General features: G+C 36.8%; 1 protein-coding gene across 3 annotated transcripts; it reads left to right on the plus strand.

Moving 5' to 3' along the window:
* The first annotated feature begins 1,643 nt into the window (after positions 1 to 1,643).
* FAM184A (family with sequence similarity 184, member A) lies at positions 1,644 to 55,626 on the plus strand. 3 transcript variants are annotated; one of them, XM_010293507.1, is made up of 17 exons: positions 1,644 to 2,492; positions 5,814 to 5,949; positions 9,890 to 10,071; positions 10,707 to 10,904; positions 14,212 to 14,334; positions 18,246 to 18,407; positions 20,096 to 20,217; positions 20,411 to 20,561; positions 38,166 to 38,378; positions 40,171 to 40,324; positions 40,808 to 40,935; positions 44,751 to 44,935; positions 45,431 to 45,577; positions 48,390 to 48,507; positions 49,189 to 49,293; positions 53,067 to 53,269; positions 55,001 to 55,626. In XM_010293507.1, exons 1-17 carry the CDS (start codon positions 1,782 to 1,784, stop codon positions 55,080 to 55,082), a joined length of 3,120 nt encoding a protein of 1,039 aa, XP_010291809.1. In that variant the 5' UTR covers positions 1,644 to 1,781; the 3' UTR covers positions 55,083 to 55,626. The 3 variants fall into 3 exon arrangements, with proteins under 3 accessions (XP_010291809.1, XP_010291807.1, XP_010291808.1); XM_010293505.1 differs by lacking the exon at positions 45,431 to 45,577 and having other exon boundaries at positions 1,839 to 2,492; XM_010293506.1 differs by lacking the exons at positions 45,431 to 45,577; positions 49,189 to 49,293 and having other exon boundaries at positions 1,839 to 2,492; positions 55,001 to 55,082.
* The last annotated feature ends 4,148 nt before the right edge of the window (positions 55,627 to 59,774 follow it).

Consider the following 59,774-nt stretch of genomic DNA (forward strand, 5'->3'; position numbering starts at 1 on the left):
ACCTTAGTGATTCTATGATTCTGTGAAAATATTTTTTCTAGGGAGGAAGAAAGCCAAAAGTAGATCTCTTCAGGTACAGGTAGTAGCAGTATTAAGAACAGTTACCAAAACCATGGAAGTGCTATTTTTTTTTTCCTTCTTTCATTAAATAACATGTTAGAAAAATTGAGTTATAATAAAGTAAGTTACACTGGTTTTTGTAACTTTTTTTTTAAAGTTATTTCCTTCTATATAAAGATGAGTGAGGCTGTTCAGTTTTTTTCTATCTGATCCTGCGTCAGAAATTTTTTTTCTTTTTAAATCTAAAGCCTACCCTTTTAGGTTTTTTGGCACAGGTAGCAGAATGGTGGCTGTTTGTTTCAGACAATAAAATTTAGAATACAGTGTCTGGACTTTTGTTAAAAAGGGCCTTTCTTCATATTTTCTGGTCCTGAGGGCAAGTTAGCGCAATCTTTCTCTGTTGCCTGGTTGAATGCTAATGGAGGATTGGTCCAAGTTCTGTGTTCACACACACACAAAAAATCCCCAAAGGGCAGCTGTTTTTCTAAATTTTCTGCTTGTGCTTTGTCCATTTTTTTGTTGCATCTTGTTCATTTTTAAGTTATACAAAATATACTAATCAGAAGATTCTTTTTTTCTGTTCAGTTGTGTTCTATAGCTCTGCTGCCTGTAACATACCTGGGAAGTGTGGGGACTTGCTGGTGTTCTTGGAGCACAAAATACTATATTAAAACCACCTATTGCATGAATAGTTTGTTCACCGATATATACATGTGCATACACACATACTTATCTGTATCTCTATATTGGTGAGAGTACTTTCTAGTTAAAAATCAAAAAGACAACCTACCATGTTGTGGTGCAATTGAAACATCCCATAGGATATGTCTGGTTACTTTAAAACTTTCACCGACTATTAGTCAGCTTTGCTGATTTCACCGCTGCCTTGAGCTGCTTAGCTCCCCAGGCTCCCCAAACTGTTGGCTGCCCTGCCAGCTACTGTTCTGTTCAGCTGACTTACTAACTGGAAAGCTGGCGACCTTAGGTAGTGAGGGACCTCAAACCTTAGGAGATCCACATACACAGGATGCCTACTAGATAAGCTGTCAAAAATGATCAGGCCTACAAACCAAAGCAACCAATGTTGGCATTTTATGTGTTTCTAAAATGAAATGTTTAAGAATAGTTACCATTTGGAAAGGAGGAATTTGAGATTTGGATTTTTGTTCCAATTTTATTTCATGTTGTAATGTATACTCTATGTGTTACTCTTTGAACCTCTGTTAGAATTTCTTTTTAGGCTATGCTTTTAATTCTTTTAAAGAAATAGTTTTCTTTTTCAGATGTGTTGAATGTGCTTTTTTCCAGTAGTATTTACAGTAACAACATGCATATAAAGGCAAAACAGTCATCAGCAAAATTATATTTTAACGAGTATAGGAAGACCATTTTACAAAATGTGTAAGGTTGTAATGACTAACAGAGTGTTTATGTAGTCACATTCATAAGAACATTTGGTGTCTTATTTGTATCATGAAAACCTGACAGACTGTCAAAGTGCCTGGGTGATTTTTCTCATCATTTAACAGAAAACTCAAATGCCTTTTCTGTAATATAATGTTATTTCATGTTTGTAGGTAATATATGCTTTGAACACTAAAAATGATGAACATGAAGCTGCTATCCAAGCCCTTAAGGATGCTCATGAAGAAGAAATTCAACAAATTCTTGCAGAGACCAGAGAGAAGATCTTGCAGTATAAAAGTAAAGTTGCAGAAGAAATGGATCTCAAGAGAAAGATCCAAGTTTTAGAAGAGTCACTTGAAGATCATAAAAAGATGAAACATCAGGCCTTAACAGAATTTGAAGCCTATAAGGATAGAGTTGAAGATATGCAGCTTTGTGCAGAAGCTCAGCATGTCCAACGTGTAGTGACCATGTCAAGAGAAGTGGAAGAGATCAGAAAGAAATTTGAGGAAAGGCTACGAAGTTTCATACAGTTGCAAGTGCAATATGAGAAGGACAAGCGTACAGCTCTGGAAGACTTGAGAGCTGCCCATAGGCTTGAAATTCAAGAACTTCTGAAGACTCAACAGAGTCAGAATGCTACTTTAAGTAAGGGGCAAGAAAAGCTAGAGGAATTGCATAGACTGGAGCTGGAAGACTTGAACAATAAAGTTGAAGAGTTAAGGCTGGAAAGAAAAAAACTCATTGAGGACTATGAAAGCAAACTCAGCAAAGCACAGTCCTTCTATGAACATGAACTTGATTCTTTGAAAAGATCTCAACTTTTTACAGCTGAAAGCCTGCATGCCTGCAAAGAAAAAGAAGTGGAACTAAGAAAAGAATTTCAAAACCAGGAAAGTATTTTACGGAAGAATCTGGGAAAGCTTAAAACTGAATTGCAAATGGTCCAGGATGAAGCTACCAGTCTACGGGAAAAATGCCAAAAACTTCAGGTGGCTCTTGGTACAGCAGAAAACAATGTTCAGGTGAGACTGATGGTATGTTGTTCCCAAGGCAGTGAATTTTCGTTCCCTATTTAGGCTGTCTTTCTGTGATGCTGGTAGGTTGAGATGATTGGAGCATGTGAACTTAATTTTTTGTCTATTGTACTTGATTATCACCTACTTATGATTTTTAAATTTATTTCTATTTTTTAATTTGTGTTTAACTTTCCCAGACTTAATTAATACTATTTTATACTCCAGTAGAATCTAGAAGCCCCTACCCATGGGAAAGTTTCGGTCTCCTTCCTTTCAGCTGTTCATGAACAGAACTTGGTTGTTCTACTTGTGGTCCCCAAAGTGTAGTGTACTCAACAGAATACTCAAAACTGTTGCCACTTAAAGAACGGGCAAAAAACCCAAACCCTGTTCTCATCTCTCCAAAGGCGGGGGGGAGTCAAGCAATATCTTTGCACCAGGTCTCCACATAAATTCATCCATCCCCCCCCCAAAAAAAAAGATTCAGAGAGGGAAGGGAGGATGTTGGTAACTTGTACCATTTGAGATGCTATGCTGACAAACTGCAATGCTTGCTAGAAAAGTTGTGAAGCCCCTTGTCTAGGCTGTACAGTTTCTTGCAGAAATGTATTTGACAGGAATGTCATACAACTGACACTATAAATATAATGAATATTCTGTATTCAGTGCAGTCTTGCTTGTAGAGGTCATTAGTGACTATCTTGCCTAAAGATGTTGAGTGTTAAGAAAAGCAGGTTTGTGGGAGGCAAGAAAAAAAGACAGTTTTGTGAATGTTTCAACTTTTTTATTAGAACGTCTTCAGTGTTTTCACAAGCAGTAGCTGAAATACTGTACACATTTTCAGTGTGTACTGGTTTTGGCTGGGATAGAGTCAATTTTCTTCACAGTAGCTAGCATGGGGCTATGTTTTGGATTTGTGCTGAAAACAGCGTTGATGTTTTCGTTATTGCTGAGCAGTGCTTACACAGTCAGGGCCTTTTCTGCTTCTCAGACTGCCCTACTAGCAAGTAGGCTGAGGGTGCACAAGAAACTGGGAGGGGACACAGCTGGGACAGCTGACCCCAACTGACCAAAGGGATGTTCCATACTGTATGACTCCATGGTCAGCAATAAAAGCTGGTGGAAGGAGAAGGAAGGAGGGGATGTTTGAAGTGGTGGCCTTTGACCTCTTTCTGGAGGCAAGCCTCTCAGGAAAGCCCTGCTTTCTGGAGATGAATAAACACCTGCTCGCTGAAGGGCAGTAGTGAATTCCTTGTTTTGCTTTGCTTATGTGTGTGGCTTTTGCTTTACCTATTAAACTGTCTTTATCTCAACCCACAAGTTTTATTGCTTTTAGCCTCCTGATTCTCTTCCCCCCCCATCCCACTGTGAGAGAGTGAGTGAGTGGCTGTGTGGTACTTCACTGCCTACCAGGGTTAAACAACACCACAGTGTTATTTAGATACTAAAGTTTATTGTCCTTAAAGAAGGACAAGACATCCCAGAAAGACAAGGACAGAATTTTTTTGGTCAGAAAAAAAATAGTACTGAGTATGCTGGGCTTGAAGGAAAATGGGACAGCTGACCCCAACTGACCAAAGGGATGTTCCATACTGTATGACACCATGCTCAGCAATAAAAGCTGGTGGAAGGAGAAGGAAGGAGGGGATGTTTGAAGTGGTGGCCTTTGACCTCTTTCTGGAGGCAAGCCTCTCAGGAAAGCCCTGCTTTCTGGAGATGAATAAACACCTGCTCGCTGAAGGGCAGTAGTGAATTCCTTGTTTTGCTTTGCTTATGTGTGTGGCTTTTGCTTTACCTATTAAACTGTCTTTATCTCAACCCACAAGTTTTATTGCTTTTAGCCTCCTGATTCTCTTCCCCCCCCATCCCACTGTGAGAGAGTGAGTGAGTGGCTGTGTGGTACTTCACTGCCTACCAGGGTTAAACAACACCACAGTGTTATTTAGATACTAAAGTTTATTGTCCTTAAAGAAGGACAAGACATCCCAGAAAGACAAGGACAGAATTTTTTTGGTCAGAAAAAAAATAGTACTGAGTATGCTGGGCTTGAAGGAAAAGATACTGTGAAATTCTGCTTGTTTTTTGGTCGCTGTGCTGAGGCCTGGAGTACAGTAACCTCTGTGGGTAAGTTTAAGTATCTTTTGCACTCTAAAGTTTCAAAGCCAGAAGTACCTTAAATGTGATGGTCATAGTAATTTTGGAAGCACCTTTGGGCACAGCTGAAATTGGCCATGAGCTTTTTCCATTTGCAATCTAATTCCAGCCCATCATCTTGTGTAAAGGCTACAGGGTATAGTGAGAGAAGACTGCTACCTTTATCGGATGTTGAATTCAGAATACCTTTTTCTGGTTTCCCAAGGAGCCTTCCTAAAGTCCATTTCCAACTCAGTTCAGTTAACAAAGCAGAACTCTTGCCTTTCACTTGACTACATCAAGGAGGTGGGTTTTTCGCAAGCTTCACGGAAGAGGAAACCCACTGTATATTGATTGATCCTGCAATAAAGGAGTTCCTCTTGGTTCCAAAGAAGAGGAAGTCTACAGTATTCACAGCAGACTGTAAAGTCAGGTCCTACTCTGATCATCGTGGACGAGGTGGTCAAATGCATAATCTCACTACTTCTGGTGTCCTATGTTTCATTACACGTTCTGTCCAGTGTTTTCCCCAATTCAATTTCCTGCTTGAGTTTCTAAAATGACCCTTTAATATTCCAGTGACTCGACTGATGAGAAATCTAGCTTTCCTTTTAAGGTAGAACAAGATTCCCTTTTCCTTCTTGCATGGCTGGGAGCATGCCATAATCACACTACCCTAGAGATACTCTTGTGAATCAGTACATCAGACTTAAAACATATTAAAAGTTTGATTTAAATAATGGCTTAGCTCTCATCTTATGTATATCCATGTACAACTTAATTTGTGTCAGTACTAAACACTTGCAATTAAGGACATTGAAAACTGCTGTGAACATACAATGTATTCTTCAATTTGAACTTGGAGATATTAGAAACCAGGTTTCTCAAATTGTCCCCAAACTCTGTAGACCATGTTACTGCTCTTATTTTTCATAAAACTTTTTGAATATTGTGACATTTCTCTTCTGTATCCTTGTCATGCCATATATTCAGTACCTTGTAATGCTTTGACAATATTTTTTGAAAAACACATAATACAAAAGGAATATGGTGGTAATATTACAAGATTCAGCATGTGTAGGAATGAAACTTATTTACTGAAAGGTCTTTTCTGTACATGTTAGCCTAATGCTCATTTAAATTTAAATGTGATAGTATATAATGATAACAGGCATTATGCTGTGCTTTCTCTAGGTTCTTCAAAAACAGCTAGATGATGTGAAGGAGGAGGAGTTGTCATTGTTAAGCAAACACAAAGAAGTGGAAAGTGAGCTAGCAGCTGCTAGAGAGCGCTTACAGCAGCAGGCCACTGATCTTGTTCTCAAAGCCAGTATGTATGTCAGTAACGTAATCTGGAAATGAACTTCATCTGTTTATTCTATCTATTTCCTTTTTCTGTTAACCTTGAGCAGGTTTAGAGTGCCTTAAGACTCTTCAACGCTGTCCATGGAAAATTTTGTCAAGCTTTGGGTTTTTTTAACTGTTTTGGTATTGCATGCATTGTACTTAAAAATCTTTGTGTGCATATTTGTCCAAATGTGCTATTTTGTATGGCATGTACGTGTCTTCCAGGCTGTGGAATTTCTTGCCTTAACTGCACTTGTACAGAATGCTTCTGCCATGTACCGATCTCTTCTCCACATAGTCATTGAGACATTCTTCCTGTTTCTTCATCCTTTTTCAGTTGCCTTGTCTTTTTGCTGAGACTGTGGTACTTTGCTTTACACCCACTGCCAGAAGACTTGCAGCTTATTGGTTAATAAATCAGTTAGGGTTTTCTTTATAGCTTTCTTCGTGACTTCTCTGTGCTCGTTGGCATATGGAAAGGCACAGAACATGGTTTAAGATTTGCCAGTACACATGCAGGTTTTAACTTATTGGCATAGTCTCTCTAGTAAACTGTTTAGTGGTAGGCCACGGGCCCAAATACTTGATCTTGGCAAACTACACTATAGGTAGGACTGTAGGCTAAAAATAAGCCCCTGGCTTATCTTTGGCCTTGTTCAACTAGACCAATTGTAGAAATACCTGATTATTCTCCACACAAGTTAGCACAAACCCATAGGCCCTTCCCAAAAGTCAGTTTGAATAAGATCAACTTGTTTTGAAGGCTGGGATGTTGCCAGACTGTGCCAGTTGGCCTTAGGGCCAGAAAACACTTCACAGTGTTAACCTGCTAATGCTGTAATAGTTTACTATTTATATTATATATAATACTATATTTGCTATTACAGTAATAGTTTACTATTGCAAATGGCTACATGTGGCATAGCCCTCAAATTGTGTATGTGAACGTGGCCTGTATCAAGGGTTTATTTCTGTCTTTTAAACAATTAAGCAGTTCCTACAGATGGACTGAGTGTGTCTGCTGCCTTGGAGAGCTTTACACCTCAGACAAGTGGCATAGATGGGCTAGCTAAGGTAAAGGCTAGGAATAGTCTAGACTATATGTTTGGACAATATAGAGGCCAGCAGGGACCCAAGACTGTGAGGTCCTACTGCATGTAAATAGCAAAAATGAATGGGCTTCCTGCTAAGAGCATCTGAAATCATGACTCTCAAATGGGAATCTGACCCTTCAAAAAGTTATACATTAGGCACTCAGACAAATTCGTGACCTGAGACTGGCGGGGGGGAAAAAAACCCACCTGTTCCCATACACTCCTTGACCATTGCTGTTTATTTCCCTAGGCAGATGCATGGGAAGGATTCAGCAGCCAGCCCCAGATTTAGTGGAAACAAACTTAAATACCCAGGCTGTTTTTCCATATTTCTGATGGCATGGAGTCAGCTAGACTATGAGTACAGCACTGGTCTTCTCTGGCACCAAGGTTTTAAACTTTACCAGAAATTCTAGTGTGTCCATGCTGTTACTGAGCTCAGTGGCACTGTCAGTAGTACATCTGTGCTTTACAGCACCTTGCTGGACAACAAGAACCAGGATTGTTCACAGTGGTGCCACCAAGCCTTTACCATAGGATATAATTGATTACAAGCATGTTTGGAAATGGTTTCTGACACTGGCCCACTGCCATCTCCTTTGAATTTCAGCTCGCACTTGGAAGCCAAAAGTCCTGCCCCAAAGAAACTAAATTCATAGACTCATAGAATAGTTTGGGTAAGAAGGGATGATTAAAGGTAGTCTAGTCCAAAACCCCTGCAATGAGCAGGGACATCTTTAACTAGATCAGGTTGTTCAGAGTCCCATCTAACCTGACCTTGAATGTTTCTGAGGATGGGGCATCTACCACCCCTCTGAGCAACCTGTGCCAGTGTTCTCATGCTTAATTACCATACAAAATGTTTACTCACTGTATTGCAATTTGAGAATGCTGTATTAAGTCTATTATGGGAAATTAATATATTCTTCTTCTGTTTATCATGAGATTCCAAACCTGAAAGGAAGCTGCTGTGTTTCATACTTTCTGTGTAGAGCATGAGGAATGGGAAACCTGTATTGTGTGTTGGTATTGCTGGGACAAAAGCTCTAGCTCAGTGTGTGTGTGTGCGGTTACAAGAAAATATGCAGTGCATAATACTTCCTGACAAAATTGAAATTCTTCTACAATTTTTCTCCTTGTTATATTCTAAATTCTGGGTTTGCAAATACATTTCTTAAATGGCTGAACTCTTGAAAGAAGGTAGTTTTTGAAATGTTACAGAAGTTAAGTGTACGCGTTATCTTAAGTTTTTCTCTTCAGTTTTTATTTTTATGAAACAAAAATGCCAAAATGACCCTCAGAATTCTTCAGGGTTTAGTACAATTAGAGATGTGCATTGCTTATAAAAATACTAATAATTTTGAAGCATTTTTCATGGCCAAAGTCCATTATGTAGGCCATTGTCCTTCCCTTCACATCAGTGCCTGCAGGCAACAAAGGCTAGAACTGTTTCTTTTTTGGCTCATGTCTTGCTTTACCCACATATGGAAATGAATCTGGGGGCTCAGTGGTTTTGTCTTGTGAGAAATAGTGATGCACAGTCAACCTTCTTAGCTATTTCTTAGTAACTTAAATTTAAAAGCAATACTCTGTCATTAAAACTCAACTAATCTGTCATTTTTGAATGTTATAATAAAATGGGATGGGGGGAAAGTCTCTCCTAGAAGTTGTGACTACAAAAATAATAGAAATTATTTACTCAGAATAAATTTTTTACCTGGATGATTTCTTTATGTGAAACTGTTAAGGACCTCTGTATAATCCTTGAAAGTCTGTTTAGTTACCATGTCATTTTATCATATGCTAATTTTTAAAAGGCATTTTTCAAACATGTCTAGGTCATGCAATTTATGAAAAAGGATAATAGGGTATTTCTATTAAAAGAATCCATTCAAACATGGAATGTCAGCCTAGGTATGACTTCATGATGCGTCTATAAAGATGTTAAAATAATAGGAAAATATCCCGTTTCTTGTCTGTCAGTTGAACAAACTTAGGAGCATCCTCTCAGTTGTTCAGTTGAAACAAACCTAGGAGTATCCTCTTTTCCAAAAGAGTCTTCTATCCCTTCCTAAGCCTTTCCCAGAATAACAAGAGTTTCACTGCTTTAGTCAGTTACCTAGTAGTAATATTTTCAATAATACAGATATAAATTCAGAACAACAAGGACAAAATTTCTGAAGTCATGAATCTTTTTCTACACATGATGTGAAGGACAGATGATTATACTGTCTAGCTTTGTATATTTTTTTTTAATATATATTTATAAAGAAATTAAAAGCAGGCCTCCAACCTGCAAGGATTTAGATCATATTTTACTATGGAGAGAATGAGTTCTGTTACATCTTTTAGTCATAATTCCAGAAGTTTTACATAGCTTTAGCTGCTATACCTTGTATGCTGGTTAAATTCTGAGTTTGATAAAACAGTAACACCTTTACCATTAGACTTCGATGTTCTGCTTTCTGTTGTGTAGCTTTATTGTGGGTAAAAATGTGTGGGTTTAGATGGGGTAAGTTCTTCAAGATAGACTGTGTTCATTTTATTGTCTACCTCTGCTTTCTCTTGGGGTCAATATGCAACTTTGAACCAGGAAAATTGAAACTAAAGGAGCCCCAGCACCAAGCACTATACTGTTGTTGGACATTTAACAATAAAACTAAAAAAGGGAGAAGTGGAGGGGAAGGTAAGCATTGCAGTGAAGATAATGGAGATCCATATGAAAGCTTCCACTAGAGCTGTACTTGTAGAAATCACTGAAGTCTGAATGTGTACTTCAATTATGTGAAACCAATGCTGTGAGGTTTTAAAGAGCTGTTTTGTTTTTAGGTCACATTGGAATGCTTCAAGCTACTCAAATGACTCAAGAAGTTACAATCAGAGATTTGGAATCAGAAAAGTCTAGACTAAAAGAAAAACTATCCCAACTGGAAGAGGAAAGAAACTTATTACAAAGCAAAACACAAAGTCTGGATGAGCGACAAAGGCAGCAAATTCTGGCCTTGGAGAAGGTTAAACAGCTTATTGTCTTTAGTTGAATAAAAACAGAAGACAGAATTCTCAGAAAAAAAGAGCCCACCTTGATTATGTTTTACTTTTTGTTTGATATGACTGGACTAGGACCAATAGTAGTATGTTCCAAGTAGCAACATGCCATGACTAATGTAGAGTGTAAAGTGAGAGTAAAGGGAAGTTAGATTAGATGATGTTCAGACTACTTTGGACATCTTTTAACAATTTTATTTAATTTATGACCTTGTGTGTACATGTCTAGTACCTAAAGTGTCTCAGTAAGGAGAAAGGTGAAATGGTTAAAGAAGAGTTAAAAAAGCCATTCTCTGAAAATGTGCTGAACTTGTTAGAAAATTTCAGTTTGGTATTTTCAATAGGCTTGATACCTGATTGCTGTTTCCCCAGATTAAATGAAGCAACAAATAGATTTTAATATAGCTATATTGCTTTGCATGGATATATTGAAACTACCTTTTTGGTTATTGCATTATTTAGTCAGTGCTCAGTGTTTGCTCCGTTTGTTTTCCATGGAAGTTAATTTTTGTAGATTTGTGTCACCAGTAATATTTTTGTATTTTTTCCTTCTTTTCAGATTTTACCATTTAATAGAAATAATTTTCTTTTTCTTTTATAGAAAGTAAATGAAGCAAGGGAGACACAACGTGAATATTATGAGAAGGAGCTGGTAAAATTGCAGGCAAGACTGGAAGGAGAGGCTGCACAATTAAAGGAGGCTCATTCCAAGACCTTAGAAGAATTGGCATGGAAACATCATACTGCAATTGAGGCTGCACACAGTAATGCTAATAAGGATAAGAAAAAACTGCAGATGGTAGGTTTGTGTTTTCTTAATAATCAAACATATTACAAAAAGTAAATGTTAGAGTTTGAACCTTGTACTGCATGGTTTTGTTATATGGCAAGTTTTATTTGGAGCTACCTGTAGATCTGCTGTGCCTCTCTGAAGAAACTGCTTAGCCGTTATTAGAATAATATATATATCGCAAAAAAAAGCGCATTTGTGCTGTCACTTTTCTGCATAGAAAAGAGAAATTCTCAACTCAATACAACTTTTTTTTCAAGTATAGTAGGTGTGTTTTTCCAGCTTTTGTGACCCGTATTCAGAAAGGTTGGTACGTCACTCAAGAACAGCTCTTCTGAAGCAGTTGAAAGATTATGTTATGCCAATATTTATTCAAAATTTTCATAAACAGTCCTGAATTATGAAAAGATATTATATTAGTACTTGACTGTATATACACTCAGAAGATGACAACAGCTGTTCCTAACTTGCATCATAAACCTGTATATTGACGATTCATTTACCTTTGACTGGAATCCTGAAACTGAAGGGCTTTTTTGTTTCACAAAACTGGCCTTTTCTTTGTTGGGATAAATGAGAGGACCAATTTTGAATTATTATTTCCTAATCTGATTGTATCTACATCGTACACAAATTTTGCCTTATAAAGTAAATACAGGATAAATATAATTTTTTAATTTAAGGCTTTGTTATGCTCCTCTGGTGTGTTCACAGGAAATATACCAAGAAACACAATTGTAGTTAGTGATGTGCATCTTGGACTGATTTTTTTTTTTTTTAAATTTTTATTTTTGGTAAATTTTTTTACTAGTGTGTTGCTTCTTAGTTTTATTTTGAATAAATCCCAAAGTTTTTTTTTTTCCATGTCTCCCAGTAACGGAAGTAGTTCTGAGACATACATGCATCTGATCTTTCAGGTTTACTTTCTTTGTTACTTTAACCATGCCTATTATTAAAACAAAGTCCCTTAAGAGTTTCTGGGAATTTTTTTATTGTAGTCTAGTGAGATGTGGGGTTCTTTTTTTGTTTTGTTTTCTTCTGTTTGTTTTTAAAATAGTGTAGATAATAAAACAAAGGATGTCATGAAATGTTTGTTCCTAAATCATAACATTAGTTAAAATAGGGAACACCTCTATAAATGTGAGAAATGTGAAAATGTAGGTAGGTAAAATTAACTATGAAAAGGTGTCAGGGTCAAGATCTTAGTACATCTTAATCAGTGTACTGTCTCTCTCAAACCTGTCTCGCTAAGCACATGTTGTGTTGCTTGAGGAATTCAAGGAAGAAGCAGTCAGAAATGTGAAGAGTCAAATGTAGTATGAGGAAGAAGCATGGTACAAGGAGCCTTGGAAAGGAGGACAGGAGGATTTATTGGGACTGGAAGACTGGGAAAGACATCTGGGGTTTGGAAATCTTTGGGGAAAAAATGGAACAGAAGAGAATTCTAAAGAATGAGCATAGGACTCAAGAGATGGCTTAAATATATCTCTTTGCTTCAACTCTTCCATGTATAAAATGAGCTGTAAAAATGACATCAGTTCATAGGAGGATTATGAAAATAGAGCTGCTAATAATTTTGCAGTACTGCACAGCTGTACTGACAAGTATCATAAAAGAACTGATTACTCAGTTATCAGAATAGGCTCTGAACAGCACTAGTGAAATTTTGCAGACAGCAGATTTCACAGTGCGAACAAGAAAAATTGAGCAAGTCTCATTTAGCAACCATCATTTGTCCCACATGGTGATTGATCTGGGCCCAGTGAAGAAAACATGCGCTGGTTGAGCTATGTTGTATAGCAACGTACTATTGAAAGTGTAGCCCTCTCTTTTGTTGCTCTGTCCAACTTCTACCACAAACAAAGAGACTGTGCAAGCAGTTTGTACACAAATTGTTTATTACCTATTGCACACCCTCATGAAGTGCTAGAAGTAACAATCTGCTAAGCTTAATATGTTTACCATCCCCAGCAAAACACTTGAGGAGTCTCTGTTTTCAGATGAGGAAGGGCTGGCCTCCGTTACTTCTGGGAATGAAATAGATGACACTTAAGTTGCTGTCTTCCACCTCCCCAGTTTTCCTTAGAGTTTTATACCTTTTCATGACAGCCTTTTTCCTCTTGAATTCTTCAGCACTTAAGTCTCTTTGTCTCCACACTCTTACCAGTGCCTGCAGTTGTACTTCTTGTTTCATGCATGGCTCTGGTCTATGTATTTTCATAGCTGTTTCTGAGATATTACTGGTTTCTCAGAACTCTGAGCCCAGGGCTACACAGAGGCACTCAATCAATGCTAAGCTTTGCATTACAGCTGAACCCCTAGGAGGGACTTAATAAAGGAGCCTCTCTAACTACGTGGAAAACCTTGAAATCTTGTATTACCTGACTCTGGAGCACCTTAGTTGGCAACTTTAATTTTCTTCAAGAAGACTTTGTGGTATGATAAATTACATAGTATATGCCACTGAAATATATAATAAAGCTCTTCATTTTAATGTTTCATGTTAAGTATTTTGTGACAGAAATTGTTCTTCTGAAAATATATGCTGAATATTAATAAAGCTGAAGCATAAATTTATAGTTTTCCTTAAAAAAAGAAACAAGTTTCTAACAAATACGTATACAACATAGGCTCATGTAAGAGAAATATAATTCATCCAACAGAGTTGTTTTCAGAATTTGGCTATTACTCCACAGAGACTGAATGAAAATGGAGGTGTTATTTGCTTCTTTTCACATAGTTGAACTTGAAGACTAATTGTTGATTTCTTTTAGTTCTACATAAAGTTCATAGATACGGTGTGAGGCTTTTTTTGTTTATTCTAACAGCCTTGAAAAACTTCCCAAATCTCAGTCTGGATTTTAAGATTTACTATATTCTGTGGGGATTATGTGTAGGAGATAGGTGGGTAAAGGCTAAAGGATAAGGATATTATCAGTGTAATTTTATAAAACATGAAAACTTCTGCATTCTGTCAACTCAGATTGAAAAACTATGAAAGTAGATACAGTAGATACATTTTAATGATTTTGATAATTAAGTGCAAAGTGAAACTAGTAGTTGAGCAGAAAGTCCTGTTTGTCTTTATTCTGTGATTAATAAAGCATGTTAGATTAGAAAATTAACTGAAAAACTAAGGCATCTATTGTAAAAGGAACTAAATGTTCATGTTTTAACACTTTAAGGAAAGAACAATTCTTGGTTGAGATCAGGAATATTTACACCAGGAGGAATAATTTTTATGTGGTGCACCTGTACTTTGCGATGACCATATGGCAAGTATTTAATGTTTCTTCCACCCTTCTTGTTTCTGAAGGAGCTGGAGCAGCAGTTTGAGAAGCAGAAACTGCATTTGGAGGATGATAAGAATCAGCTCCGACAGCAGTTGCAAAACCTGAAGGAAGAGCTGACAACAAAACTGACTTCTGCCAACCAGGAGGCAAGGGTTAACTTAATTGTATCAGCTAATGGTCCTGTGCACTAGACCACATCTCCTCAATAATGATCTCGTGCTTAGAGTCCAGTACAGAACTAGGACTACACTGTTTAGTCTGTTTAGTGCCTTATTTCTGTTTGAAGTGGAGTATTCTTCAAACATGACTGCTTCTGAGCACTGATTTTATTGTCCTTTGCAAAATTAACAAAGCAAAAGAGATTGAGGTACAAAATAGTTGACATAAACAGCCTTTCTTGTTTTTACTCTGCTTATTTTCTCATTAGGTACACAGACCTCTACACAAAATGTGTCAGGAGACAGAAGGAAAATAAACTGTATTTAAACCCATATTTGTTTACAATTAACATATTGTAATTCTAACATCTGGTCAGCTTCATGACTTGCAGATGATCTTCATATATTTCTATCAAAAGTTGCCATGAAATACTTACTTATAGTAAGACTCAAATTATTTGCAATTTGATATATGCAATCAACGTTAAATGTGTTGTATCTCAATACAGTTTTAAATTTTTGAGTTTGAAATCACCGCCTTTTCGTAATATAATATTTTTAAACTAGAAATAGATTCTTACTGATATCAAAAACATCAATCCAGTCTTCTCTGTAACTTTTGCCTTGTTTCAAGAAAATAATTCATCAGCCTCATTGTTCAACAGGCCATACATATGATTTCAGTGTGTGCTTTAAGACAGACTTAAGCATGAATTTAAGTACTCTTCTGCAATGTTACTTTTCATTACCATTTTCTATACTGCCACCTCCAGAACTTGTATAGGTGTTTGTCTAATTCTGGTGGCTTGCAACTTGCATAGACATTAAACTTGCTTTAGAACAAAATTGCTTGTTTTTAATAAATGGGAAAGATTGTCCTTCTGAAAGCATATATTAAATTAGTATTATATTGAACTATATAGTCTCATATGTTAATATGTTGCCTATATTATTAATTAATATACCAGTGCATAGTTTTATTAATATATATGCTAATGTATTTAATATATATTGAAGTATTAATGTATTAATATATACTTTCAGACTAGCACCTATTAGGGGAGTGTGTGTGTATATACATACAGATAATAAATATTACCAAAGTAGTTGAACCTACAGTCTTTAGAGCACAGCAGCACGCTGATCAGTCAGTCGTGAGTACCTGTTAAACAGGAGACTGTACTTCCTTCTGATACTTGTGAGTGCCTTTGCCAGTGCTTCAGACCTTGGAGAAGGTGTGAATTGGAGGTGGAGCTGCTCTTGCTCTTTTAACACTATGCTTATTTACATCTGAATGAATGAAAATGTGTTGTATTTGTTATATATGTTAACAAAATCATACACAGGTTTATTTTTCCTTTCAAAATTACCGAAAGTTTCGTTATTTCTTTTTGCCTTTAACTTCTCTGTTGTATGTTAACTTTCCTTGTTGCTGGATCAGATCTGAGGAGAGCACTGTTGTCGTTTATTGTCATTCAACACTGTAGGTTTTAATTTAGTTATTCTTTATCAACTTCTCTTGGATTTATGAGTAATAAACTTGCTCCTTCTTCGAAGGAAATAACTTCAAATGTTTTAAGAATGAGTTTTCACTATCTAACTGCTATCAACTTCAAGCTTGGAAAATTCATCAGCATACTGAATTAAGGAAACAGCGGCATAGCTAAGGAATAGGTAACTAACATAAACTAAAATAGGGAGTTAGGGCCAGCTGCTATTAAGTAATTGAGCTTATATAGGTTCTTATGCCAGGACAAGTATAATAAAGTGTATTTTGCATATTGAGAGAAAGTGTACAGGCAGTAAATTTGGGGTGGTCTGTAAATCCACTCCATGTAGTACAGAGGGAATAAATTTTATTTTATTACTATGTTTATCTTAAGCACATGAGAAAAGTACTTCATTTGCAACCACAGCTTATTCTTAGATGTCTATTGACATCTGACAAGGGTTTCTCAATGTCTTCACTGACCTGGAAGAAACTGCCCCGTGACATTTCTGACACATCTTTAGCTTAGCTCTTACCTTTCTACTGCTGCTTCTGTTTGCTGCTACTGTTGTTTGTTTTGTTCTACGCTACAGACTTCATTTAACAGTAGGCATATATTTATTACTTTCTGCAGCATGTTAGCTTAGTTCTAACCTCCCTGGTGAGAAAGCTGGTTTTGAGCCTATGCCATCATCTTTTCTCATTCTTTTTCATCCTCTTTCTTTTTCTTACTTTTCTTCAGACTTTTTGACAGCAAGTATCTTAGCTAAAGGGTGAGGAAGATTCAACCTTCATTAGGTTCAATGCTTCAGTAGTACCAAGCTATTTAAGAACAGTGTAATCTTAAATACTTGCTGGAGGTTTTTTTTTTTTGCAAGTTCTGGTTAAGTCAGGATACTAACTTGTTCATATGTATCTTGGGATGAAGCTGGCTGTTTACTCTATAGATTTGCTTCCTTTCACTGTAGATCAGCCAAGATCTGCTAGAAAGACTCTTTGTTTGTGTCACTTGACACAGTAGTTTAAGGACTGGCCATCTCTATGCAAAGGATTCCCGGTAATATTACTAAGGATCATTTTAAACAGCCTCTAGCATTGTTTTGTCATCAGTAGAATAGACCTAAGCCTGATGAGTGACATTCCTGCATAATGTTTCCATATCCTTTAGATCTACAGGGCTGTTGTTCATGTTTCATGCACGTGGTGTGCTACTACCAGGTACATAGACAGTGGTGCGCTTCAAGTATACAAATACAGTTTTATGGGCAGTTTTTCATGCAGGGATCCTCCTATAGGTAGTAGTGCTTTGTAGAGAATTGCTAGTTGTTCGCATATAATGCAAAGGACCACAGAGACAAGTGCTCAAGATTACATTTGGTTTTCTCTGAGATCTGCCACGCCAAAGAAATTTGGGATTCCTTGCTGAGAGGAAAGGATGAGTCCCTCTCTTTAACCACTCCATGGGTTGGTTACAGGGGGGGAGAGTTCGGGGGGTGGTACAGGGGGTTGTGTGTGTGTGTATCTCGCTAACAGTACTTGCATATAATTATGCTAACAAACAGAAAGAATAGTTGTAATTGTTACCTGTTCGTAGCAGCAGACCAAAGGTTAGTCTTTTCTTGAGACATTTGTCCCTTTGTGAATGAATTTATCTCAACATACAAAAGCAAGGGTATAGACTATTACTTCTACAAAAACTTCATTTCTCACTAGCTGCTGTTCTCTGGTCCCTCCTGCCTCCCATTATTCTGTTTTTCCAGCCTACATATTATAAAAGTTTTTTCCTTTCCTATAGCTGGTGAAAAATGTTCAATCTCTAATATTCTTTCTTGAAGCAAAGTAGTTGCTATCATCATTTTACAGATGGGGCACTGAGGCACAAACAGGCAGACAAAAGTGTGTATTGTTACATAGCAGTTAGGGAAATAACCACATTATAGTCTACAGATATTAGACTGAGCTTTAAACAGCCTAATTTATTGACAGGTAGCAATCTGAAGAGAGAGAAATGTGTACTCTAGCAGCAGTGAATTTATCCATTAGAGTTCATGTATGTTGAAATAGTGGTTATTCTGATTATAATTAGCACAAAACATGCTTTCACATAGTAAAATTGCAGGTAATTTCAGAACTTTCATGTAACCTCTTTCCTTGGAAAATGCTTCGAACATAGGTTGGATTTTTTCTTCTTGTTAAAATCCATTAATGGAATCTTTGTTTGATTTTATATTACAGGAATTTGCCTTTTAATGCAGAAACATGAAATGTTTATATACTTTAATATAAGAAGAACAGGCTGTGCAAATAAGTTCATTTAGGTTGGAACTGGAAATCACTGGAAGAAAATTAAACCAGGATGACTTGGCTGCCATTAGTAATAATTATGTAAATTACCTTTTTTATGTTATAGGTGTGTCGTCTGCAAGACCTAGTACGAAAAAGTGAACAAGGCCTTGGTACTGCAGAAGGACATATCTCCAGTCTTCAAGAAACTCAGGAAATACTCCAGAAAGAACTAGAATTAACTAGAGCAAGGCTGCGAGAGACCACAGATTCATTGTATAGTGTTGAGGTAACCATAATGTTGGAGAATAAATCGTGCAAAGTACAGTCACAGTGATTTTGCTCTAGTTTTTAAAATGGCACGAAGTATTATAGTGTACTCATTATTGAAGGAGCTTCATACGGCTTCATTAAAAGAGAGATTTCTTACTAGCTCTAGAATTCGTTGAAACCTTTTTTTCTTTTCTGTTGTACATCCCCGTCTGTCGTCATGTCCTCCCCTCCACCCCCAGTATGCATGCATACCATGTTTTCCTCAAATAATAGACAGTCTTTATTTCAGGCTCAAATTGAGAATTTCAGAATATGCTTGAGAATAGTTTCAAGACATATGCTATGATATCTTGAAAGATAGCAGCCTGTCATCCAGAAAATGTGACCACTTATAAAATCAAAGCAATTAATTTGTCTAAGCACAAATATATTGCCATATTAGTTGGCTTGGATGAAACTGGAACTGGCAGTTAATCTGTCAATAGCTCATCAACTTTAATACTAAAGTGTAACCTTTCCTTTTTCTTTCCTCAATAAACAATATACATTTACAAGATCACAGCAATATTTGACGTAGAGCAGCAAACATTAAAAAAAAAAAATTCCCTTAATCTGTTATTGTACTGGTGTTACTTTCTTAACAAAAACAGCCTGAAACCAGATATTGTTGTTTTCTTGTTGTTTTTTTTAATTTCTTTCAGCTATGGTCTGTTATTGTACTGGTGTTATTTTCTTAACAAAAACAGCCTGAAACCAGATATTGTTGTTTTCTTGTTGGTTTTTTTTTAATTTCTTTCAGCTATGGTCATTAGATGTGAACCCTATTACAGTTTTTAACTTCCTCTGCATTTTTCATAATTTCTCTTAAGGGTCCATATGAACTACTGCATTCTTCTCTCTTCACCTATTATAACATTTAAATATTCATATCTAGCAGGTTACTGGCAATAACATTTATCTTAACAGATTTTAAAATATATAAATGAAAAAATCCTACAGAAAACTTTTCACTTTAAAAAGTCTTAACTTTAATTTAGATGCCCGTGTTTGTTTCTCATGAATGAAGCAAGCACTACTGAAAAAAAAATAATGTAAGTATGAATTCTAGGTAGTACCTAATACTTTTCTAGTATGGTAAAATTTTAACAGAAATTTACATGAATTTGAAAATATTTTCTGTGTTCAGACTCAAAGCCTGTTTCTACCAGGTTAGTCCAATCAAGAAACAGAAAGAAGTATCAAATAGCACAAGCTTTGAAATTCAAATAATGAATATTTGCTGATTTTTAATTTTTTTTTAAAAAGGAAGAAGAAAAAATGTCCAAAGCATGCTTCACAAGAACCTAAGCAACTTGCTCTAATTCTGAAATTAGTCCTTCACTGAACAGGACTTGATAAACTTTTAAGGGTCTTTCCAATATAAATTATTCTGTGATTCAGTGTAACAGTATTTGAAAAGATTACTTCCAGAATGACTTACTGGAAAGCTGCTTTTTATAGGAATGCAGAATTCTGTTATTAGTAAGAAATAACAGCAGATATATAGGCATTAATTGTGTGTAATTAGGAATTACACACTGAAAAAGTTATAGTTTAAGTTTTATGAGCCAGTTATAACTGACATTTTTGTTATAAATGTGTTCATTAAGGTTTGAAATCTTTTTTGCTGCTGATCAGTTTCTACTGTGAAGTTTGTGTTTGCAGGGAGAACTCGATCAGGAGAGGCAACAGCATGAGGTAATGATTGCTGCTATGAGAGAAGAGGAAAAGTTCAAAGTTGACAGAATGGCTCGTGACTTGGAAATAAAATGGACGGAAAATCTTCGGCAAGCATTATTTTTTATTATTATTCTTTAAATAAGAAATGAAGTATGTATTATACAAACGTAATAACAAATTAAGTGTAAAATAAAGTAATTGTTATTATCTAACCTTTTCCAATTATCACTGGGTTCTTAATTATTTTTCACTTCTTGCACAAGGTCCACTGCATTTTAGTTATTTGATCTTTGCTTTTAGACAGGAATGTAATAAGCTTCGTGAAGAGCTGAGACTTCAGCATGAAGAGGATAAGAAGGCAGCCATGACTCAACTGTTGCAGCTGAAGGAACGTGAAAAAAATGCAGCAAGGGATGGATGGCAAAAAAAAGTTGAAGATCTTTTAGACCAGGTAACTATATGGTCTCTTTGAGAATTGGAAGGCTGTTACAGTTTAGTTGCTGGTGGTTTATTACCAATTAACTATATTAAATTAGTTGTGACATTTGTCTTTGAAATTGGTTAGCCTAATGCTTTTTAAACATAATAATTATCAAACTTCTTGAGTAATATATGAAGATACCTTAAAATTATATGACTGTTTTTGTTTATGCTAAATGTGAATAAAACTTTTTACAGGCTTTATTTTGGGGAGTGAGAGGGTGTTGACTGTCTCACCTCTTCGCTTAAGATTTTTTTTTTTTTTTTTGATTCTGTGTCTGCTCACCTGTTCTATTGTAAATATTTATCGATGCTAATTGTTTGGACTCGTCAGTATCCCTTATCTTTAGAATAATGATATTGTACAAGTCACTGAAAAGTCAAAATGTCCCTTAGTTTCTGCAACACATTTATTATAGCTATGTCTTCTCTTAAGTGATTTTGAACATTATTTTGAGATAATTTTTTATAAATACTGAGTTTTTTAATTGCAACTCATATCTATAAACTCAGTTATGTTAGATAATTCACAGAAAATACTTGCTTTGTACTTCTTCCAAACCAAAAATGCTATAGAACAAGTTTTATTGACTACAGTTTGAAAGAATAGCTGATAATGAACAAATATGATTTAAAGTAAGAGAAACAGATTTTGGAACTCATTAAATGACCACGATTTCAGGATGTTATTGTGGAACGGCTTTTAATTTGCTGTCTAATTTGAGAAGCCTAATAACTGAACGTGCACTTGATTATATAGCTGCTTAGAGGAACACGTAACACTGTATTTTGCTGGCAAAGAAATTTAAGCTTGTAAAATCTTGTGGCTTAGACTCATAAAAGCTGGAGGCTTTCAAAGTTCTTGGTCTGTTACTTTTTACAACATGAATGTAATAAGACTTGAACTCATTTGATTTTAAGTTTCACTTACTGCCTTTAGCCAAGCTTCATTTACTCTCTTTACTTCTACTTCTAAATAGCATTTTCTCTAGGAAAGTACAAAGTGAAAGGAATATGATAAACTTTCTGTAATTTTAACATACTTTTAAAATACTTGACATATCTCTACCATTTAAAAATACCGTAATAAATCTAACCTACAGTTTCATAATTGAAAATTAGTATGTTGCAAATTAATATTTTTTTCCTGTATTTTGGAATCAAAAAGCTCAGGAAACTAACTGTAATAATAAGAATTTTACTACAGAATTTCTAGACATAGGAAATGGTCTACATATGCAAAATGGTTGGTGCTTTTTTTCCGCCCACTCCTTTTACTGTACCAAAGAGCTGCAACATTTCATAACAGCATGTGTGTTCAGAGGACTAATAAGGAAATAAACCATGGGAATCTTCACTTTTTTCTTTTAATCCAGCTGTTGCTTTTCTGTACTAGTGTTTGAGTTGGATAGGTATTTCATAAAGATCGAAAAGTTATTGTTGGTGGCAGGGAATTAATCTTTCCCTCTGTAAGAGTCTACATTTTATCCATGAGACCTGGAGTGGAGAGAATTCCAGACCATAGTGTTCAAGATGGGCAACTTAACTCTTAGAGAAATGGGTTTGTAGTAAGTTTCTCCTGACTGCAATACACAAAGGGTAGCCTCTGAGAGTTGCAGAGACAAAGCATAGAATCATAGACTTACTTAGGTTGGAAGAGACCTCAGAAGGTCATCTAGTGCAACCTCCTGCTCAAATCAGTCAACACTGAGTTTGAGCTAGGTTGCTTAGGGCTTTGCCCAGTCAGGTCTTGAATAAGCTCCAAGAATGAAGATTCCATAGCCTCTCTGAATAATCTCTTCTAGTGCTTAATTATCTTCATAATGAGTTTTTTCTTTATATTTAGACAGAACCTCCTCTGTTTCAGTGTATGATCATTGTCTCTCATTGTCCTGTTGTGCACCACTGTAATGAGGTTGGGTCCACATTCTCCATAACCACCTATAGGAACTGGAAAGCTATTAAGTCCCACAAAGCTTTCTCCTCTTTAGACTGAACAAACCTACTTCCCTCAGCAGGACATATGCTCCAGTCCCAGCCATCGTGGTGGTAGCTCCTCACTGAAGGTGTTCACGTTCTGGAGCCCTCAGCACAGCAAAGACACGGACCTGTTGGAGTGGGTTCAGAAGAGGGCCATAAAAATCATTAGAGGGATGGAACACCTCTTCTATAAAGGGCAGGCTGAAAGAGCTGGGGTTGTTCAGCCTGCAGAAGAGAAGGCTCCAGGGAGACCTTGTTGCAGCCTTCCTGTACTTCAAGGGGGCTTATAAGAAAGATGGGGACAGACATTTTAGCAGGACCTGTTGCAATAGGACAAGGGGTAATGGTTTTAAATTAAACAAGGGCAGATTTCGACTAGTTCTAAGGAAGAAAATTTTCACAATGAGGGTGGTGATACCCTGGCACAGGTTGCCCAGAGAGGTGGTAGATGCCCCATCCCTGGAAACATTCCAGGTCAGGTTGGAGGGGACTCTGAGCAACTTGATCTAGTTGCAGATGTCCCTGCTCATTGCAGGGGAGTTAGACTAGATGACTTTTAAGGGTCCCTTCCAACCCAAACTACTCTATGATTCGAAGTTTATCAATGTTTGTCTTTTACTGTGGCAACCAAAGCTGAATGAACTGGAGGAGGAGACAGAATGTGCCCTCCAGATGATGTGCGACAAGTGCCAAGTCAAAGGGACTAATCCCGACCCTCAAGCTGCTGATTGTTACTGTAGCCCATTATGCTGCTGGCATTCATTGCTGCCAGGCTGCACTTCTGATTCATGTTCAGCCTACCATTAACGAGGTTATGTGAAGCAGATCTGTAACCCAAGTATGAACCAGTGCAGGGGTTTAGTTCATCCCATGTAAAGGACATTGCACTTGTCCCTGTTGAATTTTGTGAGGTTCTTATAGACCCATATCTATAACCCAGGTCCCACTGGATAGCAATCCTGCTTTTCAGTGTATTGTGTCCCTTCCACTGTGCTGTGCTCCACCTTCTACTCCTCCCAGTTTGGTGTCATCCACAAGGTTAGTGAGGGTACTGTCTGTCATCTCCTCCAGATCATTGATACAGATATTAAAATGAATAGGTACTGGAACAGACGCCTACTTGTAACAAGCTTTCAGGTAGAGTGAACCATTAACTGCTACCGTTTCTGCCTGATAAATCCAGCCAGTTCTCATCCATCTAGCAGCCCACCCATCTGAATTGTGATACAATCAGATAAAGAGTGTTAAAATTCTTGCTGTAGTTGAGGTCACAAACATCCATTGTTCTCTCATCATCCACATATTTAGTCATTTCATCACAGAAGAAAACCAAAGGTAGTATCTTCATTCTGGGAGAGTGTGGAAGATTTTTGGTATCCATTTCATAATGCAAAAATTACTATAGACTTTAGTTGTATTAATCCAGAATGATGTTATTCTGAGTGGAAACTGCAATGGACCTACCTAGTCTGACACTACAGGAACTACTGTAAATAAGCTGAACTGTGCGTGTCGATCTGCAAATGTGCAATAAGACTCTACCCTAGAGAGTTCACAGTCAAGTTTAAACAGGCTGGAAACAGTGACAAAAGTGACATTCTTCTGCTGTTACATACATATATATAGATATACGAAAGTTAACAGCATTGGGAAGAATTCAAATTTCAGTTCATCAAAAGGATATCTATTCATACCTGTCTTCTTTCAACTGCGCTGACCTAGAACAGCCTGAGATACTGCAATGGGAATGTAAAATTGTGAATTTGTTACACCCAGCCCCAGTCTTCATTAGTGGTAAGATGTATTTAAAAGCCATTTGAAAGGCATGAAGCCTGTGTAAAGATTAGGAAGAGAGCAGAGATCCAACTCCTTTTTCTGCAATTCAGATTTTTACACCTGAAGCATTGGTCTAGTGTATAGCAGCAGTACTATACGATTTATCAATATTATACAAGAGCAAGGTCTCTGCTAAATCATTTGTAAACTCTGAACTTGGCAGTAAATGTCATCTACATGTGCTGTTTATGTTGAGAAAGTGTCTAGAGCTTCACCATTTAGTTGTATAAATGCTATTCAGAAAGGTTGAATTCAGAAATTAAATACTCATGAGTAAGTTGCAGTATAAGACGTTCCACAAATATGTAATGAACATGCATTATTTATCGGGGTGGGGTGTGCTAAGTTATTTCTAGACAAGAGTGAGATTATGTATATTTGACAATGTAATTTAAATTTAAAGGACTTAAGTATTATTTTTGGCAATGTCATGTCCAGTGCAAAATCGTGAAAATAACATATTTTTTAATAGGGAAAACACTGTGTTGCTTTGTGAGGTTATCATATACTTTCACTCCTATGGGTACATAATTTTCTAATCTGTATTGATGCATCTCAGATGTGATTTAAAAGCAAGCTGCTAAGACGTGTAGCACCTGACTTGAAGTTTAGGAATGGTTATGTAAGCGAAGTGTTGAAAAAACAGGTTTAAATGAACGGAGTAAAGTGACACAGTGTAGTTACTTAACTGTAGAAAAATACAACATAGAGTATGCACATTTTGGAGTACTGCTGAGTGGTGCCAGAAAAACTGAATGAAGAGACACAGTTATAAATGACAACAATTTGAAAAAAACAGTGTTCAATCAAAAAATTTATGGCCACACAGACTACTAAGTTGTTGGGTTTTTTAATGTGCAACAACTAGGAGAAGGCAGAAATTTGTATATTCGATAGGTGAGATCTAGCCTTTGCATAAAGCAAGGTAACTTTTTTGCTTTTATACTGTTAATGCTAAGTGGTCCCGCAGAGAATGCATGTAGGATTACTGTTATGTACAGCTTTGTTATGAGTAAAATAATTCTCTTGAGAGAAAATGCTATTTAGCTGATTAAGTGCTTAAACACATTCTTGCCAGTTGCAAAGCATCACTTATCATCTGCAGTTTAATGTGGGTGGTAGGTTAAGTAGATCATTGTCTAGAGACCAAGTGTGTAGTTCTTATCTCCGATATGAAAAATGGTTCTAGAAGACATAAGAAGTGCTTTTCCTTTTTTCCTGTGAATTGTAGTAAGTACTTCTACATCACTCCGTGTACGAGTTTCTTCATGAAATATGTAGTGAATTCAGACATGCTAGCTCTTCTCCATTTCTCTTAGCTGTGTAATGGGCTTTTAACGCTTTACTCAAACATTTTACTGCTGAGAAGGCTCCAGCCATGGACAAAATAGCAGGAATTTTGTTTTTTATAAGTATAAGCATGTTCTCTCTTCTGCCTCTTATGTTGCACAACCTTCAATTCTGGGCAGTGAAACGTACAGGTTAAGACCTGTATTCTTATTATCTATTTCTTCTTGTGATAAATGTTTCATTCTATAAACTGAATCAAGTATTCTGATTGTGGATGGGCTTTTCTGTATTTGAGCAAATATTGGTTCTCCCATCTTCCTTGTTTTTCAGGAAAACATGTGTTCCAGTAAAATAAATGTTTTTGTCAGTGTGATTTTTTTTTTTTCCATTCTTATGTAGCTTTGCACTATTACATGACCACACATTAGTGTGACATTCTTCTTTTTAACTTTGTCAACTTTTCGCACACAAAGATACTATCTGCTACTAATGGAAATACTAGAAGTAGTACAGAGAGAGAGAGAATGGAAAAAGTATACTACATAAGCTTTGGTAGATGTTGTTTATTTTTTCTGCTGCAAAGATTCTCTCCTTTTTTGAAAAAATTGTAGAAGTTGCCTATTCAGAGTTTGTTTCTATGATGGTGTGTCCCTTTTAAAACTATCAAAAATATTAATATATCAAAATGTAAATATTTCCTTCTCATGTAGCCATTAGGTAAATTGTAGTTTTCAGAAAATTTCAAACTCCACTGAGTATATTCTTGTTCATGAAGTGGAGTGTTGTAGGAAAGTCAGAGCACTGTGCACATCTGTAAGTGCCCATTGACCAGTCTTCTACTGGCGGGCAGTTATTGCCTGGTCTTTATTTGCCTATGCGGAGGTGCTTATTGCAGAGCTGATGTGCATCCACATGGCAGAATCGGGAAACGCTGCTTTCTTTCCGTAGCACAAGGATTACTGGCCTGTTCCACAGCCTGGGTAATCCTCGCTTTAGAAAATTTGCTGTCAAAAGGATGCGGGAAATTTCCGTAAGAAATAGCTTGCACATACCCTCTAGCATCTTCCTGAAAGAAGGGAGATTAACCTTCAGCACAGAATCATTTTACTCTGCTTGCTGTCACTTGATATTGTCCTGAACACACTGTGTAAAGGTGTGTCTGTCAGAAGCAGAGAGGAAGTAAATTTCAAGTAACTTCTCCATCCTGATTCTCTGTGGTCATTCAATACTGCTAGGAAGGCTACCGTGACACCTAGTGGATGGTAAAGGTTTTTAGGCCAGATTTAAAAAGCACTTAGAAATATAAAATGCTGAAATCTGAAATAATAAAAAGAAAAATCATACCAAAGAGGGAGCAAAGAACAGAGAGCACCTGGAATGCAGCTCAGGTTATGGTTTTATGTCTCTTGTTTCATCTGTAGCTATTTGTTGTTTTACCAAAGGGGCACCGCTTTCTGCAGCTCTTGGAAACTTTTCAGAAGTGACTACAGCTCTCAAAACTGTGGTCTTCATGGGACTGTGCTGCAACTCCTGTGGGCCTCACAGAGAATCAGGGGAGCTTTGGGAGTTTCTGCCTAGATCCAGTTTCCATATACATCCTGCCACTCACCACTGATTTAGAAGAATCAGTACTTCTGTATTCTAAGTGAGAAACTCATGCTTTAAGCAAGTCAAAAACTATTGTACATGAGCATATGAATAATCATGTAAGCCAGAGTCACTGCAGCCCTCGGAGGGCCATCTATTGAGGGTGCTTCCGCCTGTTTCATGACTGTCTGTACTTCTCAGTGAAGAATCCCCCTTATTCTGGACGCCCTGTTCAGTGCAGAGATGTGATCCTGAAGATTGGTTAGTGCACTTTTTCTACCACATTGATCATCGTTGTTTTGTCTGATGCTTGAACGTGAAAACAAATGCCTAACATTCAGCTGTACTATCTCTTTTTCTGAGCTTTTAGTTATGGTGAGCCCATTCAGCCTGTATTCAGCTCTCTTCATTATTTTACTCTTTCTTTAAAAGATTCTGAATGTAACAGATGAAATTCATTAAAGACCATTTACAATTAAGAGCTACTCAGCAATACAGGCAAACAAAAGCAACAAAACAAATCAGAGTGTTCAAAGTATTCTCAGTGGGATACAGTAGGAATACTAACAAACGTTAGCTTTGCTGTTCTGCGAAGGAATAAATGTATCACTGGACTTCTTTTTCACAGAATCACTAAGGTTAGAAAGGACCTTCAAGATCATCAAGTCCACCCATTAATCCAGCGCCACCATGTCCTCTAAACCATATCCTGAAGCGCCACATCCACACATTTTTTGAATGCTTCCAGAGATGGTGATTCCACCACCTCCCTGGGCAGCCTGTTCCAATGCCTGACCACCCTCTCAGTGAAAAAATTTTTCCTAATATCCAATCTCCCCTGGCGCAACTTGATGCCATTTCCTCTCGTCCTATCACTAGTTGGTTGGGAGAAGAGACCAACACCCTCGTCGCCACAACCCCCTTTCAGGTAGTTGTAGAGAGCGATAAGGTCTCCCCTCAGCCTCCTCTTCTCCAGACTGAACAACCCCAGTTCCCTCAGCCGCTCCTCATAAGACTTGTGCTCCAGACCCCTCACCAGCTTCGTTGCCCTTCTCTGGACACGCTCCAGCACCTCAATGTCCTTCTTGTAGTGAGGGGCCCAAAACTGAACACAGTATTCGAGGTGCGGCCTCACCAGTGCCAAGTACATCTCTCTTTTAGTTTCTTCTTAATTTAATTTTTCTTCTTTCATGGTCTTGTGTTTAATTAAATTTAAAAATACATCTAGCCTGATGTTTGAAATTGTGATATCTTCATATCTGAAGAAACTTGTCTATCTGATCATAAACTTCTAACTGGAATTTAATATTACCAGTTTTTGTTTGGCAGTGTTTGAGTTAGTAAATCTGGAGGGGACTGAAAGACTTTTTAGTTCTACCTGTCAATGGATGAAAAGAACCTTAAATTACTAGTATGGTATGTAATTAACTAAGCATGAGTCAGAAAAGAGTTTAATTTGATATTTGGGGTTAAGTTCACACTTCCAAAACTGCTGAATAGTAATCTGAGCCAAATTCAGCAGTAACATCGTTCACTAAATAAAATTTTAATCCTAAATCTGTATATGTTTTTCCCTTAAATATAAAATAAAGACTCTGCCAAGAATCTAGTACTAAAACGTTACCCTTAGCCTCTTTGCTCTGGAAGATAGTTGCTCAAGTAGCTTTTGCATAGGTTCAAAACCAGTGAAAAGAGTGGACCCTGGGAGGATTGAGACATAACTTATTAGGTGGGGCAAAATTTGTTTGCAGTTCAGCAAATGAATAAAATTCTAGATTAAAAGCTCTTCTTGACTGATACCTCTGTGCCCCAGGAAGGATTAGCCAAGAAGCATATACAAATTTTAAAATCCCGACAGCATTATGACAAATAAGTAAAATGAAATCAAGCTCTAGTACCATTCAAAAAAAATTCAAAAATTATCAAGAGGTTCAAATGATCCTCTTTTTCCGCTGGCTGTTGAACCTGCAGTTTGTCAGATTAAAAGCATAAAATACAAAATCCAAACAGTTAAAATTATGGCAAAATATCTAGGCATTTTGCCTATCAGTTTGATAGACTCCTGGAACCAAGAGAAGAGCTCCATCTTTTTATAGCAACAGGATAAGTACCCCACCTTGTGATAGCCAGGACACAGCACCTTCACTCAGCATTGCTACAAAAAGAGGAGCAAATCGTGACCAGTTAGATCCCAGAGACAGCTATACATTTCAGAATGCCTTATATATACTTCATTTTCCTCAGTAGAGAACTGTTGGGTTTTGAGAGAGAGGGAAGGGGCTCTAAATGCTGCTTTTTCTTACCAGTCAGAGAGGGAAAACTTTGCTGCAGCACTTCCACTCCCAGCGTGTGACAAGCCTCAAGACAAGTACTAAAACGTTGTAGTAGGAAACAGCTGCTTTCCAAATCTCTGCAGAGTCATCTGTCGCGTGAGCACTGCACAGCCAGAGATGGTACATCTGCTGACAAATCAGTCTTTCTCTTCAAACCAAAGATGTATCTCGAGGGAGAGTTTTGGGGTGGTTGTTATTAGCTGGATGAATTGGACTTAAGCCGAAGGTTCAGACGTGTTCTTCAGCTTCTTCAATAAGCATCTCAGAAACTAGCTTCTTTTAATAACATCTGATGGATGCATATAGGTTTTCTTCTTCAGAAAGGTTAGCAGCATCTATTGGAGGTTGTTCTTAAAATGAGGCAAAGACTGCATAGCAATCTAGGTCTGCTTTGATACAATAGATAAAGTTGGACCTTCCCCAGCTAGGATCTCAGGTATTACACAAGAATTCCTGTTGCAAGCAGTATTTTTAAAATTCAATAAATGGTATGCCAAAGTCAGATCTTGACACAATTTGACATTGAAATATCACTGAAAAAAAGTGTTACATAACTGATCTTTTGGTGACATGAAGACTGATGCTGAAATTCAGTGTCAAAGCCTCTGTAGTCCAGTTGAAAGTAAGTTTTAGCCAAGAGAAACAATTAAATGAGAGAAATTCCCTGCATCCAATAAGCTAACATCCAGCAAGAAACAGAGCAACCAAATGAAAATATGAATGTCAGTGGTGCAGTAAATTCCCCTTTTGCAGAAAATGACATCATTTGATCACCGAGTATGGCCGCTGTGACAGTTGTCATGATGGGAACACAAGCAACTGTTCATTACAGTAAGCAAATCCAAAGTTTTGATAGTTTAAAATCTCTAAATCTATGGTTTACTACAACACAAATTGACCCAACTAAAAAAAACTCTGCTCTTTTAGGAGAGGTGTTGAAATAGAGGTGGGAATACAAATCTTTCCCCATGTATCGTGTGCAAGGTCTTTTGGTCCTGCTGAGTAGCCCACAATGATCAGTGGCTTCTCAAGATGCAGCAACCTCTTTGCTCTTCTTCTGGGTCATGAGGAAGTTCTCTGGTTACATCTGAGGCTTAGCTCTGCATATGCTGAGGGTGGAAAAGACAATACTTCTACCGAAAAATGAGACAGCAAATTCAAGTAAAAGTAGGATAGCTAATCTATATATACACTGAATAAAGATGTGTTTTCAAAAGTTCCTGTACTTCCAGGAAACAGATTAATTCATTTGTACATACTATATCTGTGAAGCCTGATTTCAAAGTGAATTGAACAAGGGATTTTCATATCATAATAATATCGCAAACCAATAATCTTGAATTACAAAATGTAGAGATACAATGATAGTTAAACTCGTGTTCTCCCTTTTTTTTTTTTCCCCTCATCACTTTTCCCCATCATAGAAATACAGAGAGTAATAATTATGCCTGCATTGTTTTTGATTCTCATAGTTTTTCCTTAGATCGTGGAAGTAGTCATGCGGGTGTTTTGAATTTTTATGGAATTTCTTAATAATACTTCAACTAGACTTATTTTGGTATTCTCCATTATGAATGTGTCCTGCATACTTTTCAATATGGAGCTACGTCTGATTACATTGCTACACATTTTGTGAGAATCATCCCCCGTAACAATTGACTAGTCTCTATAATTCTAATTTACTCTTCTATCATGTATGTGGTTTATGAAAATTATTTACTATCTAATAAATCATGAAAATAATAAATTGTGGTCAGGTTTAGTATTAATCTAAGTGAACACCTGTTTGATTTCAGTGACAATTCACCACTAGCTGCTTTTGAGATAAAGTAAGTTGGTTTTAATCTTTTAAATATCCTTCAGTAATATTGTATAAGCATACATGTTTTGATTAAAATCTCGTGTGATAATAAATTGAATACCATTAAAGCATTCTCTTAAACATGATTTCTGTACAGGAGCATTTATTGCTCAAGTCTGTAGTGTTGTCAAAGCAAGAAATCAGGTTTTCTTTAGCAGGACTTTATTCTATTGTTATGTTGACTGAAAATCGTCTTATTTTTGCACTTGAAGATTTTCTTGATCAACTCTTAAATCATCTTTTCCAGTCTTTTTTCCAGGACTGATGTTTAGCTAGCTGTCCTATAATTAAATGCTTTCGAATAGTGATACAATACTTAGACTTCCAGGTTATAAAGTACTTCCAGGTTTATAAAGTACAAAACTTCAAGTTTTGTGAAAAATCAATAAGCTATTTTTACTGTATATTCATTGTTGCTGTGTGTCTTCTTAGAACACATAGAAATGTCAAGTATATAAGTTCAACTTTATTAAAAAATAACTTTTTTTTAGTCTGTGCATGGTGATCTTTTTGCCAATAAGATCTGCGCATTTAACAGTTAGGTTTTTTTGCGCAAGATAATTACTGTGCAGTTACTCATTTCACAATCAGGAAATCTGAGGTAGCCTAAGAAATCTGTGACAAATCTAAATATTGAACTTAAATGGAGAGTTTTAGTGCAGAATCTTCACCAAAAGTTCATTTTAATTCCACCTGTTTTCCAGATCTCTGGAAAACTTTTAAATTTGGTGAAATCACATGTATTCAAATGGTTAGCACATCTTAGTACTTTTAGTTATAAGATAGGTTGACAGCAAAGCAAGGCCAGTTTCCTGGTGAAAGAAATCTGTTATTCTGCAAGCAGCAGGAGGCAACACTCACCTTCTTAAACGGCCTTTTTAATAGGGTAGACCTCAGAATATAGCTTCCCCAAAGTATTTTTACTTGGAATTTCTTTTCAATGTAGAACATTACTAACCTCTCTGCTTCAGGTGTAAAATCTAAATATTTCTTAGTTGTACTACAGTGGTGCCTAGATATGTCCACCAAAATGAAGTCCCAAACATTCCAGAAACTGTACATTTATGTAGCAAGAAATCACTCCTTCTTTTAACAGCTTATCCCCTAAACAAACCAGGCAGATGGGAAAGGAAGCACAGGAAAAAATATGTGGATTTGTTCAGATTGGCACTGTCAAAATCCAGTGTTGAAATGGGAGCTGTTAGATTCCAGTCTGTTGTCTTGCCCGCTGGAGTACGATGCCTCTTAGTGTTATGCCTTTGCATAGAAAATTGTTGCTTGTAACTCTTACAATTTTACTAAGATAATTTTGGATATTCCACAGTAATGTATGTTTATGTTATGTCTTTTTATAGATTTGGGAAAATTAATAATAATTTCTTCTTTTTATATTTTGACAAAGTATTATCTAAAAGTTCTCAACTATAGCCTTCCAAGCTGGTGTCAAAATACCTGCTGTCTCCTGGAGAAAGCCATCTTCTTGACTGACCTGTGCCAAAAGGGGAATTGGCCATGCTGGATTTGAAATTGATCTCACTTCATTTCTGATGACTATTGTGTGTGTGTGCATGTAGCTATCTACACCATTCCTATTTATATGTAAACACACAGGCGTTTTTTTATGTGTATATATATGAATGATGTATATGATTTGTATGATTTGTATGATCAACACTTTAATATGGAACGTTTACTTGGCATTATTATTATTATTTTTTGCTTTTCATTAGCAATCAACACTAGTATAAGTGATACATTAAGTCATTTTTTGCTGGAGACTTTCAGGAAGAGCTTTATATGTACCCATCTTATTCTGAATTTTAAGAAAAAGAAACGTATTTTAATATAAATATGTCTTCATTACAGGCTAAACTCATTTTCTGCCCATTAGCAGTGAATTTGATCTTTATTATTATGTGTTTAACGTGCTTGTGCTATTTCAGAGAGACAGCTGACTGTTGATTGAGTCCTTATGTAACATCTTTTCTAATAGTAATGCAAATTGGTGTGCTTAATGATTTCTTCCCAAAATTATTTGCTGTAAAGGAGAAGAGAAAACAGTTGGATAATTTCAAAAGTGTTCAGCTGCATAGTATATGAGTAGATAGTAACATTAACATTCTAACATATAGTAACATCTAACATTCTGTTGAAGACAGAATGCTATCCTGTACATTCAACACTAAGTCAAAGCACCGTATTCATATATTTTTCCAGATAGTTTTCAACTTATTTTTCTCTGATCAAATTATAATTAATGTTCTATGTTTTACTCTCCCTTCCTTATCCCTTTTTCTTTTACTTAGTTGATTTCTGAATGTTTCCCTTTATTCCTGTGATCTTTTCTTCATAGCGGCACTGTCTCGGTGAAGCTTTGCATAAATCTATCAGCAATGTAAGTGATTTGCACTTACAGCTTGTGAACAGGGCATGTTTGCACTGATATATCTGCGTATCCTGTAGTATTGCTTTAGAGCTTTAGCCTATGAAATAGAATACATGGTAATATTTGAGAGGAGAATATTTGCCGCTAGTTATCAAAAGCTTGTGTACTGCATCCATTCATCTGTGTAAATGTATATAGCACTGGACATCAAACGCTACGTACATGGTCATAATATAAGCATTGTTATGTCCTTGTTAAAGCAAGCCAGCTTGTGGGCAGTGCAAATGTGTATTGCAAAGCTTTCTACAAAGCATGAGATTGATGCTGTATTATAATTTGCAGTTTTGCAGTGCGAGTCATAACTGTAACCAAAATATTCTTTCTTTCTTTCTATTTTTTATTTTAAAAATTCTTACCAATGTTTTTAATGCGCTGAAAACCTTGGATAAAAGTATTGAAAGTTCAGAGAATAGTGTTTAGAGCTGTTTTCTTTTGAATCCTCAATACAGGAGTATATAGAAGGGAATGCTCCAAAGATATGCAAAAGGAGGCACTAATGTTTTTGAAAATGCTCTTAAGGATATCAGTACATCTACTGAATATTCAAAATATTTAAAATTATGTTGTCTTCTAAAAATAACTCAAATTTTTTGTTATACTTTCAAAAACAAAAACAAAAAAATCTTCTTATTAGCAGGGTAGACTAATCTGACTTGCTTGTTAGAATACTTTAATCCTCATTGTCCTTTTTTTACCTTAGTCTATTGATGCAAATAGGCATCTCCAGAGATCGACTCACTTCAGGCTGTGGTTTTGGAGTCATTTTAATCTGGTGGAAGTGTGAACTGCTCTTGAGAAGGGTATTCCTGATCTCTTCTAAGATGGTTTCCTGGCCAGATGTCAGACTTCTCTTGGACATCTCAGTTAAAATGCTTTCTGCATTTCAAGAAAGAAATTAAAAGAAAATTCTTTTGCCCTTGGCCCTTGCTAAAAATGTTTATGGTTGATATAATGAGAATTACCAGAATTTGGAGCAGGAACTTAAGTGAGAGACAGATTTAACATGAAGACAAAAATACATTTTTTTCATGCCATCTTAATAAAAAATTGGCTAAGATACCGTGGTTGACTCCATTTGAATGTTATCATGAAAGGCTTTTTAGAGTATGATGATTAATTTACCTGAGGTTCTGCAGGACTGAGCAGGACTTCCCTAGAATTGTAGCTCCTGGTGGCCATGGTGAATGGGACTGGGCAAAAGAAGAACAAAGAGAAACCTGAGGGACAGAAACATGGTGAAAGGGATGAGTAAGAGTAGACAGAACTTCTGTCCAGTATCTCGGTTTTTCTGCCTGAGGCATTCAGAGGAGGAGGAAGAGGATCTAACTGAAAATTGTGGGATTTCCTTCATAGGAGATTTTTAAGCAGTACTTTGTGTAGAGAGTTCCCACCTAGTGCAAAGAATTGGACTGAATAATCTCTTAAGCCTATCCTAACTGCACATTCCTATGACACTAAAAATGGAATTAGGAAGAAGAAGAAGAGCAAAGGAGGGGAGGAGGAGGGGTGAGATACTGGAGTATGTGGAGGGGCTAGAGCCGAGTTGCAGTAGTGGTCTCAGGGAAACAAACAAAAAACCCAACAAACCTGAGAGTTTATGGATGGTGGTTAAATAGGAGCAAAATTAATCTAAAGAATCATAAGAGTTATCTAAAAGCACAAGGGAAAAACAGACCTCCAGGCAGGGTCTGGTTTCCGCTAGGTATATTCTGGCAGAGAAACAGGAAATAAAGGCAAGGCTTACAGGTGAGAAGAAGAACCTCGGTAGGTATGAGGTTATAGAAAGGTGGGGAAAGGGAGAAGGGCCCACCAGTGAACACGGGATGAATTAGAATAGGCAGGGATGTGAGTAGATCAAAGGCGAGTTTAGATAAAATAGATTATTTATTTTTCTGGAGAAGGAAGACAATAGCACATTGCAATACCAGATGTTGATACACAGATGAAAATTCAGAGCTGGCCATGCTGGCAGGTGCAAACTATGTGGAGTGAGTTTCTAGGGCTGAAGAGAAAGTACGCAGTATGTGGCTGCATCATTGGTTTGTCTGACCAGCATGGCAGCCCTGGCCAAGGTATCCTGAAAGAGATTGGCCAAGAAGTTCTGGGGCTTCTGAGGAAACTAGAACTCCACGATATGAGGGGGAAGTTTTTGTATAGATAAGTAACTGGTTGAAAGATAGGTGTTTTCACACAGTAAAAACTGTTTTGACAGTTTTTTTCACACTGTTTACCACAGTAAAGGTAGATTATCAGTGGAGTTACACTGATGTTCAACATACTTTCTTTTGCAGGTTGTTTATGAATAAGTAAGGTGGGAAAGTTTGCGGCTTATAAAAAGTTATTCAGGGTGGGAAGGACAAAGACTGTCTGAAGACTAGCTGTAAAAAGCCAAGGAACTTGGCAATAAAATGGCAGATGAAATTCAGTGTAGACAAATGCAAAGGAAAAAACAAGGGAAAAAACAAATTCTAACTTCTTGTGTAAAATGATACACCTTACCTTGACCTGTTACAACTAGAGAGTAGGTCTGGGGACTATGATATATAATTCCATGAAAAAATCACCTCTACGCTGAGTGGGAGTCACAAAAGGAAATAAAACTTTAGGAATTAGAAGAGACACAGAGAACATAACATGTAAAACCACTATATAAAACCAGAGTTTACTCTCATTTTAAATACCTTATACTGTTTTTGCATATGTTATATTAGAGACCTTATGCTGGTCTCTAATCTTAAAAAGAAATAGTAGAAAAGAGGAAAAAGTAGGAGAAATGTGATGATAGATACAAAATAGCCTTCATACAGGAATTAACTCATTAAGCCAGAACTGTTTAGTATGGAAAAGGGTATAAAGAGGGAAATCAAAGCTATCGAGAAGTAAAACACTGTTGATGCAGTATACTTAGGAGGTAGAGTATATATGCCCAGACACAAGGACCTGCTCATTTCATTCAAATTAATTTGCTTGTTTTGGTTTAGTGCTAATTTTCCTTTAAGTGTAGCTTTTTTCTTTCAAATCTGCTTAAGCTGTGTCCTTCTGAAAAAAAAAAACCCCACACGTTCGACAGTAATGTTCATGCTGCAAGTTGCCCTTGGTATGCTGCTATTAATTTTTTGTTAAATGGTGGGTTTTAGTGTTTTGTAAATCAATACATTGATGTGCAATGTCATTATTAATTTGTCATAATTAATTTTAAGACATGCTGAATCAATTGACACTATCAGACTTTCATTTATAATTGAATTTTATGTATCACTCCAAGGCTTGAAAAGTATCCTTACTGATTCAAATTCTTTGTCACATGGCAATTTTTTTTTTCCTTCCTTTGAGTCACTGTAGCAAAATTCTCTTTTGGTTAAATCTTGTTTCCAGAATTGGAGGGTATCTCTCTCCTGTTTGGCTCTAAAGGGAATACAGGTTTAGTATTTTCAGTCTGAAAAGATGCTATCTCATGTGAAGAACAAAGTATAATATTATCATAAAAAGAAAATGGGACTTTTTCAATGAGTACAGTGTACTCTAATGGATTAAAATGCTTGTTGGGTGAAAAGCATAATTTGTAAAATCAGGTATTTCTAAGAAAATTAGTATTTGTAACTCAGATTGCTCAGATCTTAGATTTTGAAAATCAGAAAAATCACTCTCATAGTAGTATTGAGCTAACAAAAAAAATACTAGGGGAGGAATCCATCAAGTGTTACATTTTATTTGTGATATAGAGTGATATGCTACCATTTATTTTTAATTAGAAAGATACCACTAAGATAAGACCCTATCATATCAAAAGATACAGAAATCAATCATTCTAGATGTCACAGGCTGTCCTCTGCTATCAACTGCAGGATTTTCCTTACAGAACTGGCGTGATGTTCCCCTGAAGAATAGTTTATCTTAACAATCAAGTGTTTGATTTCAGACCTTGATAGTGTCGTTTTTATTGATCTTTATACAAAACCTACAAGTAGATTTTGATAATTTGGTCATGAAAAATTGTGTTATAGGTAGTGCTGTTGTATGAACTGACAGATGTCATAACTCTTACAAAACTATTTAAATGCAATTCTTCTATCTCTGAGATCTAACATTAACAACAAATTCAGTCGATGGATGACATTGCTTGTCTGTCTTTTAGTTAATGTTCTGGCTTTAAAGTGTCAAGTGTTTTCTTTTGAATGTTTTTTTCAGAGTTGATGTTAGTATTAATGACTAATGGATATTTGCTGTTCTGTTGTGGGTTAGATCTCCTTACTGAAGCAGAATCTGGAGATGCAGCTTTCCCAGTCACAGAGTTCTTTGCAACAGCTACAAGCCCAGTTCAGTCAGGAACGACAGAGGCTGACTCAGGAGATCCAGGAATTAGAAGAGGAGCATCAGCAAAGGCATAAGTCACTTCAGGAAGCCCATATCCTTGCCTTTCAAAACATGGAAGAAACAAAAGAACAAGAACAAAAGGCATGTTCATATGGATATTCCAAATTACGTAGAGAATGTTGCCATTTTAGCAATTTATGTACACAGTTGGAATTAGTAAAGAAAAGTATCTGCATAACTACTAAATTTCCTTTTCAGCAGATGTCTTATAGTAACATTTTTATCCAGTTAAATCTGATTAAGACATATTGGAAATCATCTCTAATACTGGCATTGTTTCATGTCTCGCTTAATACTCTACCAATATATGCATGTATCTAAGTGTATATATATATGTAAAATTATTATCAACATGCACGTTTCTTTACAGCAGTTTGACACTGTTATCCATAACATTATATTCTAGTTTTGATTTGGAATAGGTTTCTGTCGTGGTTTAGCCCCAGCCGGCAACTAAGCACCACGCAGCCGCTCACTCACTCCCCCTCCCCCAGTGGGACAGGGGAGAGAATTAGGAAAAAAAAAACTCATGGGTTGAGATAAAAACAGTTTAATAGGACAGAAAGGGTGAAAGAAACAACAATGATAACAAAAATAATACCGACAGAGGAATGTACAAGAACGAGTGATGCCCAATACAGCAATTGCTCACCACCGGGTGATCGACAGCCCATCCCCGAGCAGCGATTCCCGCCCCCCGGCCAACTCCAGTTTATGTACTGGGCATGACGTCGTATGGTAGGGAATATCCCTTTGGCCAGCCTGGGTCAGCTGTCCTGGCCGTGTCCCCTCCCAGCTCCCCATGCACCCCCAGCCTGCTCGCTGCAGGCTGGCACGAGAAGCTAGACTGTCCTTGACTGCTCAGCAACAACCCAAAACATCAGCACGTTATCAACAGTTTCTCATCCCAAATCTGAAACACAGCCTCACACCAGCTTCTGTGAAGAAAACCAGCTCTATCCTGGCTGAAACCAGGACAGTTTCCCTGTATTTTCCATTATAGTTACTTAATTTCACATGTGTTTTCTGATATTTCCTGTCAATTGACTTTTTTTGTAATGTATTTTATATTTTCATTATGTTAAAAATTGTATAAACTATCACAGAATCACAGAAACATTAAGGTTGGAAAAGACCTTTAAGATCATCAAGTCCAACCCTCAACCCAACAACTATGTTCTGCATCTTGGAAGATAATTTTCATGTCCAAAACAATGTCACACCCAAGATATTTTTTTAAAACCTTGACTAAACCAGCTTTAAAATTTAAATTTTGGCAGTGCATTGTACTTAATTGGGTGTGTTAAGTCTTTTTTAAATTTCGGATCTAGAGTGTACCTTCACAATCAATTTTCCTGTTGTCCCCACTGAATGTACTTTTGTTCACATCATAGACTGGTCTTGGAGCACACCAGGTAGATTCCTTTTGTTTGAAGTGAAACTAGAATATGTGCACCAGGAACATTACGCTTCATACGCTTCAGTAGGGAATAAACATGGGTGTCAATGGGCAGCAAAAATACCCAAATGTGTATTGTGTGCACCCTAGACCCATCTATGGATCTGCACCTTATCTCATTGCTTGTTATAGTAAATATATCCATAGATCGTTTTTTTTTCTCTTTTCCAACTGTGAGCAGAACAGAGTTTTTGTGCACAAGTAATCTTGATAACTACCAGCCACTGAAAAGAAAAAAATATAGTAGTAGGATAACTTAGTGGGAGAAGAGAATATCAGCAATATTAGTGCATTTTTAATAACTTCTAGAGTATGCCAGTGCCTGCTTTTTGTTGCCAGCTGTTTATTGTTTAGTATTTTATAAATTTTCTAAGCTGCTATAGAATAAATTGTATCAATTTTATTATTTCATAGGAATTAGAAGAACGTTTACAACAGAAGCACTCAGAAGAACTTCAGGCCCTGAAAGAAACACATAAACAAGCCATGGAAGGTTTTAAACTGGAGATGGAACAGGAACTTCAGACTCTACGATTTGAGCTGGAGGATGAAGGAAAAGCTATGTTAGGTATACTATTTTCACATTTGCAAGTGGGTCCAAAAACATTAATTTCTACTCAAACAATATACATGCACATATGTGTATATACGTGTGTGTGTATATTATATGTGTGTATTATAACACTGTTGTATATCTCAGAGTCATTCAATGTTGACCTAGTTGTCCCTCTTAAAATCAGTATAAGTATAATCAATATAAGTATAATAATCAGTATAAGTATAATCAGTATAAGTATCATAATCATATTTAACAGGTAAGCTCAAACTGTTCACTTGTGAAAAATCTTACCCTTAAGTTTTTTTGGAAGGAGTAAGCAACTAAATTTCATGATAGAGAATGTTTCAGAAAGCAACAGGAATAAAATGACAGGACAGTTGCTTAGCTGATGTAAACAGTGCATGTGGGGACAGCAGCAATACTTGACAGAGCTGGACTGTTATTGTTAATTAATGTAAACATTTGCAAAATAAACTTGTCTTTTTGTTCTAGCTTCCTTGCGCTCAGAGCTAAATCATCAACATGCAGCAGCAATTGACCAGCTAAGGCACAACCATCAGCAAGAACTGGTAGCTGCCAAAACGGAGCTTGAAAGGAGCATAGAACTCGGCAGGCAACAGGTAGGAGGCATTGCTGGCAACTGACTAAAATTGCATAAGCAGTATTTGTTTTCTCTTAGGTGGAGGCAAGAACTGTTGTGAACAAACAACAAACTTGTAATTCCTCAAAGTCAGCCAGCACCAGCAGATAATACATGTCTACCAGTTTACCTACACTTCCTCACTTAGGTTTTTCTTCCTTTGACAAACTTCCTTCAAAACCTAGTATAGGCTCCCGTATCAAGGCAGTTTCCTCTCAGAATTGTGCAGCCGTCTCGAGGACGCTGGCTTGCTGTGGGAGAAAAGTGCTGATTCTCACAAAATTCTACTCGTCCTCAGCTGCCAGCAGGGCTTAAAAGGGAAAAAACTGTTTCTCTCCAAAGCCTAAGTGAAATGGGTAAGAAGGCTTTGCTTAAAACCAGATGATTGCTTCAAACTTAAGAGGTAGCTTAGTATCTTTTTTGTTTCAGGAGCCAAATTGGAAAAGATAAATTAGCATGTAAAGGAAGCAGAAAAGACGATGTAACAGCTTGCAACTGTTTCTTAAAGAAAAACCCCACACCCAAAACAACAAAAAGCCATAAAACAAACCCCCAAATCCCAAACCCAGTATGGCAGCAAACTGATTCATTCACTTTTATCTCTCACTTTTCACTTTATACATGATCAGTTTTTCCAGTAGTAACTACAAATTCAAAGCCTGATCTCTACTGAAAGGAAGCCAGACTCCTGGAAATAAGAAGACCAGAAAATTACTTCTCTATTTCCCTGTGCAATAGGCTTTTCTGGATTCATTTACTGATAGTCCAGCACCAAGGAGGGAGTGGTTTTAGACACATATTAACAGAGGAAACAGGTTTAGTTGGATATAACCTTTACACAAAAACAGAGACAGTTGAAGATGAGCCCTTCTTTTTATCTTCCTTGCTACCTTGAAAGTATGAGCACTAGAGGCAAAAATGCCGTGCTGTCAGCAGTGAACGAAAACATGCAGGATGTAGGAGGATATAGATTCAGTCATGTGTTGTTTAAGCCTAGAGTGAAACACCTAAAGGAGATGTCAGAAAAGAAGTTTAAATTACAAGAGCAAATATTTGATCCAACCAAATGCCATGTACTTTTGGCCTCAGTACAATGGTCTGCTAAGCATGAGCTTTAGCTGTGCTGAAAGCAAAGCAATTAATTGTGTTTTCCTGTGTTAGAATGCTCATCAGTTCACAGGATCAGAGCAGAACTAGATGCAGAGAGCTGAGCAGGATGATTATATTTGCTACTTCTTAAAATATTTAAATATGTGGATATAATTTTCCCATTGCTTTTTCTTCTAACTTTAATATAGTCTTTCTATAGGGAGGTAGAGAGTTATTTTTAAAGGTCTATTCATAAGGATGTGCTATAAAATCTGTGCAGTAGGATATATTTGTTTTTCCTGGATGCATGAAGGCACAAAACACAATTATACATGGAACTAGTTTGAAATATCTGCTGATTTTCTATCTGTACTATATGGTCATTAATTATAGTGAAACTGTAAGAAGTGGAACAGATAGAAGTGGAAAACTCTGAAAAAGGTTGATTTTATTAGAGACTTTTCCTAAACTGAGGAAAACCATTATCAAAACCATTGAGATGGGTTCCAGATGAGTTTCACAGATGTGTTAACTTCTTTGGAATTTCTTACGCAAAAAGAATGACTTTTATTCATAGCATCATAGAATGGTTTGGCTTGGAAGGGACCTTAAAGATTATCTAGTTCCAACCTCCCTGCCATGGGCAGGGACCCCTTCCACTAGACCAGGTTGCTCAAGGCCCCATCCAACCTGGCCTTGAACATTTCCAGGGGTGGGGCATCCACAGCTTCTCTGGACAACCTGTTCCAGTGTTTCACCACCTTCACTATCAAAAATTTCTTCCTTATAGCTAATCTAAATTTATCCTCCCTCAGTTTAAAGCCATTATCCCTTGTCCCTGCTAAAAAGTCCCTCTCCAGCTTTCTTGTAGGGCCCCTTCAGGTACTGGAAGGCTGTAAGGTCTCCCCAGAGCCTTCTCTTTCCCAGGCTGAACAACCCCAACTCTCTCAGCCTGTCTTCATAGGAGAGGTGCTCCAGCCCTCTGATCATCTTCATGGCCCTCCTCTGGACCCACTCCAACAGGTCCATGTCCTTCTTATTTTGGGGGCTCCAGAGCTGAATGCAGTACTCCAGGTGGGGTCTCACCAGAGTGGTGTAGAGGGGCAGAATTACCTCCCTCAACCTGCTGGCCACGCTTCTTTTGATGCGGCCCAGGATGCAGTTGGCTTTCTGGGCTGCAAGCACACATTGCTGGGTCATGTTGAGCTTCTCATCAACCAACACCCCCAAGTCCTTCTCCTCAGGGCTGCTCTTGATCCATTCTCCGCCCAGCTTGTATTTGTGTTTGGGATTGCCCTGACCCATGTGCAGGACCATGCACTTGGCCTTCTTGAACTTCATGAGGTTTGCACAGACCTACATCTCAAGCCTGTCCAGGTCCCTCTGGATGGCATCCCTTCCCTCCAGCATGTCGACTGCATCATGCATCTTCCTTCCAGCATGTCAACCGCACCACGCAGCTTGGTGTGGTCAGCAAACTTGCTGAGGGTGCACTCAATCCCACTGTCCATGTCACCGACAAAGGTGTTAAATAGTCTCAGTACTGACCTCTAAGGAATGCCACTCGTCACTGGTCACCACTTGGACATTAAGCTGTTGACTGCAACTCTTCATGTGCAATCATCGAGCCAATTCCTTATCCAGAGTGGTCCATCCGTCAGATCCATGTCTCTCCAATTTAGAGACGAGGATGTCATGTGGGACAGTGTCAAATGCTTTGCACAAGTCCAAGTCGATGATGTCAGTCGCTCTTCCCTTATCCACCAATGCTGTAACCCTGTCGTAGAAGGCCACCAGATTTGTCAGGCACCATTTGCCCTTAGTGAAGCCATGTTGGCTGTCACCAATCACCTCCTTATTTCCCATGTGCCTTAGCATAGTTTCCAGGAGGATCTGCTCCATGATCTTCCTGGGCACAGAGGTGAGTCTGTGACTGGCCTGTAGTTCCCTGGGTCTTCCTTTTTTCCCTTTTTAAAAATGGGGGTTATGTTTCCCCTTTTCCAGTCAGTGGGAACTTCACCAGACTGCCACAACTTCTCAAATATGATGGATAGTGGCTTAGCAACTTCATCCGCCAGTTCCCTCAAGAGCCATAGATGTAGCTCATCAGATCCCATGGACTTGATTGATTTACTGGACACAATATAAATAATATATAAAATATTTAGCACATATTCTGCTGTGAGATATTTACGACCTTTCTATTTCTATATATGTAAGATAGGAGACTTCTGAATCATAGTGTTCGTTGGTGCAGGGCATATGTCTTGAGGTATTTTGTCCCATTGGGTCGGGCTGTTAAGGGAAAAACAGTTTCTCTGTATCATATGTTGAAGAGGTGAAAAATGCTAAATTTTCTGCCCAGCCCCCTGGTTCTTAGCAGTATCTGTTTTTTTGTTGTATGTGTGGGCAAAAGGAAAATGTGATAAGCTACGCAAACTTTAACAGGCAATGACAGTGGCGGGTTTTAAATTTTCTCCCAAATGGAAATTGTTTGCTACATAACTTTGATTTCTTCTTTATTTGTACATGTACACAATAAAAAAACTCTCAGTTTTAATTATAATTTGTGTCAGCACCAAAAATTGAAAAAATTGTCTATTGAATGGAAAATTCTGCTCAGCTGTTATCTTCCAAATGCAAGTATTGTACTTCTGAGAGACAAGTTTACTTGAAATATTTTTGCTGCTGCTACTTATATCATAGGAAAAAGAATTTTTATGCCGAATATCAGATCTACAAGATGAGCTGAGACACCGAGACCATCATATAGCTGAACTGGACAAAGAAATTCTGCATCTTCATGAAAATATAAGTGCATTGACCAAGGAATTGGAGTTTAAAGGGAAAGAAGTTCTTAGAATACGCAGTGAATCCAACCAACAGATCAGGTATGAATTTTTCCACTCTAAACTCAAATGTGTATTGCTTTATGCATTGTTTTACTTAAGAAATTTTACCATTTATAGCTTTTAATTTATTCTCTTAATCAAGTGACGTTCTATATCATTTAGTCATCTTCAGAAAAAGCTATGCCTGTTACTGGTAAAATTAGTGAATATTACCATACAGTTAAGCTGCATTTCAGTGATACATTTCAGCATATTTTAGTAGCAGTGTGCTCAAGTTCTGGTTTTTGGTGTGTTTGGGTTTTTTTAAAATTCATTATTTTTATTTATTTAAAAAAGCATTAAAGGAGATGCATTTTCCATGAAATAAGCTAAAAGATTGGAGGACAGTAAGTAGTGGGTTTTGATAAATCAGTAATTCCTTCTGTGTTGTCTAATATTGTATAAAAGCCATTAGAAGCATGGCAGAAAATCATGATGAACAAATGAGTCTGATTTTAGAATAACTCTTTTTTTAACAAAAAATAAATTAAACAGGATTTATGAGCAAGATTTAAGCAAGAAACATGAGAAAGAGATGGATGTCTTGACAGCAGATCACATCAGAGAGAAACAAAGCATGCTGGCAGATTTTAATAAGACCCAAGAACTGCTCAAGGAAATTAATTCAGCTTTACAAATTTCGTAAGTTTTGTTGTATTAAAAAAAATTGTATGTAGCTGCGCTTGAGTGAATAGTTTATTCTGGTGTCAATAAGTTGCTGAAGATACTGCAGAGATGCAGATGTGCAAAAACCTCAGTCAAATATGGGGCCTAATCTTGCATTCTTTAGGCAACACAATTCTGTAAGCTTTAGGGGAATTAAGTGAGAGAAACTGTTAGGGATTTGAGACTGAAAAATTTCAAGTAGGAACGATATTAAATCTGTGCGGTTCTTAGAAAATTGGAGAAAACATTATTTCAATTTTTTTTTTCTCAAAGTTTAATAAAAACTCAGTGTCTCTCAAAGTCTCAAACTCTGTCTCTGAGTCAAATGCCACCTGGGGTTAGATCACCGCGGGGCAGAGGTGGTGTAGTGGTGTCATCTAGCTGGTGTTTTCCCATCTTCCACATCCTTCATTCTTTATCTCTGTCTGTGATGTAACTCATTTGGTCAGGGTTTCCGTCTGAGGTTTCGTAGCGCACTGAGGGCTTTCTGACACAAAGTTTTCACTGAGGGATTTGTATATGCAGCACAAAAGATTTATGGCAGAGAAAATAATTGGTTCTAAGTATATGATAGAAAACATTTTAAAGTAGATATCAATTAAAAATGGACAACAAAGCCCAAATGTATCTAATTCTTTCTTGATAATGAGCACTCAGAAATTGTCTTCAGGTAAGATGGGTATAAAATCCTAGTTCCTACTCCCTTGTAATCGTCCGCATGCACACTCTTGTGCCCTGATAAATGACAACTTGCCATTTAGTAAATTAGGTGTGAACTACCTCCTCTTTAGTGCATTTATGTTGTATGAGAAACATGCCTATGAGCAGCCACCAGAACTAGGTTTTGGAACTGTTTACCCTAACTTTTTCTCCCATGCAGTTGTTTGTTTTTCAGTGACCTGCAATTTTCTGAATTTAGTTGGTTCCCTACTCCTGGTTCTTGCTCAACTTAATGATGCGAGGAAGCAACCACTGGCCTAAAGAGAGCAAACATTATCTAGGGTGCTTTCAGTGTGTTATCTCTCTCTTTCTTACACTGAAGCAAGGAGCTGTCAAAGGTGGAAACTACGTAAAAAAAAAAAACAAACAGAAGAGTTTTATGCAGCTACTTCTTAAGTAATTGTTTCCAGGTTCAGCCTTGCTTAAAGCGTGGCCTCGTGAACGTTTATGAAATGGAGAATCTCTCTTACAGTAATTGAGAGCGAGTATCATTAATTAGGCTCTACAACTGGAGTCTTTAAATTACTCATTATCTCTTTGAAACAGGAAAAAAAAAACAGTTCTCTGAAAAATCTGAAAATAAAATGACAGCTGTGCATAACTATGTGCTATACTCTGGGGATCTGTATACAATAGCTTAACCCAGCATAAACTGTATACACAAAAATTAAGCCAGCTGAGCCTGTTTCTGTTCTGCTGAGTCAAATGCCTTTTCTGCAAATAAAAACAGTCATGTTCTTCACATTCATAATGTTTTATGTAAATACATTATATAATCTCCCCAGATTATGTACAGGCTATTTGAAGGTTATAAATATAATTTAATATGAACTGTTTTTTTCAGATGCAACTCAAAGAAAAAATCGCATAGCTGCTCTTGAAGGGAAAATATTTACCTGAAGTGAAAAATTATGTCTGCTTCCAGGTGTCTTGTGGAATTAAGTTTGAACTGACTTAGACACCTTAAATTCAGAGATTTTTCACATGCTTTGTCTGGGATTTTTTTTAAAATGTCTTTTTTTCATTAAGTTTGTTAAATTTCCTTAATCTGTTCTGAAACTTGGTTCACTAATCTACATGAGGGATGAATATGTGAGATAAGTATTTTAGTAGTTTCCTTTGGAACAGTGTTTAGCATCATGAGCAGTATATTTATGTTTCCAAGAGACACAGTCATTTGTACTTAAAGAAGAAACAAGGGGATTTATGCACTTATTTGTACAATTCTTCTCTCAGTTGGCTTATTTCACTTCTCCTTTAATGCTTTCCCACCAGGCATTTCAAATTTCGTCCTATTTTTTTGAAATATTTCTCAATTGTTACATTTCTCTTAATCTAGATACCCTAATATCCAAGTGTTACTGCTTTTCTTTTGCAGCTCAGTCCTTTATTTCATCTCTAATGGTACTAAGTTGCTTTTGTAGAGAGGAATTAGTTACGTATTAGTCTTCACTGTTCTTTGCATATCTTTGTCCCAGTATGTTCCACATGAACTGAAGAAGACAGTGCCAGCCTTGTCTGTCCATCCATTTTCTCCAGTATCACAAGCATGCATCTTTATTCAGAGTAGCCATCTATAACAAGAACTACTACACTGGGTTTTTTTCCTCATCAAGAAAGCGAATGGCCACATTTTAAAATTTACATTCATATTCAATATAATGCAATGTAGTCCCTATATTTTACATAAGAATCCATCTTAGCTATGTCTTCTGTAATTCTACTGTCCACATTATGGTTTTGAATGCCTTATTTTCAGTTTGAGTTCCAAGAGGTCTTTTTTCAAACACCTAGTACTGCATGCACAAGAGGTATATTAAGTTTTTAGAATTTTGCCCAGATGATTAGTTACTGGAGCAAAGGTTATGGTTATTGCTGATTTTTTTTTTTTTTTTTAACTAGCTAAAGCTGAGTGGTAACATAGAAATTAATTTACTTCAAGGTGATAAGAAAGTAATCTTCTGTTTTTACGCGCTGAACCCTTTTTTGTACTAATCAAAGATGTGACTATTCACTCATCATTTAACACTGTATCAGGCTAAAGTGGGTATTCTTCTTTCCTATAAAGTTTAGAAGAAATGGAAGAAAAATATAAAAACAGAGAATCAAGACCAGAAGACTTGCAGCTTATCTCAGAACTGAAAGACCTAATTGCAGAGCGGGACCAACTCATAAAGAAATTGATTGTAAGACTTTATGCTCTCTTGATTTAATACCTTGACAGATATAAAAGTTAATCTAATTCAAAGTGTTTGAAATGTATTTAAAGAAACAGTCCTGCTAGCATGTTATTCACATTCTTTAACACATTATTCCTGTCGTTCCAGTGACTCATAATAGTAAAACTAATTACATACAGAGGGTTTTGCACAATCAAGCATAGTTCATTATTACAAAAATTTCAGTATGACCTTGATCAGACGTCTCCTACCTCCAATCCTGGAATAAGCCAGCCATGTAAGCCTTATAGCAAATAGTCTTTTCTATGAGGTTTCTAAGACCGATTTCCTGATCCACTGAGCTTACCAAATTCAGGGCACAGCACCCTGACTCAGATTAGTCTGATTAGCTCCTGATTCAGAGGCAAGAAGGAAAGAGGAAATGCAAAATAATTAGAGATCTTTCCCAGCATAATTCATTAGCCTATGCTCACTCTCGGGAGCATAGAACTGCATAAATAGAAATTATTTAGTATTTACATATAATAATATATAAAACATATTAAATATGAAATGGAGTTTTTAGACTTACTAAAGTTTCTTTAGAAATGTAAACATAAGTTTATCTGAGATCATTTTATAGGCAGATTTGGCCACTAACTGATTGAAAATGCATAAAAAGAAGTTTCTATTTGTTCTTCTTTTTAGGAGGACAAAAAGTTCTATCAGCTGGAGCTAGTTAACAGGGAGACTAACTACAACAAAATGTTTAATGCAAGCCCTAATGTTGGTGTTATTAATCCATTGGTGAAGGTATGTTCCATGGACTTCATTGCTGAAGTGAAGAAAAAGAAATCTAAACTTAGGATATAGTAAAAAGAAGAAATATATGTGTATGTGTGTGTGCCTGCGTGTATACATATATCACTCTTAAAAGACATGTTCAAAACAAGGAACATAGTTTTCCATTTGTCTCTACTTATTTTTCTGTAGGTTTGTTTCTTTTGTGTTGTTGAGAGATCCACCGATACTGTTGCCCTAGTTTGCTAGACATGTATGACATACAACACAGTTTCTTGTCACAAAACTGCAAAATCAAAATAACGAAGTGACAGAAAGGCAAGAGAGGGCAGGGCTGTAGCATGTAATAGAGATCAGTAACACCCATAACCAGTTTTAGCTTCATAATTTTTCCTGGTTATTTTGGAAAGTGCAAGGGCAATTTCATTTTTCAGGTGGTGCTCAGGATGGAAGCGCATTAGAAAGATAGAGGGAGAGGGGACAATAAAGGAAGGGAATAAGGGTGAAAAGGGGAAGGAGAAGAGTATGAGAAGGGGATGGAATGAGTCTGAATGAGAGAGTAATACTGGAGAACTGGAGTGACAAACCAGGTATGGACTGTGGGGGCAGCAGGAGATAGAAGTCAGCCTCTAGCCTTCTCAGTTATTGTCACGTCCGATACAAGTGAAAACACTCCTTTGCCAGTTCTCTCCATCCTGCTAAAGCAGCCATAGTGGCCTCCCTGTCACTTCAAAAGCCAGCAGCACTCCTTCATGAGGAGCACAAACAGACTGTGGTAGGGTACCTTAATCCTGTTTCTTTTCACCACTTCAGGAGTGAGAATGAGTCCTCTGACATTTCCTTCCTCCTTGTGATAACCCATAGGTTATTTCACCTGCATGGAAAGGGAAGAGATTTGTCTCAGCAGCCATAGTGGCCTCCCTGTCACTTCAAAAGCCAGCAGCACTCCTTCATGAGGAGCACAAACAGACTGTGGTAGGGTACCTTAATCCTGTTTCTTTTCACCACTTCAGGAGTGAGAATGAGTCCTCTGACATTTCCTTCCTCCTTGTGATAACCCATAGGTTATTTCACCTGCATGGAAAGGGAAGAGATTTGTCTCAGCTGTAGAGGCGGAAGAGCTCGGGAAGGTTCTGAAGCAGAGGGTAACCCAAGGGGCACCACATGAGCCGCTCAGATGCCCGAGAGCTTCAGTGATCAAGGTTCAGGCTCTGTTATTTAAAAGGGGGTCTGGCTCCATTATTTGAGATCAGGCTGTGTTATTTAGCTAAGCCTTATTGTAGTTTCACATCAGATCAGCGTGTTTCCCACTTCTGCGCAAACTCTGCTGCAAATTGTCAATATTCTCCTACGTTTTTCAGGAACTCAGCAGCTCTCTCAAGCTTAGCTGTGGATGCCTAACTTCTATGCATGACGGCATAAAAGAACTTAGTTTCGACCCGGTAGAGACAATACCAGGACTGCCAGATACAATTTGAATGCTTTGTTTTTCTGTGATAAAGGTTGTTTGAAAATTTTGGAAGTTTGTCTGAACATCTCATTTATAAAAATATGAAATGTAGCCATTGAGTATATATTAGCTTGTGTCCTGTGTGAAATCTGAAGTGTTTGGGAAACGTAGTTCGACATCAGATTTCCATAGTGATAATTCATATATTTTTATAATATGCATATTTTTATAATATGCTACTATCACTTAAAACTGTTTAGACTTTAAAACCATCTTGTATGCCAGTACATTTTGATCTCTCATTTCATGAGTTGTGGACTATGTTACTTTATTTTGTCAAAGCACGGACTGTGTTATTGGAGAATGAATTCTAAAGACACTGAAAAATCTCATTCTCCTTTCTTTTTTGTCATAAAAAGACAGAATTTATGAGTTACTACAGGGTTTGCATATTAATGCAAAATTACAGCCATTGCAGTATGTATTACAGCTTCTTTAATTTATGCAATGGCTGTGTTTAGTGTTACATTGTTACATCTGAAGTTTCTTAATACTTTGCATGAATTTCATGGAAACAATACATGCAATTTAGTCTCTCCAGATTTGACTGCTTCGGAAGCATAGATTGTTTTATTGAGAATAAGATATAAGCTGTAGTATTTTTCTAAGCACTTCTGCAGATAATATACATTTTCCAGAAATGAGCCACCTATGAAGCACACAGATTTAACTACACTGTGTTTAACACACAGTTTTAATTACGGTATATTTTACCTTGCAGATGTATTTTACAATACAGTTCGTTACTTTTACCAAACTATTTTTTCCACCATAATGTAATTTCCTGCTTCTTCAGCTACTATAGAAGTAGTAAAGAGTATGGGACGATCTTAGTTGAATCCTTCGCAGCTAATGATCTTTCACTGTGATGCTTGAAAAAGACTTTTTTCTATTATAGCTTTCTGTTAAATTGTTGGGCTTTCTTAACTGTATTTTGACAAGCACATCCACCAGTGTGGCTACAATTAGTACTGAAATCAAAGCTAGCAGAGAGCTAAATAGAAGAAAGTACAAACAAACAATAGGACTCTGTCTCCATTTGAACTTGTGCCCACCCTTGAATAGAGCAGCTCTTCTGTTTCAAGTGGAATTCTGCTGGAAAATATTATATAGAAACAACATGAGATTCCACTTGCCTTTCACTTTATTTAGTTCAAATTTGTGTAGTTCATAAGCCCTTAAGGAGTTTTTCTCCTAGCTGTTTTGTTAGGGTTGCATATATATAACTGAATTAAAGTATTTTTATATATTCAAATAATACATAATTTATGGGAATAAATTAATCCATTTATTCAAAATTCCTATTTTTGGAAATAAAGCTTTTTCACTATTAATATTTTGTTGTGGATATGGAACATTTGATAGAAGTCAGAAAATATATATGGCATTCTGTCACACAGCTATTTTTAAAAAGCTATAGAATTATCTGAAGCATCCTTCTGCATTTAAATATCTGTAAAAGTAGAGAGGATAAATACCAATTCCTTTGTATGATGTGTTATGGAGAGTGAAATAGTGATATAAAAATAAAATTCTTCAGTATTTTGAGTCCCTTGAAATACTGTCCGTAGGAGTAGAAGAGAGCACGAAGGACAGAAGAATGTTCAGTTGTGCCATCTGGTGTCTAGAAGTGGCAGCTGTAGTAGTGTTAGAAGCCTGGCCTTTTCCTTGTGCAAGAAATTGAACTCCTATGCAATAAAGTTTTTATCTTTAGCAGTATTGCTATAATGCTTGCTAACTCTGAAGGCATAACTGCTTTAAAAGAAATGTAGCTGCTTTTCTAGGTTCCATGTTCCAGTTATCAAAATGTGCCTCAGTGGTGGGGTGAAACCTGTTGGAGAGATTCACTTTTTTTGTCATTGAAATTTGCTGTAATTACATTTGAACAGCAGAGCTGTTTCACTGATATAAAAAAAAGATTTAAGTAAACATGAAAGGCTTAACAGACTAAATGACAATTATTTTGTCTCCAGTGTCTTAAACAGAGCAAAATGTTATATTGGAAGGTCTCATATAATATATTAATTGATTATTACACTAAGTCTTAATAAGTTAGTCACCTTGATCAGAAATTTGATTTTTCTGCAAAAATCTGTAGTGTTCAGCTCTGGTCAAAGCAAATAATAAAACCACAACTGGAAAAAAGCCCAATCTGTCCCAAGTGCTCTCCTTCAAAAAACCTCAAACCAGCCATTAACACAATTTTTAAATTTGCAAATTTCCTCATCTGTCCTGGTGCAAGAAGCCTTCCTTACATGTGTTATTTTTAATGCAGCAAAAGAAGAAGAACGATAAATCAACAAACAGGTTTGTGAGTGTCCCCAATCTAAATGCTCTGGAATCTAGCGGAGTGGTGGGCAATGGACATCCTAACCGCCTGGACCCCATTCCTAACTCACCCATCCACGATATTGAGTTCAACAGCAGCAAACCACTACCACAGCCAATGCCACCTAAAGAGCCCAAGACGTTTTTGAGGTGAGCACTGCCTCACCAATCTTTTTTTTTCTTTTCTTTTTTTCTTTTTTGCTTAACTCAGGAAAATTTTGCATTCCTATTGAGCTTAATCCCACTTGCTTTATGAACCTTTCAGAGGTACAAGTACTCTTATGGCATTTTTAATTTTTACGTTATATTTGTAACCTCTTTATAGTATTCCTTTTTATTGTACACCTTGTTGAAATTTTAAGTATTCTCTCACTTTTTTGTAAGTGTTGAACTTTGAAAACCTCTTTAGATACTTTAACAGAATTCATGTGCTTTCAATTGTTTACATATATGAACAATTGTTTTAAATGTCTGTGTTATTTACTGATTGTCATTTAGGAACTGATACTAGCACAGAATTTCTTTTATTTGGTATCATGTGGTAATGGTTTTTATGTAAGAAAACTATTTTCTGTGCTACATGAATGTTTTGTGTTTCCCCTTTCCTCACCTGTATCAAATTGTTTCATAGGAGTAACCTTACTACAGCAACAGGAACTGTGCATGCTTGGATGCTTAATGCTGAGCTTCCAGTAATGAAAACCAGCATTAACGTCTCAAGTAATTCTCTCACAAATTAATATAGTGAATTGAATAACTTTAAAATGGTACTTTAGAGGCACAATTTTAATATTGTGGCTTTATATGCCTACATATTAAATGCACTGAAGTGCTGTACTCTGTATTTAGTAGATGCTGGTCGTCTACCTCTAAGTTGGCAACTTAAAGCAATGTGTAATTACCAGTTCCACAGCTGGTTGTTTACACTCTCTTTTGGTTTAATGCGAAAGACCACATACCTAGCAACTGCTAATTATAAAAGGAAACAATAGAATCTAAAACAGATACGGGAAAGAAAACAATCTTTTACAAAACAAATACCGTTGCTTATTTTTTTCCTGTGCATGTGGTGTGCATGAGTGTGCCCAGATACCTGTGAGATGCATGTGCATGAACTCATGGACTGTGATGTTGGCGTTTCCATTCCAAATTGTTCTGTGCTCTGTATTTTCCAGTAATACAGTAAGGATTATTTTATTACTGATTTTTATTGACAAAGGAATTTAATTCTGTAATTAAATTTAGATTAATTTAAGTATTCTCTCTTGCTCATTTTGTGAGACTTTTAAGTGTTCAAGGGGGAAACAAATCTTGTTTGCAGTGCAGCAGTTTCTTTTTTTCCTGGTATATTCGCACATTTTAAATGTGTGCATGAACAACAATGCAAATGATATTTGTGCTCAGTGTTAACTATTAAAACAGTATGTATTTTTGTTCAGTTGCGAACCAGTCTTTGTGAGCACGTCTACAAATATGATGCTTGCATCATATTTTTGAAAATTAACTTTACCACAGGAAAAGGATGCTAAAAGAGGACCTGCCACAGTCACGCTTTTCCAAGAAACCCCTTTTTATTCTTCCTGAAAACGTACAGCTGTTTATGAGATTTAAAATTATGTTTTCCAAAATATTATTTGCCCACCCTGTAATGTGGCTTCTGAACTGACTTGTTCGTGCTGCTGATGCTCTCCAATGGAGTGGATGATCAGAGGTTCTGAAGGGAGACATTAAATCATGCCCGAGGCACACTCATAATTAACCCATGGAAAAACGGACTATGTTCTTTACTGAATATTCTCTGTGATTATTTTTTTCCTAACATTTGTACTTTTTGTGTAGTTGTGGGATAATTGTTTGTTCTTTTTCTTTCTGTGAATCTAGCCCTCCTCAGACTGATGCTTCACCAGTGGCTTCACCGGATCCACAACGCCAGGAGTGGTTGGCCCGATACTTCACGTTCTGAGAGATGATTTGTTTCTGTGGCACCGCGTGGTGTGGACTGTTTATAAGAGCATGACCTTAAGTAAACCCTCATGTGAACAAGCTTTCCTGTAATTTGTCAAACACTGTGAATGAGAAAGTATTTGTCTTTCTGATTTGAAACTGCACTGTATTTCTTGTTATATTTGTTGGAATCACTTGACATAGTACTATATAACGTGTGTAATTATAACTATTATTTTTATTTAAAATGGAAGAATCTTTAAACTTTGTAATTACGACATAATAAATTTTGGTAGAACAAACATAATGCTTTCCCCCTTTTTCCTACAAATGTGTTTTCTTTAAATTCAGGTGAGGCTTTTCCCCCCAAAATAATGTAATTGCATGGTTACTACAAATACAATTTAAATTGTAAAAGGAAAAAGTATATCTCTCTCACTCTCCAGTTTGGGCAGTATATGTTTAATGCATCCCAATTCTATTCTGTTACTGTGTAGCAGTTTAAAAACTGTCTCTTTCTAACATTTAAAAGGAAGAATGTGAAATTAATCAAAACTAGTGTAGCTGCTAGCCTTCAGAGCAGAGTAATTTTGACAAGAGGATGAAAAAAGCCACAAGCCACGAGCTGTTCACTGGGGGGGGGAGTTGGCTCCTTACTTGTTGCTCATGACCTTTTTCCATCTAGTTACCCTTGAATTTAACCAGAAATTGTTCCCACAAGTTATGTATTTCTTTTATGAATATTAACAAAAACATGCTTGAAACATTTAGAATACTGTATGAAATATCTGCATAAATCAGGAATCTACATTTTGAGCATATAGTCCTGCTTTGGGTAAAATTTGTGTTTGAAATGAAAAAAACCCAACAAAACTCAATCACCCATTTATACATACTACAGATACAGATCTTTCATTAAAACTTAATTACCTTCCCTTGTCTATATTAAAGTTTTTTCTTCTTCTTAAACTGATATATGAAAATGTTTGTTCAGCTAGTGAGCATGATTCTCCAGTCTACACCTTTTATGATGCCAGTGTTGCTCGAGAAATTTGCTGCAGCATATAGAAAACTAGAGCTTATTGTCTTTTTTATATTTTTTCATTCAAAGGTTACCACAAAGTAACTGACACTGGTAGTCTCAGGGAGAAAAATGTCTCTTTGTTTTATGAATGTATTTTTAAGCTGAATCTCTTATCTTTTAAAAGCAGAAAAAAAAGTTTGAGTTATTTGAATAAGGTTTTAGTTAGCATATACAAAGGTCTTGAACTTCAATATTTCATCTGAAGCCCTAACTAGATCCTTTTTTTGCTATATGCACAAACATAAATACCCAGATGAAGATACTTGCTAATTACAATGAGTTTTATATGTAGTATATGTATAAATGAAAAATTTGTATGTTTTCATATAAACAATATAAAATCTTCTAAATGAACATTTTAAAATTTCTATCTTATAATTCAGCTTGAAAACTCCACTGAAAGCTGTATTCTGGTGATTCTGTTGTGGATTAAAGATGTATACAGCAGATTTTCTGTAGCTGGTGGACTCAACTGTAGGTATATGCAACTTTTTCATTTTAGAAGAAAGCCATATTGGGCAAAATGTCAGATTTCTTGGCTGTTACCCAAAATAAAAGACAGTAGCTCATTTTGTTATAATGTTCTGATGTGAGTGTTGCGTATTTTTTCTTGAATGCTTTGCAAGGGCTCAGCCTTTTTCTCCCATCCTCTGCTTCATTTGTACATTTTTACGTATAGAATTAATAACTGAACAGTAATCTGAAGATGATAATGTCTGTCTTTACCTATTCAGTAAAAGGTGTGCCTGTTGGCTTTTCGCTAGTAAGCATTTGCTGTTCGGAAGGGAGGAGAAAGTTGAGAAGCACTCAGCACTCGGTTACCATGTCTGCCACAGTCAGTGTTGTTCCACTACCAAATCACTCTCTTAAAAGACAAAAAACAACCAAGCAAAAAAAGCCCAAAACCACCCGGAAGAAACTAGGAAAAATCTGATTTTATACCAAACGGCATTGAGAACTCTGTAAAATGTATTCCTAAAAAAAAGTTGATATCTGACATTTGGGATTAAGACAGGAACTTGCATTATAACAATGCTATTGTGTTCCTGATCTTTGCAGTATCTGGTATTCTGGAAAAAGCTAAAAGTGCACATATTCATGAGTCCAGTTGTGCAGAGAGTTCTGCTAAGTCTCTGCTCACACATGCATGCAGTCTTTCCTAGCTCAACAGGCAACTCCGAGTACGGAGGTACAGGGTTAGCGTGAAGTTGCACAGTATTATTTACAATGGTGGGAAAATCTTTTGGCTCTCGGGAGCACGCTCTCTGCACTCTGACCCATTAAATCTCATTCTCAGCTCTTAGCGTAACTAATTCCCCTGACCCTTTAGTTTTATTCAGAAAGAACAATAAAAGGTCAAAGAGCAAAGAACGAAGAACGTAATATTTTAATCCTTACTCTGTTTTCCTACAGAAGGAGGAAGTAACAGGCTGTACTTGATACAGGGGCAAAATGCAGAAGTATCCTGCATTTCATCAGGATGCCGTCGCAATAACCAGTCTTATGGCCAGGTTCAGCCCTTCAGTCTGGATTGCTCCATTTGCTTTCTGTGGTAGGAGTTTGAATGTCAGTGAATTTTCCAGGTTAGCAGAGAACTGCCCTGGCTGGCCCATCTGACACGATCTCATAGCACAGGGAAGAATTATGTCCGAAGAACTGCATGGCTTTTTTTCTGCAGCAGGAATTGTACCCAGAAGGTATCCTTGGGGAAAAAAAAAGCTCAAAGATGGTTGAAAACCAAGCTGCAATCAGTGCCAACACAGAGATCGCTTTAGCAGATTGACTTCTTCCTTTTGCATTTTTTTGGTTACTTCCCCATATGTGTGCTGTATTTACCTGAGACTTCAAGGAAAATATTAGTCCTATGAGAAGTACTGACAGTAAATTACATGTGTCAATATTATAGAATTTTTAACATTCTAATGTAGTCTAAATAAATTTTCACTTCTGTTTTTCTCATGATCTGTTATTTTGGAAGAAAAAACTTAGATTATATTCTAACTGGTTTGAGTAGTTCTACATTCAACGTGTACACATTTAAATTAAGATTAAATGTCTTAGATTTGTAATCTTTGATCACTTCAAAGAGTAAGAGTATGTATTATAAAACTGAAGAATATATGATATTTTGTCTTTTTTTTTTTTTTAGGATATACCTCTCATCTTTTCTTCCTAAATGTTTTCTATAATGCTGCAAGAATCTTTGTTTTCATTCTTAAAGCAGAATATAATATTTTAACTTTTGATGTAGGTAGTCTCTGGACCCAAACTTCCCTGCTTTTTGAGAATAGAAAACTCTTTCCACAAAGGACCTCCTTTAATAAAATGCACTTCAAAATTGAAAGCAGCAGCCTCTTGGGGTAAAAATACTTCCCCCATTTCAGTTACAGGAAAAATGCTTTCCTGTAACTGAACATGGAGGGATGCTGAGCAGCAGGCCACATTGCAGCACTTGCCTTTCTGGTGTGGCAGCTGAAAAAAATTGGGGTCCTTTCTTTTCTCCAAATTGTTAACCAATACACTATCCCAGTGACCATAGCTAGAAAATCCCAATATTAACTTTTGACTAATGGTCATTCACTTTTTTCCCAGTTTTAGTCTTACTCTGAAACTATTTCAAAACTATGGGGCATGAGGAATTCTTAATGAATATCAGGAGACTTCACTCATAATATTAGAAACCAGAGCTGATCATGATGCTGGAGCAATCCCTTGTTTGTTTAAGGTTTATTTTAAGTTACGTGTGAATATTGTTACATGATCCCTGTGCTCTCCACAGGTAAATTTCACTAAGTCTGCATTGAGAAAATTAGACACCAAGTTTTCCTCCCTTGCTGTAACTTACTTCCTTTAGAAGGAAAATGACTGAGTCACATCACTTAAGCAAACGGTGATCTTCCACCTCCTCTGCAGTCAACAGGCAGCTTCAAGGCTGAATCAGCCCACTTATCTCTCTTGATTGCATAAAGACTGTAGAGCAACAACAAATATAAGTGCCTCAGTTGCCTAAATTTAGGTGTGAGGAGCCCAACCTGTCATTTTACATATTTTTTTTTTTAACCAACATTTGCAAAAATACATCAGCTTTGAAAGATACAAACTGACTTTCCATACAAGGGCTGTGTTGCTTTTTTCTTGGTATGCTCAATGTAGTCCAATACAGTACTGCTACTGTTCTTCACAGGCAAATGCTAAACCTTTTTTTACTATAATGAAGGCAAATCTCAAATTCATAGTATTGTTGTTTAGCTATTTCCTGGTTTCGGCTGGGATAGAGTTAATTTTCTTCTTAGCAGTTGGTGGTATAGTGCTGTGTTTTGGATTTGGGATGAGAATAATGTTGATAACGCACTGATGTTTTAGTTGTTGCTAAGTAGTGCTTCCACTAAGTCAAGGACTTTTCAGCTTCTCGTGCTCTACCAACTGCGAAGGTGGGGGTGCACGGGGAGCTGGGAGGGGGCACAGCCAGGACAGCTTGCCCAAGCTGGCTACAGGGATATTCCATACCATACGACATTGTGCTCAGTATATAAACTGAGGGGAGTTGGCCGGGGGCACCATGGCTCAGAAACTGCCTGGGCATTGGCCAGCAGGTCGTGAGCAACTATATTGTGCATCACTTGTTTT

The sequence above is a fragment of the Phaethon lepturus genome, unplaced genomic scaffold, assembly GCF_000687285.1.
Source record: "Phaethon lepturus isolate BGI_N335 unplaced genomic scaffold, ASM68728v1 scaffold13798, whole genome shotgun sequence".
In the NCBI taxonomy this organism is placed as follows: domain Eukaryota; kingdom Metazoa; phylum Chordata; class Aves; order Phaethontiformes; family Phaethontidae; genus Phaethon; species Phaethon lepturus.

Excerpts from the sequence above, each read along its gene's own strand:
- FAM184A (XM_010293507.1), top strand. The coding sequence starts at position 1,782 with ATGGATCTCAAGAGAAAGATCCAAGTTTTAGAAGAGTCACTTGAAGAT. Across the intron at positions 10,072-10,706 it reads AAATTCTGGCCTTGGAGAAG|AAAGTAAATGAAGCAAGGGA; the intron begins GTTAAACAGCTT and ends TTTCTTTTATAG. Across the intron at positions 45,578-48,389 it reads AATTCAGCTTTACAAATTTC|TTTAGAAGAAATGGAAGAAA; the intron begins GTAAGTTTTGTT and ends TTTCCTATAAAG.